This window comes from Notamacropus eugenii, chromosome 1 (genome assembly GCF_028372415.1).
Source record: "Notamacropus eugenii isolate mMacEug1 chromosome 1, mMacEug1.pri_v2, whole genome shotgun sequence".
Lineage (NCBI taxonomy): Eukaryota > Metazoa > Chordata > Mammalia > Diprotodontia > Macropodidae > Notamacropus > Notamacropus eugenii.
This window is the reverse complement of record NC_092872.1, coordinates 527,577,956-527,638,903: the sequence shown is the minus strand read 5'-3', so window position 1 is coordinate 527,638,903 and position 60,948 is coordinate 527,577,956. Positions and strand designations below refer to the sequence as shown.

Sequence of the window (60,948 nt, the reverse complement as noted above, 5' to 3'; positions counted from 1 at the left end):
AATTAAAACATGAAAAAATATAGATAACAAGGGAATGAATCAAGTAGCAAAACATTCTCTACAAATATTATCATGATTCCCCTTCAATCTCTCCAACTTTTGAACATTGTGGAGGCATACAGGTACTTTGTGCTGATAGATTGAGGTGGACACTTCCAGTACACTGGGTTCTATTTCTTCCAGTCTTTCTCATAAGGTCAGCCAAAGCAAAGCTAGAAGCTTGCTTTTATGGTCCAGATGGGACATAAGAGGTTCAAAAGGCCATGTATGCTATTATGTTTGGTCTCACCTCACTGCAGTTCAGGACCTTCACCTCCTGGATCTTGTAACCTCCTTTAAACCTCTTGACATGTAGAGCCTCTTTGAATGCAATCAGCATTGGTGGGGTTACACATAGTACTTTCTTTGGGGGGGGGAGGGTGGAGACAGTGAAATATAGTGGAAAGAACACTAACTTTGGAGTCAGGGAACCTGACTCTAATGATTAGTAGGTAACCTTAGGCAAGTCACAATCTCCCCGCTCCTCAGTTTCTTCATCTGTAAAATGCAGGAATAGGATTAGATTCAGTTTGATGCCCCATTCATCTCCAGATGAGTGAGTCTATGTTCTGGGACAATTTTAGCCTGAAGTCTTGTAGGAAATGTAGTCAGTCCTTTGGACAAATTGCTTTTTTGTATAATAGATGGAAATAAGCTGAGCATTACTGTGTAGGCAAGTTTGAGTTCCACATTCCCTTTCTCCTGCCTTCCCTCCCTTTCCCTCTCCTTAAGACAGTAAGCAATCTGATAGAGCTTATACACATGCAATAATGTAAAACATTTATTATTTTGTGAAAGAAAACTTGAATATACATGTGTAATCATGTAAAACATATTTATCAATCATTTTGTGAAAGAAAACAGAAACCAAAAGTAAAATAAAGTGGAAAACCAGTATGCTTTGTTCTGCATTCAGACTTCATCAGCTCTTCCTCTAGAAATAGCATTTTTCATCATTAGGCCTTTGAGTTTGTCTTGGATCATTGTCTTCCTGAGAACAGCTAAGTCAGTCACAGTTAATCATCGTACCATATTGCTGCTATTGTGTAGGATGTCCTCCTGGTTCTGCTCCCTTCACTCTGTATCAGTTCATGTAAGTCTTTCCAGGTTTTTCTGCAAGAATCTTGCTCCTTATTTCTTATGGTGCAATAGTTTTCCCTCACAAATATACACTACAGTTTGTTCAGTCATTCCCAGTTGTTGAGTAACCCCTCAATTTCCAACTCTTTGCCACCACAAAAGAGTTGCTATAAATATTTTTGTATAAATAGGTCCTTTCCTCTTTTTTTTGATCTTTTTGGGATACAGATGTAGTAGTGGTATTAAATAATAATTTTAAAATAAAATGAAAATTACTAATTTTTTACATTGCAGGAGTATATCCCCTACTTAGCAAAAATAATTTATTAAAATAGTAAACTACCAGGACAAGTAAGCTCCTCCTCATCTAGCCCCCAACTATTCCTTCTCCATCCCAGTCTTGGCCTTACAGTTCTCCAGGGTCTCTTTGCTCAAAGGGGTCCACCTGTCACGGGATCACCCTTTCAACCAAACTGAATTTTTCTTAATATTTTTTGTATTTTTCAGCTCTAAATCTATTATCCTATCTGATTAGGATCCCTTCCTGTCTTCTTAATAAAAGACTCTCAGTAGCACAGCATACATGCATGCATGTATGCATGCACACACAAATACACACATATACACACAGCGGTTAAGTTCAGTGAAGTGTTAGGAGAAAAAACTTTCTGATTGAATTAATTTACACAGATGCATGAATGACTGAGAGTCCCTTCACACAGAGGATGGTTAGCTCAAATGAGTACCTAACTGGAATTTAAGGCAGTATAACCAGAGTAAAGAAGAAATATTCTGCAAGAGTTGTTTTTTTTTGGGCAGGGGGCAGGGAGGCTGGTATTTTGGATATGTAGGGATACCAGTAAGTAGGCCAGTTATCTCTTCTCCCCTCCCTACATTATTCCTTTAGGTCCTTCCTGCTTTTCACATCTTCCTCTACTTCTGAACCTACAAGTCTCTCTCTCTCTCTCTCTCTCTCTCTCTCTCTCTCTCTCTCTCTCTCTCTCTCCCTCTCCCTCTCCCTCTCCCTCTCCTTCTCCCTTTTCCTCTCTCTCTGTCTCTGTCTCTGTCTCTGTCTCTGTCTCTCTCTCTCTCTCTCTCTTCTCTCTCTCTCGCCTCCCAAGGACCTTCATGATAGTTTCCATGGACAGAGAGGCAGGAGGGACAGGAGGTCTTTGTATCTATCTTGTGCTTGGTGCTTATAAGTAGGGAATGTTTGGCATTAACAAGGGATACAAGGCACCTCAAATGAAAGGGGTGAAGATCTTTTAAGTGAGCAAAATGTGAGTTTAAAGATCAGAGATTTGGAAACATAAGACAAGAAAACATAAGGCATAACTACATTGGTTAGAAAGAGCTTGTCTTAGGAGGAAGAAAATGCTGTAGAAGTGGAGGGGAGAGAAGGGAAATGGAGAGAGGAAAGAGGAAAAAAGAGAAAGAGGTGGTATGTTAGTATAGCCACTACATTACTCCAAATTGCCAAAAAAAAAAAAAAATTGCAATGAGCAAAAAGTACTGTAGGAGAGTGGGGATAGGGAATGATTCCTTCCTTTCCTTCATGGGTCTATACTGTCTCCTCTGTAAAATGAGGAAGTCATGAAACTGAATTTTGTGTGTAATTATAAAATGACCATTTGTCCTTGATGAGAAATGGGTCTCTTTTCCTTCTTTGCAAAGCTGGGGAACTATGGGTGTGGAACATTGTAAATATTGTCAGATTAAGCTGATGTGTTGGTTGGTTTTCCTAAATTGCCTTTTTTCCTCTTAACTGTTGTTGTTGTTGTTGGTAGAAGAGATAGCTCTAAACATGAGAGGGAAGAGAAAAATTGAAAAATGAGTTGGTGGAGCTATGAATTGTTCAAGCCATTATGGAAGGAAATTGTGGAACTATGGCCCCAAAAGGACTAAACTGTGCCTGCTATTTGACCCAGTGATGCCACTGCTATAGCCTAAAGAGATGAAAGAGAGAGAAAAGATTCAAATATACAAAAATATTTTAAGCAGTTATTTTTATAGTGGTAAGGAAAGTAAGAGAGGTGTCTATCAGTTTGGGAGTGACTGAAAAAAATTATGATATATGAATGGGATAGATTATTATTGCCCCAGAATAAATGACAAAAGGGACTGTTTCAGTGAAATCTTGAGAAGACCTGCATGAACTGATAGAGTGAAGTCAGCAGAATCAGAAACACAGTTTACATAGTAACAACCACATTGTTATAACATTGTTACATTGTTAAAACAGCATTTGGGACTACTTCTCTAATCTCTACTTGCACTGAAAAGACAAGTACTCAGAGGAAAGTTACTCTATCCTCTTAGGCTCTCTAGAGTCAGCTGTTAAATCTTGTGCAATCCTGATTGTGGCACCATGCTATTTGAATTTCTGACTGCTTGCAATATTTTCTCTTTAACCTGGGATCTCTCCAATTTGGCTATTCCCGGGATGTTTCATTTTGGGATCTCTTTCAGCTGGATTTTTTTTATTTCTATTTTGCCCTCTGGTTCTAGAACATCAGGGCAGTTTTCCTGGATAATTTCTTGACAGTGTCTAGGCTTTTTTTTTTTTTTTATCATGGTGTTCCTGTAGTTCAATAATTTCAAAATTATTTCTCCTCAATCTATTTTTCATGTCAGTTGTTTTTCCAATGATTTTTCATTTTTTTAAATTTTGTTTTATTGTTTCTTAATGTCTCATGGAGTAATTAGCTTTCACTTGGTCAATTCTAATCTTTAAGTAATTATTTTCTTCAGTGAGCTTTTGTATCTCTTTTTCCATTTGACCAATTCTGCTTTTTTAAGGAGTTCTTTTCTTCAGAGGATTTTTGTGCCTCTTTTACCATTTGGCCTATTCTATTTTTGTGTGCACTTTTTTTTAACCAAGCTGTTGATGCTTTCTTGCACCACTCTCATTTGTTTTTCCCAATTTTTCCTCTACCTATTTTATTTTTAAGATTTTTTTGAGCTTTCCCAGTAATTATTTTTGAGCCTGAGACCAATTCACATTTTTTTTTTTAAGTTTGGATGTAGCAGTTTTGACTGTCTTCTGAGTTTGCATTTTGATCTTCCCTGTCACCACATTAACTTTCTCTGGTCATGGAAAATGGTTTGACCCTAATTTTTTTGTGGTTCTGCAATTCCAGAATTCATTTTGAGGTGCTATTTTAAAATTGTTGGAGGGGAATTTTGCAGAATTCAAGTGAGTCCTTGCCTTTTTTTTTCACATCTTGACACCACCCTCTGAATGATTAATTTAAAAAAGAAGTAGTCTCACTTAATAAATTTTAAAGGGTTTAGCATATTTCATCACATACTTTAAGCAGAGTGGGATGACTTAATTAACTTGCTCAACTGTTATAATTATAAAGAAAAACATTAATATATTAACCTATCACAATTCCAGAGTGTCAGGATTGATGATGGAGAATGGTACCCCTTCTGGATGAAGAGATGAAAGACTCAAGATACAGAAACAGATGTACTTTTTAGATATGACCAATGTTGGGATTTGTGTTGTTTAACCATGCATATTTATTACAAGGTTTTGTTTTTCATTTTCATAGTGGATGGTTGGAAGACAGTAGTTGGGAGTAGGAATGGGATGGAAACTAGTGATCATATTGGGAGGAAAAAAGAAACATAGGTAAAGGGGATCATTGAAGCACTTTTTCTTTAAATTAGAGAACAAATTGAAATACAGAAAGGATTACAGATAAGTACAATAGCTTTGAAAGTTACATGTTCACGTAGAGTAAGGAAGGAAGTGGCCAAATGGGGAAAAAATTTTTGTATCAAATTTCTCTGATTGGGGTTTGGTGTCCAAAATATATAAACAATTAACGTGTGTATACATATACACATACATACATACACACATACACATATACACAGGCATGTGTATATATGTATATATGAGTGTGCATTTTTATATGGCTAAAGCTATTCCTCAGTGTTGTTGTTGCTGTTGTTGTTGTGTGTTTGTCCTGCTTTCTTGAAGAGGACCATGACATCAAGATGATGACATGACTTGCAGTTGACTTTGAGTGAGGGAGGGCTGTGCAATATCACTAGCCTCACTTTCTTCTCCTGAGTCATCTGGGTTCAGTGGCCTGATATTCATCAGGATGGCTGGAGATGACCCTGGATGCAATGTGGGAGCCTGGCCCTTTCAGTCTAAGGTCTTATCACATTCTCACTTTGAGTGAGATACACCCATTCAATGAATAGGCTTCTTTAAGTTACTCAAGGGATGGCCCCTTTAATAAAAAAAATATCTAACTTGGAGGGGAAGACCCTTAGGGCTGCTGGGTAAAAGAGAAATAATTACTATTTAGTTATTACATTCACTCTTTGCTAGGTGGGTGGCAATTTGTTGTCCAGTCTATGAGGTCCAGGGTGAATTGAGTTCAAGGCTTGGTCTTTGAGCAAGAAATGTAGCCAGTAAACCCAAAGGAAAAAAAAGCAGTTGAGATAGACTATCTACCAAAAGAGGTGGGGGGAGGTCACATAGGGGCTGTCTAGACCAGGGCTGGGAGGGGTGGGGAGGAACACCTGACACCCAGACTTACTTTCTCTGGCCAAAAACTCCAGGTTCTTTGATGTCTTCTCCATCTGGCTAGAGACTTGAACGAAGACAGAGACTAACAGCTCTCTGAATTCTATCCTCCAACCTTCCATAGGTTCCAATATTCTTATCTCTTGTCCCTCCACCCCTTTGCCTTCCTAAACTTGGCTCCTCCCTGCCCTGCCTCCTCTCAGCTTCCTCCCAGGAGACTGGGGCAGGGTTGAAGGTCCAAAGCTCCCTTTGCCCAGTCTGGGTTAGCTAGGTGATCTGGGATCAGTGCTGCTACCCCTGCTCTAATAATGCAGAGATGTCTCCAAGAAAAGACTCCTCCTTCCTTTGAACTGGGGGATCTGATCCCAGACCTTTTCCTGCCCCAGAATGAATCAGATTAAAGACTCCCCAGAGACCTGCCTCAAGTCCCTTCCCATTCCAATCTAACCCCAAAGTCATTTTCCTAAAGTGCATATCTGACTATGTCACACCCTTCTCCCACTCAATAAACTCCAGTGGCTCCCTATTGCTTCCAGGAGCAAATACAAAATTCTCTGCTTGGCATTCAAAGTCCTGCATAACTTGGACCTCTCCCACCTTTTCAGTCTTTTTACACCCACATTTTCTCCTCCATCCAGTGACATGGTCTCCTAAAGGTTTCACTCACAAGACCCTCTGGCTCTCAGCTCCTGACATTCTCTCTGGCTGTCTCCCAAAGCCTGGGACACTCTCTGTCTTCTGCTCTGACAGCTCATCTTCCTGGCTCCCTTTAAGTCCAAGCTAAAATCCCTGCTTTTACACAAAGCCTTCTCCAACCCCTCTTCATTCCAGTATTACTTGTTTCCTATTTATCCTCCATAGGATAAATACTAAAACACTTATTTGTGTTTCCTCCCCCATATGACTGTGAGCTCCCTGAGTGCAGGGATTATCTTTTGCCTCTTGTAACCCCTGTGCTTAGCACAGTGCCTGGCACATTGTTGTAGATCAGTTTTGTTTGACTCTCCCTAACCTGGGGACCACAGCATTCCAATATTGTCCACAGGGTTTTCTTGGCAACTGTTCTGGGGTAGTTTAGCATTTTCCTTCTCCAATGGACTAAGGCCAACTAAGTTAAGTGGCATGCTCAGGGCCACACAACTAGTATGAATGGGGAATGAAAGAGATGGGCAAGAGCTTCTGACAAGAACAAGTTAGGGATTCAACAGATTAATGAGACAGAGAACATGCTCCATTCTTGGCTATTGCCATGGCCAGGAAAAAACTTTAGGAATGTACATGCTCACATAGATAAAAACCTCTTTTTTGTAATTTTGTAATTTTGATTTTTACTTGAGATATCTGATTTATCTTGTATTTGTAATCTGTATTTTATTTTTGCTCCCTTTTTTCTATTATTGAATTTCTGAGTAAATAATTTTTTAGACTTTTCCTGATTTTTTAGATTCCTAAGAATTTATAAAGTTTTCCTTCTCATTTGGTGTTCTGAGTTATGATTTTTCATTGCTTAGTATTTATTCATAGAGTTATAAATAGGGCCTCCCCCCCCAACCCTCTCCCCATCTAGAATAAGGCTCACACCTGGCCCCGATAGTAAACCTAAAGTCCAGAGTGAGTGAAATGAGGACGTTGTGAAGACTTTTAATAATAAAAAAAATGGGGAATATTGTATTTTCTAAATAAATGTTTCCATAAGGCCTCTCTTTCGGATACCTGATTTCCAGCAATCCAGCCTTGTGGGCAATTGAGCCCCTCTCTTCCCTTCTCTCTGTGAAAGTGCTACGAATTGTAGTTGAAACTTGGACTCAGATCTCCCATTTGTTTGTTACAGTACAAGCTCCGCTTTTCCCCTTTCCCTGCTTTTTACTTTAGTTATAGAACAGCCACATCAGCAGTTAGTTAGGTATCAGATAAGGAAATGTGTTGGGATAGGTGAATATTTCCCTGGGATTTGTCTAGTTTTTTGGGCTTAGACTGTAAGACCCTCTCCCAGCCAATGGAGAGGTGGGATAGTGGGGGGTGGGATTCTCTGTGTTAGGGTATATGATTGTGCTTCACTCTCTGTAAGTTGCCTCCTTCCATCATCCCCGTCCTGGTGGAGGGACACCCCTTTCTCATGAGGATTGAATAAATCACTTTCTGTTCTTACTCGAGAAGTCTCTTAATTTTTTAAAAATTTTGGTTAAGGGTCTTTTAACCCACACAAGAGTGAAAGAAGAATCTTTTATTAGGGTCCTTGCAAGAAGAGAGCACATTCCCTACCATGAGAAAAGTGTTCACCTTAAATGAAGAACAATATTTGTTGTGAAATTAGTAAAACTTTCATTAATTTTTATGTTCATTCCCTCTGGATGAACGGGTAGCTCCTAGGGAAGTATTACAATTTGTTCAGACCAATTTTATACTGTTCCAAAATTCAAATCTCCCACCTTACCATCTCTTGGCTAGCAGGAGCCTCCTGAGTTGTTCACGTTCTCCTCTCTGATAGGCTTCCCCTCAAACAGCTCATTCAGATTGTGCTCAAGTTTCTGACCTTGTACCTGACCATGCTGGGTCACAACTCTGATTAACTACTATCATTTAAAGCTGGGAGGAGTTTTAACCTTGCAGAAACAAAATTCCTTTTTTGTCTCCCACAACAGAATGAACAATCCCCATAGGAAGGCCTTGCTTTTCTTCATTGACAATTAAGAAGGGCACTCCTTGGACCTACTTGTGGCATCAAAAACAGGTTTCCCCACTGCCCAAGTAGCCAGGCTTCCTCCAAGGGGGCACCCTGGAGTGGTACTCCCTGTATTCCCCAATGAATAAAGAGTCAAAGGATATGAATGAAAAGTTCTCAAAAGAATCATAAACTATTAATATCCACATGAAAGAATGCTCCAAATCACTAAGATAAATGCAAATCAAAACAATCCTGAAGTCTCAATTCATACACTACAAATTGGCAAAGATACCAAAAGATGAGAATGGTTAGGTATTGAAGGGGTTGTGGGAAGATGGACACACCAGTACACTGTTGTAAGGGGGATCAATGAAGCATTTTTTCTTTAAAATACTGAAGAAAACAAATAGAAATACAGAAGGAAAACCATGAATCAGAACAACTAATTTGGGAAGTAATTTCAAATTTTCAAATAAAGTGCTTAAAATGTACATACCTTTTGACCCGGAGGTTTGACTACTAGGTGCCAGGCCTAGAGGCCTGAGGGCTACCCGAGTCTTCCCTTACCTCCATCGGAGGTCTTCGGTTGGCCAAACTGGATGCTCGTATGAGAGAAAGGATGTTCCAGAGTCGAACAAGGGTTGAGCTTTATTTCAGGGTCTAGTAACAAGTGCAGGGGAATTCTTCCTTAGGAGGGAGCGAAGAATCTCCCAAGGAGGCAAAGATCTTACAATAAGAGATTGGAAGTAGAAGTATAAGTGGGGAGAGAGGGGGAGGGGAGAGAAGAGAGAGGAAAAGCGGAGCCTTGTGTCCTGTCCGCTCCGTGCCCCTCCGCCCAAGAGAACTTTCAGGCTTTCCTGATCCTACTTAAACCCTCCAGCAGCATAGTTTGCATCTGAATACCGTGCTGTTAGATAACAATAGTGTGCCCAGATCCGGGACAATCTCGAGGGCGGGGAGAGCTCTCTCCCATCACGTTTCTCACGGGAAGAGGCGGAAATACACAAGATAGCTCGGTTCACCTCGATTCCCAGTCGTTTCCTGGGGGGTCTCGTGAGAACTCTAAGATTTAGAAGTTCCCACCTTTACCCTCCCGAGACTGTCCACCTGGAATTGAGCTTCCATCCCCAACATCTCCCCCTTTTTGTTTTGCGCGGTGCGCACATGGCTCTAGAGCAAACAGTGGCTGGAGGCTGAGTGGATTAGGAAGGCCTTTAGCATATGAGTACCCCACAACAAGACTTCATTCACACAGAAATCTGCAGCTAGCACAACTGACAAAGAGAGGCATCAGACAAAACAAAGATGAAGCTAAATGGTTGAGTTACAGCAAGAGAAAGGGCAATCACTAATTCCAAAGCATATTCTAAGAGAAGCAGCTAGTGCTGGCGCCTTACACATCACCACCCCCTCAGTCATGCAAATGGATCTCAACGGCCAAGCCTGAATGGCCAAGCCTGTGGTATTCAGGCGAAAAGTTGGTCATCTCCTCCCCCCACAAGTGTCCTGGGTTTGTGATATCAAAGTCCTCCTTCAGCCGCTGGAAAGAGATGCCTAGATGGAGTGAGCAGCAATGTCAGTGGTTGGCATGAATGCTGCTTCCTCTCTGGGCAGCAAGGTTAAAGCTGTCAGCAGCAGACTCAGGTGGTGCATGATCCTTCTCCGGGGTCTCCGCCTCCTGCGTCTCCGCCGTCTCTGACATCGGTTTCCACTGACGGATCCTTCTAATGGGAATCCACGCATTCCCTTTTCCTGTGAAGACACAAACATACCCTGGACCCCATATTAGTATCTTATACGGACCTTTCCATTTCCCTGAGGCCATATCCTTTACCATGGCCCATGTGTCCTTATTTTCAGCCTGGGTATTACTTTCCTTGCGGAGTTGTCGTGGAATCGTCACAAAATGTCTCATAGCTGGAGTAGTATGTGAGTTTTTTGAGACATGCAAAAACTTGTGTGTATACACAGCTGTATCAAGCTCTGATTGTATTAGGCGATCTCTTAATCTTAGCTCTGATTGTATTAGGCGATCTCTTAATCTTAGCTCTGATTGTATTAGGCGATCTCTTAATCTCCCCCTATTTTGTTTAGCGAGAATCGCCTTTAAGGTGAGGTTGATAAGCATGCATACTGGCTCTTTACTTTGGTATAGCTGCTGCCAGGTGCTCACAAATGCTTGATTAACATCTCTAAGGAACCTGAATTTTATGGATTTTTTCTTTATAACAAACACAGGAGCATTCCAAGGTGACTGTGATGGCTCTATATTTCCTTTTTCTAATTGCTCCTTAACCAATAGTTGTAGTGCCTGGAGTTTTTCTGGAGTCAGGGGCCATTGCTCCACCCAAATCGGGGTGTCTGACTTCCAATTCAAGGGTGGGGACTCCAGTGCAACAGCAATGGCCCTTACTAAAAATTTGATAGCTTCATCCCCAGGCGGCTCATGATGTCCCTGCCCCAGATGTTAAAACTAAGTCCTGGAATCACCAACGGCCATACGGTCCCTTGGCGATCCTCTGCCTCCCACTTTACTGGGTGCATTGTCTCTAAGGTATTTTGGCACCCTCCTATTCCCCACACTGGTCTCTGGCTTTCTTTAAGCTTCCAGTGCCGGGGTACTGAGCAACCGCTAAGGCAGGTCCTATCCGCTCCAGTATCAAGGAGGCCAGTCATGGGAATTCCATTGAGCCAGATTGTACACTCAGGTCTAGTCTGTCCTATTTCCTTTAGTAACTGGATTTGAACTGAGGGCTTTAAGGGAAGGGCAATAGCTATGGGAAGCTGATCCTGGCCCCTCCCTGTACTTATTTCTTTCTGCCCAGGGGTAAGGCAGGCTCTGGCTAAGCTCTTCCAGTCATTAGGAGTCAGAACGAACTGACCACTGAGAGTCTCAAGCATGGTTATGACAAAGGGTGAATTGGGGCCATGCTTGGTACAAGCCTCTTTAAGGGTCGCCACTCTCTTCCACTCTATAGGTATGTGGCTCCTCCGAACCCCACCGGGGACACTGGGGTCCGCTATTTCTAGCACAGGAAATGTCCCTACGTCTTCTCCATTCTCTATAGCCTTCCGTATTCCCTTTTCCAAACTGGACTGTGGCCCTGGACTGTGTGACCAATGGAGCATGCTATAAGGAGGCGCAGAGGGAAGACACGGTACATTCTCCCCTGCTTCGCCTTTCCCATCCGCTAGATGGAGCTCCGAATCTATTTTTTCTCTACACTCCTTAACTTTCTGCTTACCGGGGTTCTCCCCTCCCCTCTCTCCGCTTCTACTCTCATTCCAATCCCGCCCTGGCCTCTCTGGCCCTTCCAAAAGGCTCTTAATTACACCGTATATCAGGAAATCTAAATCCTCCAGCTCCCCGGGGCATAGTTGCTCATAAGCAGTCATTTGTTCTCCGACCGCTCCCCATCTTTCTCTTGATATTCCTGTCTGCTTGAGCCAAGGAGAAACTTTCCAAATCCTTTTACAAAATTCTCGGAGGTCGTTTAACTCTATAGTGACCCCCGCCTCCCTGCATTCCCTGTAAAGTATCTCAGCCCAGACCTCCTGTTCCTCTGGCTTTATTACTGGCAATTGATTCCCCATCCCTGCCCTTTTCCCATGGGTGTGGGAAGCTACTCTCACTCTTTCTCTCCTTCCGAATCTAGGATTCAGGACTCGCGTCTTTCACAGCCCCTTCTGGGTGTTCCCAAAGCACCCAGGATATCTGCGCTCCCAGTCCTCTGTTTGGGGCGCCAACTGCCAGGCCTAGAGGCCTGAGGGCTACCCGAGTCTTCCCTTACCTCTATCGGAGGTCTTCGGTTGGCCAAACTGGATGCTCGTATGAGAGAAAGGACGTTCCAGAGTCGAACAAGGGTTGAGCTTTATTTCAGGGTCTAGTTACAAGTACAGGGGAATTCTTCCTTAGGAGGGAGCGAAGAATCTCCCAAGGAGGCAAAGATCTTACAATAAGAGATTGGAAGTAGAAGTATAAGTGGGGAGAGAGGGGGAGGGGAGAGAAGAGAGAGGAAAAGCGGAGCCTTGTGTCCTGTCCGCTCCGTGCCCCTCCGCCCAAGAGAACTTTCAGGCTTTCCTGATCCTACTTAAACCCTCCAGCAGCATAGTTTGCATCTGAATACCGTGCTGTTAGATAACAATAGTGTGCCCAGATCCGGGACAATCTCGAGGGCGGGGAGAGCTCTCTCCCATCACGTTTCTCACGGGAAGAGGCGGAAATACACGAGATAGCTAGGTTCACCTCGATTCCCAGTTGTTTCCTGGGGGGTCTCGTGAGAACTCTAAGATTTAGAAGTTCCCACCTTTACCCTCCCGAGACTGTCCACCTGGAATTGAGCTTCCATCCCCAACAACTAGGTGTATACCTAAGGAGGCTATTGATAAGAAGAAAGTTCCCATATGCACCAAAATATTTGTAACACCACTTTTTGTGATAGCAAAAAATTGGAAACAAATAGATGCCCATTGAATAGAGAATGGCTAAACAAATTGTGGTACATGGATGTAAATATTACTGTGCCACAATAAATTATGAATATGATGAATATAGAGAGGCGTGGAAAGATTTACATGAACTGATGGTAAGTGAAGTAAGCAGAGCCAAGGAAACAATATACGTAACCACTACAACATAAGTAGATAGAAAAACCACACACTCCCCCAAAATCAAAAGTTGCAAAATTATAATTAAAAATTCGCATGGCTCAAAAGAAGAGATAAGAAGACATCCCCATCCCTTCACAGAGGTGGGAGATCTACAAGTCTTGTACATTGCACATATTTTCAGACTTTTTTCAATTCACTAATCAGTTATGCGGACTATCCCTCTTTTTTCTCTTAACAAAATGCCATTCATTATTAGAGATGACAGGGGGTTACTAAGGAAAATTATAGTTATATAAAAAAGATGTCAATAAAAATTTATTTTAAAAATGAAATTAATGTGATATCAACCATTTTTAAAAGAAAAAATGTTACTATGGGTTAGAGGGAACATGTGAGAGGAAGGACAGCAAAATGAGATTCCTCTATAAAATCACAGGGTTGGGCTAACAACCTTTAAGACGGATGATCTTTCTTTCAATATCTGTCTTTGAGTATATTTAAGATTGCACTGGAACAAAACACTGATGCTATGACAGGAACAATTTAAAGGCGATCTTTCTTATCCCTTCAGCAAAAACTGTCTTTGGCTTACTCGTAGTTGCTAGGTATTAGGAGAAACACTTTCTGGTTAAATTAATTGATGCAGATTGTGTGAATGACTGACAGTCCCTTAACCTTCCCGAAGGCAGGCTCCAAGAACCAGCACAAAGGCCAGAGAGAGCAACTGGGACTTCACCACCTGGTGACAAGACATGGGGGGTCTCCCCAGGACAGTTTTCCATTTAATGGTTCCATCAGCAGCAACAGGAGATCCCCATTATCAGTGCTGCTCTCCACTCTGCTTCTATGAAAGGGAATTGGGTCATGGTGTGAGAATCAGTACTACCACCATTATTTTGTAACAACTTTTTGAGTGGAGTTGTATATTCTTCACATCACTGAAGGTTATCTTTTATATTAGGTGGCAAGATGGCTAAAGCATTGGACTTGGAGTCAGGAAGGCTTGCTTTAGACACTTCCTTGTTGTGTGACCCTGGGAAAAATCATGATTTCTCTAAGCTTCAGTTTCCTGATCTGTAAAATGGGAATAATAGTACCTACTTTCACAAGGTCACAGTGAGAACCCAATGCGATGATGTAAGGAAAGCACTTTGCAAACCTTAAAGCTCTAGGTAAATATTATTAGATCTGGTGAAACAACATGAAGACCTAAGCTGTTTAGAGATGTTCCAGTTCTAGTCTTGCAGGTTAAAAAAATCCACCATGATCTCTGTTCCAGAGATCAGAATGTCCCAATATGATTGATTCATAATAAATAAACTCACAAGAGATTGGCTGGTAAAAGCAGGGCACTAGTTTATTCATGTATTAGGGAAAACACACTTAGTCTGATAATCAGCAATAGCTTTTCTTTTTCTATTCCCATGCCCCACCTCATAGTTGTGCCTTGCACAGAGCTGATGGGGATAGTCTTTTTTGTACAAGGTGGAAAACCAGCAGCTCACAGGAAGGTTTTGTTCACCAATTTGCTGGGTATCCTCAAGCAGGCATTCGCAAGCTCTGAGCTACCAAGGATATCCTGGGGATGGAGGTTGGTTCCTAACCAAGATGGCCCCAGGTCTCTCTTAGGAACCAAGAAAGAGTTCCAAGGAAAAGAGCATTCTTCAGTATGTGAATAGGTTCTAGGATATTCAGAACTGAAACTAACAATCTTGCTCCAGTACCCCCTCTCCCACTTTACTCGCTGAAGCAAGTAGGTAGGTAGGCACAGGATGCACAATACAAGATGACCCTCAAAGTCATCTTGTGAATTACACAAGAAGCAATTAAAATCAATTGAGTGGGAGGGTTGAGTTACTATAGTGTCTTTTAACTGCAGAAGGCTTGCATATGTTGATTTTGAGCCCCATAAATTTTGGCACCCTGAGTCAAAATACCAGTCACTCCACTGTGGTTACGGTTCTAGGGATGTATATACCTTTCCCCTGCCCATTGTGATTGATACAGACAAAGTCCTACATAGTAGATGCCTGTATGAGCAAATGCTGATGGACTATAATGGTAGGCTGGGAGGATACAGATTCTTCTTCCAGTATTACTCACTTTCCATCTCCCTTCCCTTCCTACTCCCCACACATTTATGTCTAGGCAATGTTTTAGTCTTTTCATTTGCCCTGGAAAATCATGAACATTTTCCTAATTGTATGATCTAGTTCTATACTTAATGTATAACTAGTGGCTAAGAAAGTTTCCCTACTCTTTGCACTCTTAAATTCTATTATCTAATTCTAGACTATCTGTTTGATCTGGTGCTGAAGCAAATGGAAGGGCTCTTTTGGGGGTGCATCATCTGCCAATGGAAGTTTAGAATCCTAGCCCTCCCAGGGATTCTTCTCTGTCCCACACAGGTTCAATGGCGGGATCTCAGAGTATCAGGAAGAAATCAATGTATTTCTTTATTTGTCCTGTACCTTCCTAGAATGTTAAAGGAAGAAGGGATCTCAGAAACTATCTAGTACTTGCCTCCCCCCCCTCTTTCTTTTTACAGATGAGGAAACTGAGGTCTAAATCAGTTAAGTGACTTGTCTAAGATCAAACAAGTAATAAATGTCAGAACCTAGCTTATCCAACACCAGGGCCAACGTTCTTTCCACTGTACCCACTGCCTCGATTCTCAGCGTCATGTGTTTTCTACCATACCATGTTTTGAAACAGTAAGATTGGAAAAGGACCTTAAAAGTCAATGCAGAAATTTCATTCTATGAAATCCCTGTCAATTAGTCATATACCCTTTGCTTAAATACTTTCAGTTATGTGGAATTCACTATCCAATAAGGCAGCTCATTTCATTCCTGCCCTGCTCTCAGCTTTTAGGATGGTCTTCCTTGCAGTGAAATGAAATTTAAATCATCTCTATTTCACCAGTTGATCCCATTTCTACCTTTTGGAACCACATAGAAGAAATCGAATGCCTCTTCTGAAAGATAACCCTTTAAACAGATGAAGATGGGTAGTACGGTGTCCCTCCACTTAGTCTCCTCCAAACTAACCCCTGCCGCCTCCCAGTTCCTTCAACTGATCATTGTATGGCATGGCTTCCGGACCCTTCAACATCCTGGTTATTATTCTCTAGATCAACTTTAGGTCATCACTGTTCCCCTGTCTACAACCAAATACAACACTCCAGATAGGACTTGATGAGGATATCCTTAAATTCTGTTGCAAGCAGCTCAGATTATACCTAAACTGTGCACAGGTAAGAGTTCCATGTGACTCCTGTCAAGAAATCCCATTGGCATAGAAGACAGGAAGGAGAAACTATTATAGTTAAACATTTTATTATGAACCAGACTATCCGGGTCCCTGGCACCAAGATCCCGCTGGCTTCAATTATCTGGCCTCAAGCTCTGTACTCAAAGTAACAGTCTCTCACATATCTATCTTTTATGGAGACCCTTTTCCCAGAGGGAAATGTTTGATATGTCTTCAGGTTTTCAGGGGCCAGTCTAAATAGGTGCCACTTTTCTTTCCGGGACAGCGGTGGTCTGTGGAAAAAAGGAGAAGGAGAGAAATGAGGACAGGCCTAGGCAGTTTGCTATGTACAGAGCCATTCATGGAGAGAGAGAGAGAGAGAGGGAGAGAGGGAGAGAGAGAGAGAGAGAGAGAGAGAGAGAGAGAGAGAGAGAGAGAGAGAGAGAGAGAGAGAGAGAATCTTTGCCATGAACTATCAAGTGAGAAGGACCCATTCTTCACACAGTCTGGATGGCAGATTCGCCTTTTTAGATGAATCTGAGTCTGACCAACCAGATTTAGGATTTGCTGCATTAATACACTAAACTGACATGACATTTGACACTTAGAATCACAGTATTTTGGAGCTGGAAGGGACCTCAGAAATCTAAACTAAGCCTTCATTCTACAGATGAGTGAATTGAGGTGAGGTGATTTGCCCAAGGGCACACAACTAGTTATTGACAAAATCGACTAGAGAAGTTAGAGCTCCGGAATGTGAGGTCAGGGGACCTCTCCTCTGCCTCTTCATGGCTCCATTCCATCTTCCTTGTAGTTCTGTGAGGGAGGGGCCCCAGTCAAGAGCTGGGAGACCCTTCTGGGAGAAAAAAAAATAGGTTGAGTGGAAGTCTTATGTAACATACTCCATGGAGAGCTCTTGTCTAGTGATCTGGAGTTCGGTTGGAAGATCATTTCAGAGTGCTTTCCTGCCCACTCCAGAGGACATCCCATGGTTTTCCAAATGTATACTCATTCACACTCACTGTTCCCCTGTGTTGCTTCCCAAAACACACAATCAGAAACAAATAAGAAGATGACAGCACACTGAGTACAATGAGCCAGGGACAGGGTTGTGCTGGCAGATGTTTAACAACCAACTCTCCAGGAGGAAAAATATATACATGACTCTTTTAAGTTTTCTCCAAATCATTAACATTTTTCTATCACTTTCCTAAGTCTTTACAATCAACAAAACAACAAAAAAATGAATTCTTATTTTGTAGCATTTTCTACTTTCTGAAATGTAAATACTTACTGAAAATTTAACAGCCGACTTTCAGGAGCTAGTAAAAAAGCTTGCTCCAGCACCCCACTGACTAGGGGTTAGAAAACCTGAATTTTAACTTGGTTGCCAGACCACTTCTTTGCTGTGTGATCCTGGGCAAATCACTTAGTTTTCCTAATCTGATTTTATTTACTCATCAGTAATAAAAATAATAATAATGTGTATGCCATCCACCTCACAAAATTGTGAGAATCAAATGAGTCGGCACACGCTCTCCATGAGTAACAGTTACAATAGGTTCCCCTTCCTAGCCCTCAGCACTACCTTCCGAGGTCACATTCTTTCCCTGGTTCTCTTTCTTATAAAAGGATCTAGCCAGCTCTCACCACTAGGGGGCACTCAGGACCTGGAAATCCAGCTGCCTTCTGAGATTTTGAGTGGAATAAAGTCTCTTCTCCATTTCCCACCCAGCCACCAGAAATCATCTGCCCATTCTCTTCTGGCGGGTATCAGCATTGACATTAAGCTCACACTCCCAGGAGGAGAGAGGCAGAGAGCAAACACAGTGAGACTTTGCAGTGGGATGTCCTAGGGAACACAGATAGCTCAGAAGTGTGACCTATGGGGTCACTTAGGTATCCCCACCCTCCTTCCACCCTTTACCCCACCCTTAACTTCTGTCACCTGGAAAAGTGGGGAATCTGAGACCCACAACAGGAAAGGAACTGGGGTATGTTGGCCACAGTCACACTTTACACCTTACACCTTACAGATGACAATGCTCAGCCTTCAGGAATGATCCCTATAGGCCTCTGCCTCAGTGGACCCTTTCAGGGGATGACTGAGGGGGTATTGTCCTGGGTAGTTGGTTTATTTAGGTAAGGACCAACAAACCTCTTTAAGGCCTTGAAGATTAGTTTAAATTCTGGACCATTTCCGGGTTCTGAGTGCGGCTCCTAAAATCCAGAAAAGTAGATACAAGTGTCAGCAGAACAAGGACAAAAGCTGGGGGTGGGGGTGGAGGGGTGTATACATAGAGCCATACGGATCCCAGGGTACTTTGGATCTCATTAATGTTTACTCTAGGAAGATTCAGGGAAGCAGGGGTGGGGAGAGAGGGGGAAGGGGAGCAGGTCAGAGAAAGGAACATGAAAGGAATTTAGAGAAATATACATTCAGCCCATAAATCCCTGCACCTTTACCCGGCTAAGGTCAAGACAGCACTTCCAAACATAGCTTTTGGTTACCCGGTCAGTTTTCCTCTACTTTCCATTTCTGTCTCTTAAAATCCCAGGCGTTATTCAAGACAGCTCAAAAATGAGCCTTTTCCTGATTCCCACAATTGTTAGTACTTCCTGCCCCTCTGAAATTAAGCTCCCTGAGGGCAGGGATTGTTTTTTCCTGTTTTGTTTTTTTTTCTATTTGCCTCTCTTTTATCTAACTCAAAGCCTTTTATGTACATACCTACATTATGTAAACAGCTACAGGGTAGGCATTTACGTAAATGTTGAATGGGATGGGAATGGGGATGGAATGGAATTCCTCAAGGCCCTTAATGGTCATTCTAGCTTGACCTCATCCAATTACAATCGTTGGGGGAGATTTATTAGGCCCTATGTGGGTCATGAAAGGGTTGGACATGACTGAAATGACCAAATGATAACAGGACAGCCTAATGGAAAGGTCCCTGGATTTGGAGTCAGAGAATCTGGGTTCAAATGATGGACAATCTTAACCCATTATTTTTCCTTTCTAGGCCTCATCCCCTCACCTGTAAAATTGGAGGTGAAGGGAAGGGAGGGTTGAACTAGATAAACTTTAAGGTTCTTTTTAGTTATAAACACTGTTTCTTTTTAGCACATCTCACTTACTTGGCCTTAGGAGAAACAGAGAAGAGAAACATAAGAAAACCTGTTCCCAGGAGGAGGCTTTGATCATTGGATGAGGCGCTTTCATCACCTTGCTTGCCTGGTGAGTCATTCACTGTCAAGGCCTATGTATCTGACCACCACCATTGACTGATTCCTTGAAGCTGGGAGTACAGGAGTGCTGAGGGAGAACTGGAGAGCCACGGAGTCAGCCTTTTCCAGCTGAGAAGGATCTTAAAGGTCACCTCAGCCAACGACTGAGGAAGATGAGGTCCAATGAAGGAAAATATCTTGTCCAATGTCACCCACCTGATGTAAGAGCTTGTGTAGACCCAACTTTTCTGTTCTACAAAAACAGAGCTCTTTCCCCTACATATACCAGGAGAGTCCAGTGGTGTGGAAGGAGACCGGGCCCCAGGTAAAGAACCCCTGATGCTGACCTAAAACCATCTCAAACAGAGATTCCCAGACCTCAGTGGAGGATTCAGTTAGCTTAGGGAGACATGTCATCATCCACCTTCACCCCCTATCAGTTCCCTTCTCTCTTAGATCCCACACTATCCTTTCTAGCCCAACTCTTACAAAGTCTTCACTGACTCACTCATTTCCATCACCATTTTCTTGCCTTCCCCGCGCTGAACTTCTCCCAACTCAAAGCTCCTTTAGCATCAGTCTGGGTGTCTTGTATGCCCTCATCATGTATCATTTTGCATTGAAATTACTCATCTGTACATCATGATCATTCCAGCATTATTCTGGCTCTCTTAACTCTGACATAGCTTCTGATACCTCCCAGTCACAGAGAAGAGCTTAGAAAGGAATCCTTGGAAGGCTATAGACTAGGAAAATGGAGATATGAGAGAGGCTCCAGGAAAATAGAATTGTTTTGAAGACAGGAGGCCAACTGAGAGGAATAGAGAAGCCATATCTGGCCCAAGCCAGAGGACATAGGCAAAGGCTTCCCTCCCCATAGTCCAAGGCTGAGGATCAGTTTTCTCAGCTGCCTCCAAACCAGAGGAAAAGCAGAACCAGAAATAGTAGGAGATATGAGAGTGAGGGGTAGCACAGGATAGAGAGTAGCTAAGACCTCCCCTGACACACAGTGTCAAAGGCTAGTTAGACACTATAGTCTGGCTGGGTGTCTCTGGGCATGTTGCTCAAACTTGCAGTGGCCCCCAGGCAACTTGCTAAGATTATGAACTATCTGGAAGGTGCCCATCTATATCAGTACAGGGAATTTCTTGCAGGACAATTTACTATAACTTTGAAATCATAGGTCTGGGTCACAGGGTCTGTGGGGATAGCTTTTCAGCAAAGCTCTCAACACATTCTGCAGGGGCCTAGGAGATGTAGGGCAATGGGGGTACTGTATTCATTAGACTATAAATTTGGTGAGGATCTGTTTAATGTAAATGCTACATCTCCCCCAGCACCTTAGTGAAATGTGAATTATAGGTGTTTAATAAACGTTTTTGGTTATGAAACTTGCCTCCATCCCCTCAACAGAGAGGTGGCTGCTTGTGAGTAAGTAATAAGGCAGAGGGTGTCAGATACAGCCAATTTGTTCATTATGAGAGTGTTCTATAAGGGTGTGTATGTGCGTGTGTGCATACATGTGTATACACACATGAGCACACATACATGTGGGTAGGTGGATGGGTGGGAAGACATTCAGAAGTGGCAAGGATGCTTTAAAAAGCATCAATAAAATATATATTTCATATACATATATATTTTTTTTTTAAAGAGAAGAAAAATACTAGGACATTGCCCCTCTGTAAGACTTCCTCTAGATGCTGCCCTCTACCAGCACTAGTTAGTAAGATCTGTGACCTAGAGCATTTTTGGAGGGACAGAAACACAGACCTCCTTGCCTGATGCCATCAGGGAAGCTCAGGAAGTCTGAGCTCCTCTCTCTATGCTCTACCCACTGGACCCTCTTCTCTTGAAGGACTAAAACATCCTGAACCTTTTCTCTCCCTCAGCTTCATTTCCTGTCCCTAAGAGCTGGGTGATAGCATATCCCCAAGAAGCATCTTAGATGGAATGAGTGGGATAGGGTAGACTGGAGAGGAGTGGTACTCACATGTCAGTAGGCAGAAGAAAGTGATCCTTCTCCTTCACGGGCAGCACAAAGTAAGGGACCCGGTTCACAGTGCCTGTCTTGTCTAGGTAATGTTCTCGGTGCATCTGTGCCAGCTATAGCTCAGACCAAGGAAGGTGGTGGCAGAGGGGTCAGTCAGTGGGTAGTTATGGCCTACAGGCACTCACATCTCTGTGCCCCTGTGCCTGAGGGAACCTCACCCAGAGGTACCACTAAGCATACTCTTTGATGTCCCTAGGTGGCATGTGTCAGCATCTTTCTGAACTGGGGTCTTTCTCAATCATCTGGACCCGAGTCTGGGGAAAGGTGAGGTCTTTTGCAAGGGAGGTTCTTTCATACTTCAGGTGTATTCCATTTGGGGGAATTTCTGATAGTAATGGCCCCAACTGACCCTTACACAGCATTAATTTAGGTAGACATTTCCTCCCCTTCAACTACAGAGATTACTATTCTCCAGGAGATAGGAGAAGTCTATACATTACTGTCACCTTGCATTATTGGTTGAGAGGACTGTTTATGGGGAGAATAAAAAGAACAGGAGTTTCTGAAGTATCCTTCCCCTAGGGTAGGAGAATTCTTACAGGTAGAAATTCTGGGACACATTGGGCAGATCTGGGATTGAATCAGAACTGAACTAGAATTTGAGTAAGGCAGCATTCACCTAGATGTCTTTAAGCTGAATTTCTATCTGTAAGAATCCTGTTAGTTTGGGTCTTTTTGGTATAACACTGAACATAGGGCCTGAGGAATGCAGAGGGGTTATGGAAGTAGGTCCAGACCACTTTATCTAGACCTGCATAAACCACCACAGCCCTGGGAATATGCTCAGTATATGACTCTAGTAGAGAAAATAATACTGCAGGGCAAATGTTACCTGGGCTGGGCAGATCTCAAGTCAAGTCTCTTCACATGTGATCCTTTGACCTAGAAACTCTATTTAAGTCACTTTCTACCCACCTAAGAGGGTGGGTTCTTCTACTATAAGAGAAGCCCTGATTTGATTATAGCAGATTCCAAGTTCTTTAAGGTTGAGACATGTCAGAGGGATTAGTTCTGATTGCTTAGGTCCATGTATTGACTTACATACTTTTCTCTGTTTCCATGAGTCCTTCAATAAAGCCTATGTCATCAAACTCACCAATAATACACCCTGTTTTGCCCAGTTTGGAGACAAAAGGTTAAGGGATGATAGGTAGAAAGTATGACCACTTGGGGGGGGTGTTTCCTAACTCCAGAATGACTCCATCCATACTTTATCATGTCAGCAGAGGAAATATTACATTCAACAGGTTATGACAGGGACCTTAGACACCTCCCCCAGCCTCTGGGAAACTATGGTTCTTTAGGAAGGCTATGAAGGAAGAAAGAAAACACAAATTCCTCAGCCCTCCTCCCACTGATCCCTCTCCTCCTGCCAGGTTACTGGACTCAGCCTAGGCTTGTAGATTCTGAAGCTTCTGGAACCCCAAAGGATAACTCCTTTTCCCAACCACCACAATGTGGAACAGAATTCACTCCAGTCAGACTGGGAGTTCATAGGATCATAAATTGAGAGCTAGAAGGGTCCTTAGAGGCCATCTGATCCACTCTCCTCAATTTGCTCATGGGGAAACTAAGGCCCAGAGTTGGCGAAGTCACTTAAGTAAAGTCCCCCAGAGCCAGGATTCAAACCTAGGTCTTCTATCTCCAAACCCAGTGGCCTTTTGGGGTGCAATTAGCCACACCTTTCTCCCAGAGTGGATTTCCAACTCACCTGGTAGAATTTCTTGAGTTCTGCAGATCTGTCGCCGTCAAGATTATAGCGTGTGTAGGTGGGTGTATGCAGCCAACGGTCCCCGGTATGGGAGCGGTAGCCCAGCGTCATGTTGGGATTTCGACAGCAAAGTGTCGGGAACTGGCCACTTTTGCTGTAGGTATTATCCATGGCTGAATTTCGGCAATCTTGAAAATACTTAAAGGTGGCATTGCCATAGGTATCCCCAAAGGAGAAGGCCAATTTTGGAACATGACCCTGATACCTAAAGAAGACATAAAGGCAATGAGAGGATTCCTGGGGCAACAGAGCCAGCATGGTGTCATGGAAAGAATTCTGGATTTAAGTAAAAAGATCTAGGTTTCAATGCTAGCTCTACCACTTTAATAACTGTGAGACCTTGAACAAGTCACTTAACTTCTAGTTTGCTCATCTGTAAGAGGAGGAGGTTGGTTTATACCACCTCTACAGTTTCTTCCACCTCTAGATCTACAATTCAATGAGAAGGAAGGATTCTGGCCCTTCTGGAAGTAGACCAGAGGTGTCAAGCACACAAGAGGTTATGTGGTCCACAACACTCCCAAATATAGTCAGAATCAGATTAAAATGTAATTGAGAAATATTTAACAAAAAGAAATAAAAATGCCATAAAACATAAGTAATGTTAATATGTGGCTTTCTAAGTCAATTCACAGCCTGTAAGGATCCTTATATATAGTCTAATGGCACTCATTGCCATTTGAGCTCGACACTAATGATGTAGACAACTGACTAGGTCAGCTTGACGAGTCCCTTAGAGGCTTTGTAGGGTGGCCTGAACAGTTGTTCTTTTAGGTAGGAGAGAAAGCAGAAGGAGCATTGGGGCTTTCTTAGCAGCAGGTTTTACCTCCACCCCTCCAGGGAAAGGCTCCAGGAACCTAACATTGATCCATTAATTGATCAGAAAAGCATTTATTAAGCACCTACTATAGTATATGCCAAGCACTATAAAGGCACTGCATATATCTAGAGACAAAAATGAAACGGTCCCTGGTCTTGAGGAATTTTGTTTCTATTGAGGGAGACATGCAAAAATATCTCAAATATGTGCAGAACAAACACAAGATAGGTAGAGAGAGGAAGCACCAGTAGTGAGGGGATCAGAAACAGTCTCATGTAGAAGGAGAGGCTTGAGCTGAGCTTTGAAACAAAGGAAGGATTCTAAGGGGTGGAGCTGGGGAGTGGGTGCATTTCAGACATGGGGGATGCTAAGACAAAGGCCTGAAGACAGGAGGTAAAGTGTCATGTTTGGGAAGCAGCAAGAAAGCCGATGTGGTTGGAAAGAACAAAGAAGGTGTGTATAGGATAGGTAACAGCTGGATCAACAAGGATTTTAAAATTAAAAACTTGATTTTAGGGCTAAATGGAAACCACTGGAGTCTGTTGAGCAGGGGAGTGACATAGTCAGACCCATGCCTTTAGGGTAAACTAATTGGAGGAGCTGTATGAAGGATGGATTGGAAAGAGGACCAAAGAAGAGGTCACTGCATCAATCCAGGCAACAGGTGATGAGTATCTGAACCATAGTGGTGGCTGAGATGCAAGAGGTACAATCAACAAGACTTGTCAAATGATTGGACGTGTAGGGGGAGGCATAGTAAGGAATGGAGGAAGGCTCTTTGGCTCTATACTTGGATGACTGGAAGGATGGTGGTGCCTTCATCAGAAATGGTTAAGTTTGGAAGAATGGTAGGTTTGGGGGGAAGAGGGAAAGGGAAATTTATATAGCACTTAATATATTCCGAGCACTTTACAAATATCTCCTTTGATCCTCACAACAACTCTGTAACGTAGTCTTATCCTCATTTTACAGTTGAGGAAACTGAACAAACAAAAGTTAAGAAGCTGCCCAGGGTCACACAGCTAGTCAATGTTTGGGGCTGTATTTGAACTCAGGTCTTCCTACCTCCAGACCCATCACTCTATCCACTGTGTCACCCAGCTGCCTCCCTAAAAGGTAATGAATTTTGTTTCAGGTTTGAGATCTCCACAGGACATATAGTTGAGAATGTCCAATAGCTAATTTTGGGTGTGGGATGTGAGGGTAGGATAGAGAATAATATGCACTAAAACAATCATAAAACCCATAGAAGTTGAAGAGGTCACCAAGTAATGGAGTATAGGAACACTGACAAATAGCGCAATGTCTTGGAATCTCAGTTTCTGCATCTGTGAAACAGGGATGATAATAGCAGATCAAGGGAGAAAATGTGTGTAAAGTACTTTATAAATCCTAAAGCTCCATGTAAATGTGAGCTGCTATTTACTATCTAAAGTCGATCCAAAATTAAATTATAAGTACAACTCTACTTTACCTATGAAGTCTTATCAAATATCATTCAGTCTTCATATTCTAATCTAGTGCCTTCTGCAGCAAATCCTTGATCAAGTCTAATACGTGATGTGGTTTATACACCTTAGTATTTTCAATTGCATCTTGTCCTAGTTCCCCAGTTTATCATTATCCCAGATAATCATGATCCTACTTTCTCTTCTGTCATTCAGCATCACATTACTCTCAGATTTGTGAATGCCTTATAAGGTGAAAGCCAGGTTTTATCAGCACTTACTGGAGTCATTTTTGCACAAAGCAGTTAACCTGGGAAATCTTCTGAGGTCAGAATATGTGACATTTCCTAAGAGTTTTATTTCATTTCTTTGACTTCTTTTAGAGATCAGAATTCTGATGTGGAAAACCATTTAACCTCAAACCACAGAAAGTTACAAGGGCGGAAACCCCTCTCTGTCTCCTGCATTCCCTGCATTCCCTCAAATCTGAGCTAAATCTCACCTTCTACAGAACACACTTCCTGATCCCCTTTCATTCTAGGGCCTTCCTTGTTGTGGTTCTAATTTTTCCTGTATATAGCTTGTTTGCACATGGTTGTTTGCATTTTATCTCTTCCATTGGACTGTGAGCTCGTTGGGAGCAGGGACTGTCTTTTGCCTTTCTTAGTATCTCCAGGGCTTAGCATAGTGGCTGACACATAATAGAAGCTTAATAAATGTTCACTGATTAACTGACTTGACAGAGACTGAGCTACTTCTCAATTCCTAACCTTTTTTCTGGCTACTTTGCCAACTGCACTTCAATAACTTTTCTTTCTCTTATAAGCATTTATTAAATAATTGTATTCATTTCCAAGCATATAATCATTTATTAAAATTATGTGTTTCATTTATTAAAGTGTAATCCTATTTTAGGGAAAAATAAAGTGTAGAGGAAAGTCACAGAAGAGGGTCCAGGACAGAGCTTTAGGATCTATCCTCAGTTAAGATTGTCCAATTTCTCTCTTTTATTAATGTGAAGAATAAGTAATATTGATGATAGCCAACATTTATATAGTGCTTTCAGGCTTGTTTACAAAGTGCTTCACAAATATTATCTCATTTTTATCCTCAAAAAACCTTGGGAAGCAGTACTATTATTATCCCCGTTTTATAGATAAGGTAATTAAAGCAGAGGTTAAGTGACTTGCCCATAGGCACACAGATAGTAAAGTGTCAGAGGCTGGATTTGAATACAGGTCTTCCTGACTCCAGGTCCAATGCTTTATCCACTGCACCACCCAGTGTTAGACATTTGGTGACATGTGGCCATACTACCTACAATGTACCAACTCTTGTCTGATCTCCAAAGCTAAGAAGTGTTGGACCTGCTTAATAAGTATGACATAGGAGAAAGAGTACTGAACTGGGAGTGAGGAGACCTGAATTCATATCCTACCCCTGAGGCTTATTCATGCCACCTTAGGCAAGTTATTTCATCTTTTTGGGTAACACTTTCTTCATCTGTAAAATGGGGGAAATAATAACCCCTTCTTCATATGGCTGTTATGAAGATTAAAAGAGATAACATACATAAAGTGCTTTGCAAACCTCAAAGTGTTATCAAAATTATATAGATAAATTTTAAATAACTAAATTTATATGAATAAATATAAATAAATTAAATGAATATTTATATAAATAATAAATAAAACAAATATCTATATAAATAAATATAAATAAAAATATATTTATTATGTAAATACATTATTATGTAAATTATATAAATAGGAGACAGGACTAGACCTGTGATTTCTTGTTAAGGAACTTCTGGGTGAGGAAACTTCCTTTACCAGCACAGTTTGATACCTTTCCTACTGAGATATTTGCTTAGAGCACTAAGGAATTCAATTATTGAGGATCATATGGCAGATATTTGTCAGAGGTGAGACTTGAACCTAGATCTTCTCAGCTTTGAGGCCAGCTTTCTATTCATTATATACTCTTGCATAATTAAAAACAATTATTATTACTTGGATGAAAGCCTGCCCAGGAATGCTTGATTCTGTTATCCCATTATTTGATTCCATGAGTCCAGAGTCTTGTCTTATCAAAACTTTGTACTTATTCTCTCCTTTATCTTTAGCTTCCTCATTCAACCAGGAGCAAAAGAAAGTTTCTGGACAGAGAAAATGCTTAACAAACATCTGTTGAGTAAATAAATGAACAATCTTGCCCAAAGCCAAGGTCTCCCACTGCATCCAGGGCCATCTCCAGTCATCACTGGACCCAGATGGCTTGGGAGGAGAAAGTGAGGCTGGTGACCTTACACAGCCTTGCCTCACTTAAATCCAATTCACTTGCATGTCATAGTATGTCCCTAATGTCATGGTCTTCTTGGAGAAGGAAGAAGACAAACAGCAACTTAGGTAGTGTCCAAGACAGGATTCAAACCCAGATCCTCCTGACTCTAAGTCTAGTCCTCTATCTACTATGCCTTTCAATCATACTTATATGCAATGAACAAGATATTTCCCTTCTCTATGCCTTACTTTTTCACCTTTAAAATGAAGGAGGGGAGTTCCAAGAAGTACAGATTCCTATAAAGTCCCTTTCATTGTTAAATTCTATGATTTTCTGAATCTCTTCTATGCCATGGAGGTACCATATAATCCATCATGTACAAGAGATGTATGTGTGAATTTCAGATCTCTCTGATCCTTTCATTTAGAGTGTGGGTCAGTTTCTGCTACAGAAAATAAGTAGCATTACTTCTATATGTGATAATAGAATAAAAAGATTCAGAAGTAGTTGAATATGCACAATGTCTGAGAGAGTATGCATTTAAAAAATACTTCTTAATTGATTGATTAATGTTTCATGTCAACTTAAAAGGTCTCTAGTGAAATGCCCCAGGACTCCATCCTTGATCCTATTCTGTTAAAAAATTTTAGTGACTTGGACAAAAGTATAGACCAGTAGTTTCCATTTAATGGCTGGAGAACACTTGGGGGGTTTGGGAAGAAAATCCAAGGGGTTCACAGTAAAAATTATTTAGTGGCACCCTCTGTAGTAAATAATTGTCCAATTATGCTACATATAGGAGTGTGTGTGTGTGTGTATGTGTGTACATATGTATATATATATATATATATATATATATATATATATATATATATATATATATATACATTTCTCTCTGACAACAATCATGTGCACATCTGAAGCATTGTAGATTTGTTTCTGCAGCAAAACCATCATGATCATGTACACAGTAAATCTGAGAGTTTGGTATTTGTGTAGTGACTCACTTCTGACTAAGCTAAGTGTATGTGTTCTTTCAGTTTTCTCAGCCTTTTGGCAAATTGTTTTTAAATTGTCACAGGGGTTCAAAATTCTACTGCAAACCAATTCCCAATACATGCTTATGCATGTGTATAATCTCATTTGCATTACATGCACTGCACCAGACCAGCTCCTTTGTTTCCCACTGGTAGCCTGCAATCGTACTTCATCAGCTTTATAACCACACGATCAAGATGTTATTAATGTTTGCCTTCTTGTAGCACAAAGATAGACTCTTTGAAAAACCATGATTTCTGGACATGTGCAGTATAAGTCATTCTAAAGTCATCATGGGTCATTACACACATTCTGCAGAAACAAATGTTATGTAGCTTCTCATTACAGTATCATTTGTTTTCTGATTTAAACTTATTCTCCCCTCAGGCTACTGGTCTTCTATCTGGCATATTTTCAAATGAATTGGTTGGCAACACTGCTTAGTCCTTAGCAGAGTTTCTGTGAGGGTAGAGAAGAAAGGTATAATTGAAGAAAGTCTTTCTTTACAATGATTATCTTTGTATATACAAATATTGTATAAGATGAAGCAATATATGCAATTGAACCTTAGGCATCCAGTTTTGGGTTCCACATTTTAGCAAGTGTAACTCTGCTTTTAAGGAAGCTCAGTAGTACAGTAGAGTGTGGGGTCTGAAGTCAAGAAGACATTTTCCGGAGTTCAAAACTGGCCTCAGATACTTACTAGCTGTGTGACTCTGGGAAAGTCACTTAATCTTGTTTACCTCAGTTTCGCATCTGTAAAATGATCTGGAGAAGGAAATGGCAAGCCACTCTAGTATTTTTGCCAAGAAAACCTCAAATGGGATCACAAAGTGTAGAACATGGCTGAAAAATGATTAAACAACAACTTTACTTTTGAATAATGCGTAGTTTGCCTAAACACTTGCTATGTCCCCTACTACAGTGGGGTAGCCTCTTTTGATTAGTTGTCTGTGTCTTTAAAACTGGCTTTAGAGAGAAGAATTATCTGGAGGTATAAAGAGGTTAAGTGACTTGCCCAGTGCCACATATATACACATTAGAAGTGGGTTTTGCCAATGCAGCTAAAATGAGAAGAGAAGCAGGTAAATGGGGGAAAATTATTTGGAACAATTTTTTTTCTGATAACAATTCTAAGATATATAGGGGATTGATTAAAATTTATAAGAGAAAGACCCATTCCCCAACTGATAGTTCCTGAAGCAGCCCACATTCCACTTTTGGATAGCTCTGATTGCTAGAAAGTTTTCTTATGCTGAGCCAAAATCTTCCTCCCTGCAGATTCCATCCTTTGTAACTAACATTATCCCTCAGAGACCAAACAGACCAAGTCTAATCCCTCTTTCCAGTGATAGCTCTCTCAAATGCTAGAAGACAACTATCATGTCTCTTCCACATGTCTTCACCAGACTAAATAATTTCCTCTTTAAACTAATTGATTTTCAAATATAACAAGGTCCCAATCAAAAGGCCTTTTTCTCATTTTCTCTTGTCTCCCTGGTACTTTTGACATTATTGACCTGGCTGTTTTAAGCCTCCATTTTTTTCTCAAATACCTCTCTCCCTTGCTCTTGGCAAATGACTTCATTTCCTATTTTGATGAAAGAGATTGAAGCTAACCAGCATGAACTATGGAGTCACCCTCTCGTTCACCTTAGTAAATCCTTATGTCTATATACTAACTTTCATTCTTTTCTCTAGTGTCAGAGGAAGAATTATATTGGAACTTGTGCTGTCTTTAAAGAAAGAAAAAAAGGGGATAAGGAGCAGAACCAGGATGAGATGGTGGAGTAAAAGCAGGGACTTTCTAGTGCTCTCCCCCAAAATCTACCAAATACCTGTAAAAATGACTCTAAACAAATTCTGGAGCTGCAGAATCCACAGGATGACAGTGTGAAGCAAATCTCAAGCCCAAGATACCCAGGAAGGTTGATCAGAAGCATCTACTACACAGGGCTTAGAGCAGAGCACAGTCTAGCATGGGCCACACTGGCACAGACCAGGCTTAAGCAGGCTTCAGGGAATCACTGGAAGCTATGGCAGTTTCCAGACTTCTCAACCTCAAAATACCAAGGACAAGAAGGTCAGTGGAAAAAGAAAACCTCTTGGACCTGTGTGAGAGAGTAGCATGGTCTGGGCCCAGCACCAGGATAGCAGAAGGGGCAGAGGAGCCTGCTGTCACAGCAGCAGCAGCAATGGCGGATCTATTTCTGGAACTCTAGGTCTACAGATTGTGCAGGGATTGAGTGACTGGTAGTACACCCCCCTACCCCCCCTGGAAGCAGAGAACTACCTAGACAAAGAGCTCAAAAGTCAAATAACTGGCTGGGAAAATGAGCAAAAGCCGATAAAAAAAATCAGACTATAGAATCTTACTTTGGTGACAAGGAAGATCAAAACATAAAAACAGAAGACAACAGAGTCAAAGTTCCTACATTAAAAATACGAATTGTTTGCAGGCCATGGAAAAGCTCAAAAAGGATTTTGAAAATAAAGTAAGAAAAGTATAGCAAAAAATAGGAAGAGAACTGGGAGTGATGCAAGAAAATCATGAAAAATGAGTTAATTGCTTGCTAAAGGGAACCCAAAAAATGTTGAAGAAAATAACACCTTAAAAAATAGACTAACTCAAATGGCAAAAGAGATCCAAAAGCCAATGAGGAGAAAAGAATGCCTTAAAAAGAAGAATTGGTCAAATGGAAAAGGAGGTCCAAAAGCTCACTAAAGAAAAAAAATTCCTTCAAAATTAGAATGGAGCAGATAAAAACTAATGACTTTATGAAAAATCAAGAAATTATAAAACAAAACCTAAAGAATGAAAAAATAGAAGACAATATGAAATATCTTACTGGAAAAACAACTAACCTGGAAAAATAGATCCAGAAGGGACAATTTTAAAATTATTGGACTACCTAAAAGCCCATGAACAAAAAAAGAGCCTAGACATCATCTTCCAAGAAATTATCAAGGAAAATTGCCCTGATATTCTAGAACTAGAGGGTAAAATAGATATTGAAAGAATCCACCTATCACCTTCTGAAAGACATCCCAAAAGGACAACTCCTAGGAATATTGTAGCCAAATTCTAGAGTTCCCAGGTGAAGGAGAAAATGTTGCAAGCATCTGGAAAGAAACAATTTGAGTATTATGGAAACACAATCAGGATGACACAAAATCTAGCAGTTTCTACATTAAGGGATTTAAAGACTTAGAATGTGATATTCCAGAGATCAAAGGAGCTAGGATTAAAACCAAGAATCACTTACCCAGAAAAACGGGGGGAATGGTCATTCAATGAAATAGAGGACTTTCAAGCACTCTTGATGAAAAGACCAGAGCTGAATAGAAAATTTGACTTTCAAACACAAAAATCAAGAGAAGCAGGAAAAGGTAAATAGGAAAGAGAAATCATAAGGAATTTACTAAAGTTGAACTGTTTACATTCCTACTTGGAAAGATAATATTTGTGACTCTTAAGAGTTTTCTCGGTATTAGGGTAGTTGGAGGGATTTTACATGTATATGTGTATATATATATATACATATATATATATACATATATATTTGTACACATACATATATACATATATTATGTATAGAGAGACAGAGACAGAGAGCACAGAGTGAGTTTAATATGAAAGGATGATATCTAAAAAACATAAAGGGGTGAGAGAGGAACATATTAAAAAAAGGAGAAAGGGAGAAATAGAATGGGGGCAAACTATATCTCATGTAAAAGAGACACGAAAATGTTTTCACATGGAAGGGAAGAGCGGGGAGGCAAGAGGGAAAGAGTGAACCTTACTCTCATTAGATTTGGCTTAAGGAGGAAATAACATGCACTCTCAATTTGATATGAAAATCTATTTTATCCTACAGGAAAGTAGGGGGGAAGGGGATAATAGATGGGATGATAGAAGGGAGGGCAAATGGGAGGAGGGGGTAATTAGAAGTGAAAATTTTGAGGAAGGACAGGGACAACAAAGAAAAGAATAAATGGTGGGGGGAGGATAGGATAGAGGAAAATATAGTTAGTCTTTCACAACATGACTGTTATGGAAATGTATTGCATGACTATACATGTATAACCTATATTGAATTGCTTACCTTCTCAATGGGGGTGGTTGGGAAGGGAGGAAGGGAGAGAAGCTGGAGCTCAAAGTTTTAAAAATGAATGTTAAAAATTGTTTTTACATGCAACTGGGAAATAAGACATGTAGGCAATGGGGTATAGAAATCTTTTTTGCCCTACAAGAAAACAGAGGGGAAGAGGAGGAAGTTAACAGAAGGGAGGGCAGATTGGAGGAAGGGGTAATCAGAATGAATGCTGTCTTGGGGTAGGGAAAGGGAGAGATGGGGAGAAAATTTGGAATGCAAAATCTTGTGGAAGTGAATGTTGAAAACTAAAAATAAATAAATAAATTTTAAAAAAATAAAGGAAAAATATTTTTTCATTATTAATTCAACAATCATGAACAAACACAAACTTTTCAGTTACAAAGAATAGGAAAGTGAATTGCATAAGAAATGCTATGAACTATTAGGCAGACCTTTTACTTTATTTTTTTTGACACAGCCTAAATGTTGTAATTTCTTTATTACAATTTCTTTTGTTGTGGATTTAACAGAAACTTAGTAACATGGTATTATCTCTAATTTGTCCTTAATAAGAGGCTTCTCCCTGATTTTCTTTTTAAAAAATATTTATTTATTTTTAGCTTTAAACATTCACTTTTATAAGATTTTGAGTTGTAAATTTTCTCCCTCTCTTCCCTTCTCCCCTCCCCAAGACAGCATACAATCTGATAAAAACCATACATATACAATCATATTAAACATATTTCCACATTAATCATGTTGTAAAGAAGAATTAGAACCAATGGGAGGAACCATGAGAAAGAAGATAAAAAGAGAGACCAAATAGTATGTTTCACTCTGCATTCAGGCTCCATAGTTCTTTCTCTAGATATGGATATCATTTTCCATCATGAGTCTTTTGGAATTGTCTTAGGTTATTGCATTGCTGAGAAGAGCTAATTCTATCATAGTTTGTCACACACAATGTGGCTGCTACTGTGTATAATATTTTCCTGGTTCTGCTCATGTTACTCAGCATCAGTTCATACAAGTCTTTCTAGCTTTTTCTAAAGTCTGCCTGCCCATCATTTCTTACGGAACAATAATATTCAATTATATTCATATACAACAACTTGTTCAGTCATTCTCCAATTGATGGGCATCACCTCAATTTCCAATTCTTAGCCACCACAAAAAGAGCTGCTATAAGTATATTTGTATATGTGAGTCCTTTTTCCATTCTTATGATCTCTTTGGGATACATACCTAGAAGTGGTATTGCTGAATCAAGGGGCATGCAGTTTTATAATGCTTTGGGAATAGTTCCAAATTGCTTTCCAAAATGTATGGATCAAGTCACAACTCTACCAGCAGTGAATTAATGTCCCAGTTTTCCCACATCTTCTCCAGCATTTGTCATTTTCCTTTTTTGTCATGTGAGTCAATCTGATAGATATGATGTGATACAACAGAGTTGTTTTAATTTGCATTTCTCTAATCAATAGTGATTTAGAGCTTTTTTATATGACTATAGATATTTAATTTCTTCATCTGAAAACTGCCTGTTCATATCCTTTGATCATTTTATTAATTGAGAAATGACTTGTATTCTTATAAATTTATTCTCTCTCTATTTCTCTAAGTTCTTTATATTTCCTCCTTTCCTAGCCAAATATTTTTAATGAGTAGTCAAAACCTACTGCCTCTGTTTCCTCCAACTTTCTCCACAAATTCCTAGAAACTTATTATTGTTTCTATAATTACAAAAGCACCCTTTCTTGCAAGTCACCAAGTACTTCCTCATTGCTAGATCCCAATGTCTCTTCTCAGTATAATCTTTTTGACCCTACAAGATCACACCTTCTGTTTTTGAAACTAATCAGAGACTGGATTTAAACACAGGTCTTCATTTCTCGTACTCTACTTACTATGATACAAAATGCAGATGACAGAAGTTGACTAGGCTAAGAAACCTGGAGGCCAGGGTATTGGCAGGGCTAAGGGATAGGGGTGGTGATAACTGGGAACCATTATTGAATTCATTGAGGGAGGTAGGAGAGTGGCCTGGTTATCCATAGATGACATCAAGAAAGATCCGTATAGGATAGAGTGAATGTGAAAGGAGGAGAGGTAGCTGTTGAATGATGGTGGCACAGAGAGGGTCCAAAAGTAAAAGTAGGGAGCTAGGAGTATGCCAATGTCTCCTCCTGGCTGAAGAGTGGGGAGAAGAAAGAACAGCAGCCATAGGAGAGAATTATTAGTTGTTTTCAGGATCAAGCAAGGCTTTAGTGAGCACCAGAAGACAGAAGAAATGAGAAGGGGAGAGAACCAGAGTGAAGGAGAATCTATAACAAGGTGGCACAGTGAATAGAGCACTGGCTCAGAGTCAGGAGAACCTGAGTTCAAATCTGGCTTCAGACACTAGTTTTGTGACCCTGGACAAGTCACTTAATCCCATTGTCTCAAAAAAATAAAAAGAATTGAGGAGGTCTCCAGAAGGTATAGTCGAAAGAGCAGACAGAAGAAAGGACAGGACCTGGGGAGGGTAATGGCTGAGAGAAATTTAGATAAGAATATGGGGAGAGACATAAGGGGAAAGGGATTTGAAAGTCAGAAAGAATACAGGCAGGTAGGCCCTAGATGAGACAGACTAACCATAGGTTCAGTCATGGCAGGAATAGGGATGGCCCATCTTATCTCCCTTCTCCCCTAACCTCTTCTGACAACAACCTCCATCTGTCTCCAAGGACCTGCTTTTCCACCTACTCCATTCCCAGTTTGTTAGGAGTATGCCTGACAAAAGACTAGAAGACAAGGGGTCTAAGAACAACCATCTCTGGAGAATAGCCTGAAGTGGAACATGCTACTTACTCCTCAATGTCAGCCCCTGGGTTAAACCCCATCCTAAGTACTCTTCTGCCAGAACTCTCCCTGTGTCTACCCCAGATCTGTAGTCAAGGCCTGAAATCTCTCCTTTGCTTCTGACTGGGTTAATCCTACTACAGAGGGCTAGAGAATAGAAATAGAAATTTAATCTAAAGCATCAGTTCTTTCTCTGCCTTCACAAGGAAGTCGGGAGATAGGATTTGAGGGGCTTGGGATGGGCAAGGTCAATAGAGATGTAGGAAGACCAGGAGTTTTCTCATCCTTGTCTAAGGTCTTCTATGACTCATGAGATTTCCTTACTTATTCCAGAGCTCCCCTAATAATTCATTATTGTCCCCAGTGTGATTTAGGTTTCCTTCAGAGGAAGGTACAATAGAAATTTGAGGTGCTATTGTTATCCTTCTTGTAGCCACCCCCAAACTCTCTGTTCGCTTCCTCCTCTGCACATTGCTTTCCCACTCATCGAATGGCAGAATATTTGCATCCAAATTGAAGCCTTCTCTCCTCCACTCTCCTCCCAGGACTCTGCCTAGCTTCCTTTCTGGGGTTGCTGTGAGAGCATCTCTCCAGCTTGTACACATATGAATGTGTTCCGACAGAGAAGCACATCTGGGCCCCTACTTCATGCCCAGCTCTGACCAGAGGATGAAACCTTGAAGGGGACGTGTAACCTTCTTAGAAGGTATTCCTCAGGGGGCACTTGGGGATGGTTTGATCCTTTGGAAGACAAATGTTGGCTCCGTTTGTTGATTGTTAACTACACTGAGTATAGGAGCAGTTCATGGGATCATCGATTTAGGTTCAGAGATCATTAGTCTTAACCCATTCATTTTACAAATGAAGAAACTGTGGCCTAGAGAGGAGAAGTGACTGACCCAGAGTAATGTGGCTAGTGAATGAGAGAAGATTTGAAGCCAGGTCCTCTGACCCCCAAATATATACCATTTCCATTTTACTAAAATGGAGTATGATGGGTTGTATAGCAGGACCTTAAACATTCTGTAAGCATTTGTTTCCAGCTCTCTGCTCCCCCTCCCCAGTCCCCCATGCACACACACACAGAAAATACATGGCAGGGCACCACAGAGAAAAATCTTTTTGTTGTTGTTGGTTCAGCAGACTAGGAGTGGGGCTTTGCTGTGCAATGGGAGAAATTCCCCCCTTCCCTTTTAATAGCACCAGCTCCTCCCTGAGCTAATATCTAACATTAATTACTGTTACCATGAGCCATCAGGGATGCCGATCATAGCTTTATTAACTAATTAACTTGTTCATCTTCAGCAGTTCCCTCACCTCCTCCCCTCCCAACAGCCCACCCTTCTCATTCCTATACTTACTGCTGAGAACAAATGGAAAAACAATTTTTAGACAGTCATTTAGATAAAATGGTGAGGGTAGAATGAGCCTAGAAGGAGCAGAATGGGTGAACTGAGACCTAGAATCTTAGGGTTGGAAGGCATCTGAGAATTCCCATCAAGTGTGACCTTCCACCCATTCCATTCCATTTCATTCCATTCCATTAAGCTGGAGTCAAGTCATACTTCCTGGAACCCTCAGCAGGTCCCTTCACCCATCAATGCTGTACTAGACAACTCCCTAAGACTATAAACATGTCAGAGAAAGTGGCAATCTTTATAGATAGAGGGAGTTTGCAGTTCTTTTTCAGTGAAATGATAAACCAAGGTGCTGGGATACAAGGACAAAAAAATCAACCAAACAAAAGAATCCCAATCTTCGAAAAACTTACCTTCCACTGGAAGAAAAACATATGTCTGGGCAAAAATTACATATGTTTTTGGGACTAGACCTGTGATTTTAGCAGGAGATAGTATTGAACAATGGAAAGAACCTGTCTCTAGAATCATAGGATCTGAGTACAAATACAAAGTTCATCGAAATTAAACCTAAAGGAGCTTTGAGGGAGGGAGAAGCTCTAACAACTGGGAGACTCTTTATAGGACAGAGCACTTGAGTTAGACCATAAAGGAAGCTTCCTACAGTTCAAGGTGGGGGGTGGGGGAGTGGAGAGCATCACAGGTATGAGTCACAGCCTGAGGAAAGGCATGAAGATGGGAATGAATAAATGAAAAACATTTGTTAAGCATTCACTGGGTGTCAGATACTATGCTGGCACATAGTTATGGGAGATGGAAGGCAGTGTATGGGGAAAAGCACATTTGTATAACAGAAGCAGTAATTCATAAGCAACCTGGAAAGATGGTCTGGAGCCAGATATCAAAAGGTTTTAACTGCCAAATAAAAGTTTATATTTGATTCTAAAAGTAATGGAGAGTTATTGGAGTTTCTTTAGCAGAGGAATAGAATGGACAGAACTGGGTTTTGGAAATATCAATATGACAGTTTCTTGGAAGACGGATGCCAAAGAGGAGGAAATAGAGGCAGGGAAGATAATCAGAAACCTATTGCAATAATCTAGGTGAGAAGTAGTGAGGACTATATTTGCACCTAGTATAGCAGTATCCTGATGCACAAGCCATATAGAAGGTACTGGAGGAATTGGATTTTTGTCTTGCATCTCCAGTGTCTAGGGAACATGGTACCTGACACACTGATCAACTGAATTCCACTGGAGTTGATTCCCAAGTCCAGAATGCACTAATTTACACAAATTGTCTAAAAGCAGTGAATGAGCAGAGATGATAGTGACTTGAGAAATGCACAAAAAGCCTCTTAAGGTGAGTCTGAGAACTGCACTATCCTCTATCCTGTTAGAGAAAATTGAAGGGAGAAGAGAAAAAACATTCTTTGTGCTGTCCCCAATAATTCAAGCCTGCTTTGCAGCTCTAGGTCTGGAAGGTAGCACTCCTGAAAAGACCAGAAGTCAGTGAGTGTGCCTGTGTGAGTCCAGAGATGGTTGCTGGGAACCCAACAATGACTTTGGGCAAGTCACTTGCCCTGCCTTCAACTGATCAAACCATTAGCTAGAACTTCATGCCTAGACCATTTCAAAAACTTCCTATTAATGTCTCTATGTTCTTTCCTTTCTATCTATCCTTCACGTTTTGAGATTAATCTTCCTAAAACATCATTTTCATCATGTAACCCCCCATCATGTAAAAGCTACAATGGCTCCCCATCACTGGCAGGTTCAATTCCAAACTCTAGAAGAGTGTAGTGGATTTGGAGCCAGAGGACTTGGTTCAAATTCTTGACTCTGCCACCTACTGCCTATGTGGACTTGGGCAAATCATTCACTCCTCTTTGAGTTTCAGGCTCTTCATCTTTAAAACATAGGGGTGAGATTAGATTAGGGGTGGGGAACCTGTGTCATGGCCACCTGTGATCCTCTAGGTCCTCAAGTGTGGCCTTTTGTCTGAATCCAACGTCACAAAACAAATTCGATTTTGTTCTGTGACGTTTGTATTCAGGCAAAGGGCCGCACTTGAGGACCTAGAGGGTCACATGTGGCCTCAAGACACATGTAGCCTCAAGCTTCCCCACCCCTGGACTAGATGGGCTCTGAGGACCCTTCAATTTTAAGCTTATAACAAGGGGCTCTAAATGGATATTCATGGGATCATGAATTTAGAACGGGAAAGGGTCGTAGAGGCTATTTCAAATCCTTCTTTTTATAGAGGGGAAGACATAGGCTCAGAGATTTGCCCAAGATTACAGCTAATAAGTGTGAGAGTAAGGTTTGAACCCAGTCCTCTGACTCCAAACCCTGCATTTTTTCTGTACTACGCTTTCTCCCTTTCAATAAAATCAGATTTGGATCTAACTAGTAGTGTGCCATGCCCACAGAGGACTGGAGATCATGATGCTATCCTTGGACCAGGTCTGGCACAGAGGTCCTTGGATCTTTATCCCTGGCTGCATGTATAGACTGGTGATGTGAAATGCTAAGCTAAAGGAACAGGTAAGGGCATCTGTGAGGACCGTGGGTAGAAGAGGAGGCTCATATGGCAGCAAGTAGGAGGAAGGTAGGAGGAAAATTGGGCTGAAGCCCTCCCTGTGTGAAAATGGAAAAGAGAGAAAAGGTAGGTAGATCCTTTAAAAACAATATTCTAACAGACATAGAAGGCTACTTTTCTCTAATACAGCTTATAAAGTCTTGCAAGATCCTTACAAAAACTAAATCCAGTTCTGCGAAAGTGTTCTGACTAGGTAAAGATACACAACTCCATGCTCCTCACTCTCTGCCCCACGTCTCTTTACTGCACCATACCTCAGCTTTTCTGTGTTTACTCCCTGGGCTTTAGTTTCCTCATATGTAAAACAAGTGACTTTGAACGAGGCAACTTCTAAGATCACTCCCAGTTTTAACATTTTGGATTTTCCTATAATTCTCTGTCTCCAGAATGTGAATGTGACCAAACTTGCTATGGCAGGGACCCCTCCTACTTCTAGAAGATCTCAAAGGTCAATGTATAACTATAACAAACCAAAGTTAATAAGTATGGGAAAGCTGGGATTAGGGAAGAGAATGATCTGTCCTCTGAAGAATGGGTCTAGTTAGCTCCTTTTCCATCTATGGACAAGCAAGGCTTTTTGTCTTTTTCCATCCATTTCACCCCTTTCCAGTTGAAAGTGAATTCTCTCAATTACCCACCCACCCCACCCCCCTACAAGAGTATTGCCCTAGAATGCCAGCCCCAGGTGCACTATTTATTTTCTACCTCCTGTCTCCAGCTCTTGAGGTGGGCTAGGAAAATCAGTTCCTGTCCCATCACTAGTGTGTCCTGAATAATGATGAAGATGATGCACGCTAGCAACTGCTTCTGCTGCTGCTACTACTACCACCATCATAAATAGGGCACCTTAGCAACAAGCATTCCATATCTCATTCGAATTTCACAGCCCTGGATGGTGGCTACTGGGACAGATGTAATTATCTCTGTTTTACAGATGAGGAAACTGAGGCTCGGAGACGTTAAAGGACCTGCCCTTGGTTGCACAGCAAGCATCAGAGGCAGGATTTGAACCTTAGTCTTCCTGGCATGCAGCCTTCCGTCGGGTTCCCCCCAGAGACCCCTGATTTTGTTCTGCATACCTGTCCCTTTCACTCGGTCCCAGGCCCGCCCCTGGACCCTCCCCGGACCTCTCTATTAGCAGCTGTCGGTCTGGAAAAGCTCAGAGCCCTATGGCTTACCCAGGCATGAGACTGGGCGGCACGTAGGTGGCATTGTTGCCAGTAATCAGGGTACCCGCCGCGCGAGAGGCCATGGCCTCGAGGCGAAGGCGAAGGTCGTTCGCAGAGACAATCGGTAGGCAGAGGGCTGCTGGGGAGAAGACAGGCCACGAGGCGACCTGGAGGCTCGAGCTCCAGGCTCCTGCTCGAGGCTGAGACTCGGAAGAAGCGCGTCCCTCCCTCCCTCCCTCTCTCCTGCCCCAGCGATCTAAGCGACCAAGTAAACAGCGCACCGGTCACCGGGCAACGGTGCCCTGGCAACCCAAGCCAGCAACGGCGTCCAGCCCTAAACGCGACCAGCAAAATGCATCCCCGCCCGGGGGAGGAAGGCGTCTTGTTCCACTGCTCCGGCTGTCTTCCCTGCTCGTCCCTGCTGTAATATGCTTAGCACTCCAAGATCCAACATTATCTTTCCTGGAAAGAACACTGCATTTGGAATCAGAGGACATGGGTTCGAAATCTGGGTTTCTGCATAAAGGACACTTTCATCAGATTTGCAAATGACCCAAAGCTAGCCAGCACAGCTAGCATACTGTAGGTCCAAATCATGATCTAAAAAGATCTCGACCCACTAGCGAATTTTGTTAAATATGATCAGAAAAAATATATAATAAAGAGAAATGTAAAATTGTTTTCAACATTACAAGTATAAGATGAGGGAACCCTAGGTGGATAAAGGTTCAGAAAATGACCTTGGAGTTTTAGCCGATTACAAGTTCAATGATAGCTATTAGTGTAATGTGACAGTTGAAGAAAAAGGTAAGAAAAACTTAGGTGACATTAGCAGAGGAATTAGATAGGCGGTACTGCCATTTGTACTCTGTCCTAATCAAACCGCAGTTAGCATATTGTGCTCAGTTCTGGGCATCAGGATTTAGGAAGGGCATTGACAAACTGACGAGAGTTTAGAAGATGGTCCAGGGCCTTTAGTCCATGATAAGTGAGGACTGTTTGAAGGATTTTTTAATTTATAGGGAAAACAAGACTGAGGAGGGACAGCTATCTACTAGTACTTGAAGCTCTGTCATGTAGGGGCAGAATCACTTGTTCCCTTTGGCCCCAGAGGGCAGAACCTAAAGTGATGAGTAAAAGTTACAAAGATGGAAATTTAGATTGGATGTTGGGAAAAATTCTTTAATAATTGGAGTTGCCCGCAAGTGGCACAGCTGCCTCGAGAGACAGGTGGTGGGCTCCCCCTCCTTAGAGGTTTTCAGGAAGACATTAGACAGTTATGGGGGAGAGCATGTTATAGTGAGGACTCCTTTGGTGTATGCAAGTTTGGATTAGATGGTCACTGAAGTAAATCCCTTTCAACTCTCCAACTCTGGAATTCTGTGGTACTTCAGTATTGTTTTGAAGAAAGCTCAATGTACAACTTAAAGCAATGAGAAGATGTGAGTGATTATTGTAATTACAATATTCATGATAAATGCTTATGAGGGATAGGTCTCATCTGTCCCTTTCTCAGAATGTATTCAGCAAAAGAAGCTGGTCTAATATTTGTCCAATCCAGTGTCCAAGTACAAAACATCCGATTGAGAACAAATGGAGTTGGCCTGGAGAGAGAATCTAATCAAAATATTTACAGTCAAAATATAGGGCCATACCTGAAAGGGATCCTAGGAGCCATCTAGGCCAGCAGTTCCCAAAGTGTGGTCTTTGAGACTCTTTCAGGCGTCTGTGAGGTCAAAACTATTTTCATAATAATAACTAAGTTGTTTTCATTTCTAATAGGATAAATATCCATAAACAAAAATTCTTTGGCAGGGTCCTCAATAATATTTAAGAGATTAAAAGGGTCCTGAAACCAAAAAGGTTGAGAACCACTGATCTAGACCAACTGGTCATTTTAGAGTAGAGGGAATTGAAGCCCAGAATGGTTGAGTGAGTGGCCCAAGGTCACATAGACAGTCAGAGCTGGGATTTGAACCCAGGTCCTCTGATTCCAAATTCAGGTGTTCTGCTTTATGTTAGTTGGGGGAGGGTTATATTGTGTCCTTAACAGATCTGTTAAGGATCATGTACTTAACCTTTTCTCTTCCTCTCCAATCAGGAATCCTTCTCTGTTTTCTAACTCACGCTGTCTTTTTCCTTCTCTTTTCCACTTCCTCTTCATGTGTGCTGTAACCACTCAGGGATATGTGGGAGCATTACCTCATGTGGGGATTCATGGTAGCTGTGTTCAAGGATCTGGAGCATTGTCATGTGGAAGAGACTTTAGATTTGCTCTCTTACCTTGGCCCCAGAACACAGAACCAGGAGCAATGGGTAACAGTAGCAAAGAAGCAATTCAAGTTTGATGTCAAGAAAAACTTGTGAATGATTTGAGCTGTGACAAAGAGGGACAAAACTAGGTGGTGCGGTGGATAAAGCACTAGGCTTGGAATCAGGAAGACTCTTCTTCCTGTTGAAATTTGCTTCATACACTTACTAGTTGAGCAAGTCACTTAACCCTATTTACCTCAGTTTCCTCATCTGTAAAATGAGAAGAAAATGGCAAACCACTCCAGTATATTTGCCAAGAAAACTCCGAAGGAGGTCTTGAAAAGTTGGATATAACTAAACAACAGTAACAAAAAGTAGAATACAGCATGGCACATTAAAAGAATCAGGGGCTTCACAGTCAGAAGACCTGAGTTCTGGTCCCATTTTTGAGACTCACTACATGTGTACAAGTTACTTAATCCATCTAGACCTCAATTTCCTCATTGGTAAAATTAAGGGGTTGGACTGGGTGACCTCTGGGTCACTTTAACTCTTGAACTATGAATCTGTGAATGTGTTCCCTTGAAAGCTTGTGGGTTTCCCATCCTTGGAGGTCTTTAAGCACAGGATAGATGCCATTTTGGGGTATGCTTTAGTGGGGATAACTATTTGGCTAGAAGTTAAACTTAGAAGGCCATAGCATGCTATTTCAATTCTACATCTCTGTGACTTTGATTTCCAGCCCAACATATTCCATCTACCACCAGTTATCAACATTTTTTAGTCACCCCTGTGCTGGAATCTAGCAATTCTGGTGACTTTGATAGACAAGACAATATGTGCCTTAGGATAAGCTTCACCAAAGCCACCTAGAAATCAACTTTTTAAGATAAGTTTAGTTAAATTTGGAGGGAGACCAGAAAGAGTCCTCAGAACACGTGGTCCTGTGGAAGAGAGACAGAGATCTGGTAGATATTACAAGGCAGATGCTGGTGAGGCTGCCCAGCGAAAGGAAGCAAAGTAAGGGGAGATTGGAGAGCTACCCATTCATCTTCAGGTGGGTGAGGGATGAGGAAGGAGGGGGTAACCTTTCTTTTAAACTAATTATTCTTGCTAGCTACGTACTACGTTTGGTTGTTTTTACTTCCAGAAGTAGCATAAGTATCACTAAAATCCTCTACATTTTAGCAACGTGGGGCAAACTCAGCTGTCCCATCCTAGTTTCAGCCTTTATGTGCCCTGCAGTTATTTCTTGGGCTTCATTAATACAAAATTCCTGCTCAAGGTTTCAATTTTCATTCTCTCAAATGCTATCTTTTCACTACTCTCTCCTCTGTTCTTCTCCATAGCTTCCTCCTCCTGTCTCCCAGACTTTCAAACTTCTACACAAAATGGGGTAGAGAGTGGAGGGTGAGCTTTTGGGCAGGAGCCAGAAAACATTTTTTTTTAAATGAGCACAATATGTCAGAACATGCACATGTACCTTATTGTTTGCATTTGAACACAGTTGCTTCTTTTGTGTTTATTTTGTTGTTCAATTTTGCTCCTCATGTAGGAATGTACAGGATTATCATCTGTCTTGGAATTTGAGCTTGATGAATGCCTTTTATTAATTTCTCTATTAACTTCCCAGTATTATGTTCTGCTCAGTGGGTTCCACTAAATATGATTTGCTAACAGTGTGATGATAAGGAAGGAAAACTTGAGTTTTTGCATAGAGGATAATCCAGCAAATATTTCTCAGGCATGACAACCATGAAATTGGGAGACTGAATAACCAGAGAATGCTTTCTGAATGCAACAGAAAAGCAAGAGGAATACAGACACACAATGCAGTACACTGGGTAGAACTCTGGGCCCAGAGTCAGGAAGGTATGGATCCAAATTCTACCCCAATCACGTCCTCATAGCATATGTAACCCCAAACAATCATGTACTTTTCTGTGTCTAAGTTTTCTCATCTATGAAATGAAGTAATTGAACCCAATGTCCTCTAAGGTCCCTTTCATCTAGGATCCTATAATCCTTGCTCTTAGGAAGTTTTCCCAGACATCAAGGCTAAATTTGCCGCCCTTTTCCCTAATCTCTCTTGATTCTAATGCTTCCCTTCTCTTGATTAGCTCCTATTTATCCAGTATACAGCGTTTTTTGTACATAGTTGTTTATCTTCTTTCTCCTCCATTAGACTGTGGGTTCGCAAAGGACAGAGTGTCTTTTGCCTTTCTTTGTATCCCCAGCATTTAACATAGTCCCTACTATGGTAGGTGCTTAATAAATGTTTATTGATTGACTGACTTCACTTCCCAGCCCTTAATGGTTTCTGGTTTGGCCCTGTCTGACCAAAGAGAGCAAGTCTTAACCCTCTTCCATGAGATAACCCTTCAGATACTTAAACAGAGCAATCTGGAATGACTAAAACAGGCAATGCCCTTATCTGTTACTGAGTGGTTATGGCTTTAGCAAAAGTGGAAGGACAAAGGGGAGAAAGGACAAGGTAGGGTGAGCTAGAGAACTGAGACAGGAAAAGTTAAATGCATGATCCATGATGTAGTATAGCCATCCAGAGAAAGAACTGATGGAGTGTGAATGAAGATTGAAGTATACTATTTTCACCTTTTTTTTGTACTTTTTTTCTTTTGGTCTGTTTCTTCCTTCACAATATGACTAACATGAAAAGATGTGTTACATGATTACCCATAGATAACCGATGTCAAATTGCTTACTATCTTAGGAATGGGGGAAGTAAGGGAGAGAGGGAGAAAATTTGAAACTCAATTTTTTTTAAATGAATGTTAAAATTTGTCTTTACATGTAATTGGAAAAATAAAGTATTATTTTAAAAATGTCTAAATCACATGCAGTATACTCAAGAAGTATGTAATAGATTTTTAGAATGATTTTCATTCAAACTGGTACAAATCATTCAATTTCATTTCAGTCATAATTTATTATGTATTATGTGGTGACTAATAAAAATAAGCATTTTGGTGCAAAAAAAAAACGCTTCACAAAGCACTGTGAGAAATTCTAGGGATACGTATAGAAAAACAAAACAGTCCTCCTCTCAAGGAACTTACATTCTAATGGCAGAGACAATACATAAGAAAGACTTCAGCTTCAAGTCAGATGGAAAAGTCCCCTAGTCCTTGGGGGTTCTGTGGCAAAGCAGATATTCATGTTTCCTTAGTGTCATTTTCCCTAATAAAATGATAGCAGTTTCTATCTATTCCACTGATCTATCACTCTTATTTCCTAGCTAGTACTCGACTTTTCATGATTACTACTTTGTAATATAGTTTGAAATCTGGAACTGCTAGGCTGTCTTTATTCACTTTTTCCCTCACAGATTTCCTTGATATTCTTGACATTTTGTTCTTCCAGATCAATTTTGTTATTTTTTCTAGCTCTATAAAATAAATCTTTGATAATCTGGCAGGTGTAACCACTGAATTAACTTAGGTAGAATTATCATCTTTATTATATTACCTTGGCCTATCCTTGAGCAATTAATATTTCTCCAATTGTTTAGATCTGCCTTTATTTTTCTGAAAAGTGGTTTGTGTTTGTATTCATACGGTTCCTGGGTCTCTGGGTCTCTACCATAGTTTTCTGCTGGGCTCCTTAAAAATTCCTGAAGCTGCATTTCCTCAGTATGAGTAATTTTTCCTTAGTTCCTGATAACAGTCACTACCATCAACTGAGAAGAGAGACTAATCAGCATAAAACCAATTAAAAGGGAACCCAGGGTGCTTGGAGGCAAAGTCACAGCAAATTTAGCCTAGAACTGTGGGAACAGATCACCCCCAAAGTGAATCCTTCAGTAGTAAGATATGTAGGATTTTTTTTAAAACAAGGAATGCTGGCAGAGAGGAGCCAAGATGGCAGACTAGAAAGATGCACATACACTAGCTCTTCCCCCACACCCCATAAAATACCTGTAAAGAAAGACTCTCAACAAATTCCAGAGCAGCAGAAGCCACAGAACAACGGAGTGGAGGAAATTTCCAGCCCAGGATAACCTGAAAGGCCAACAGGAAAGGTCTGTTGCACCCAACCCAGAGCGGAGCCCAGCCCAGTCTTGGCTGGGTGGCAGAGCTCTGGGAGGAAGCCTTGGGAGCAGAATCCCCAGCAGCAATAGCAGAGGTTTGCAGATCCCTCAACCCACAGGTGCCAAAGGTCAGTTGAGAGGGTCTTTTCAGCTGGCTGAGAAGGGAGCAGGGTCTTCACATAGCTCAGGCCTCAGGCAGCAGAGGCTGCATTGGGCAGCAACAGCTCCCACAGCAGCCTGCATCCATTGTTGGATGGTAAAACCCCAGGGGGCACTGAGCAGCTGATCCTTACCTTAGCCCTGTGTGGAGGTCCTGCCCCCACCTAATGCTCCTGGAGGAATTGAGCAGCTTATCTGAATCTCAGCCCCCAGTGCTGACTTGGTAAAACTGGAGGCCAGGTGGTTATGGAGAGGAAACTCACAGATTCTGGGTACAAAAATTTCTGGTTGCTCCCAGACCAGTGTACACATTTAATTGTGCCACCTTGGGAGAACTGATATCTTACCGATCCCCAGAGTATACCCTATTATTGACAAAAGACTCAAAAGTCAAGTAAGGTTGAGAAAATGCCCCAAAAAGGGGGGAAAAAAATAAGACTATAGAAGTTTACTTTCTTGGTGAACAGACTTCTTCCATCCTTTTGGATGAGGAAGAACGATGCTTACCACCAGAGAAAGACATAAAAGTCAAGGCTTCTGTATCCCAAGCATCCAAAATAAATATTCAATGGTCTCAGGCTATGGAAGAGATCAAAAAAGATTTTGAAAATCAAGTAAGAGAGGTGGAGGAAAAATTGGGAAGAGAAATGAGAGAGATGCAAGAAAATAATGAAAAGCGAGTCAACAGCTTGCTAAAGAAGACCCAAAAAAATGCTGAAGAAAATAACACCTTTAAAAATAGGCTCAATTGGCAAAAGAGTTTCAAAAAGGCAATGAGAAGAAGAATGCTTTAAAAAGTAGAATTAGTCAAATGAAAAAGGAGGTCCAAAAGCTCACTAAAGAAAATAGTTCTTCAAAAATTAGAATGGATACTTGAATTAATAAACAACTTTGGCAAAGTTGCAGGGTACAAAATAAACCCACACAAATCCTCTGCATTCCTATATATTAGCAACAAAGTTCAACAGCAAGAGATAGAAAGAGAAATCCCATTTAAAGTTAGGGTAGACAGTATAAAATACTTAGGAGTCTACCTGCCAAAACAAACCCAGGGACTATATGAACACAATTACAAGACACTTTTTGCACAAATAAAGTCAGATTTAAGTAAGTGGAAAAACATTAGTTGCTCATGGGTAGGCCGTGCTAATATAATAAAAATGACAATTCTACCCAAATTAATATACTTATTTAGTGCCATACCAATTAAACTATCAGACAATTACTTTCTAGAGCTGGATAAAATAATATCAAAATTCATTTGGAAAAACAAAAGGTCCAGAATATCAAAGGGACTAATGAAAAGAAATGCTTGGGAAGGTGGCCTAGTGCTACCAGACCTCAAACTGTACTATAAAGCAGCAATTATCAAAACCACTTGGTATTGGCTAAGAAACAGAGAGGTAGACAAGTGGAATAGACTTGGCACTCAAGATGCAGTAGGCAAGGAATATAGCAACCTTCTGTTTGATAAACCCAAGGACCCCAGCTTCTGCGATAAGAACTCATTGTTTGACAAAAATTGCTGGGAAAACTGGATAACAGTGTGGCGGAAATTAGGCATAGACCCATACCTGACACCGTACACAAGAATAAAGTCCAAATGGGTACATGATTTAGGTATAAAGATTGATACCATGAATAAACTGGAGAAGCAAGGAATAGTGTATTTATCAGATCTATGGAGAAGGGAAGAATTCTTTACTAAAGGAGAGATAGAATGCATTATGAAATGCAAAATGGATAACTTTGATTACATTAAACTGAGAAGTTTTTGCACAACCAAACCCAATGCAACCAAAATCCGGAGGGATGTAGTAAATTGGGAAAGAATTTTTACAGCTAAGCTCGGGGATAAAGGCCTCATTTCTAGAATATATAGAGAACTGACCCAAATGTATAATCATACAAGTCATTCCCCAATTGATAAATGGTCAAAGGATATGAACAGGCAATTTTCAGAGGAAGAAATTAAAGCTATCTATAATCATATGAAAAAATGCTCTAAATCACTATTGGTTAGAGAGATGCAAATCAAAACAACTCTGAGGTACCACATCACACCTATAAGATTGGCAAACATGACAGAACAAGAAAATGATAAATGCTGGAGAGGATGTGGGAGAGTTGGAACACTAATTCATTGTTGGTGGAGCTGTGAGCGCATCCAACCATTCTGGAGAGCAATTTGGAACTATGCCCAAAGGGCTACAAAAATGTGCATACCCTTTGACCCAGCAATATCGCTACTAGGACTATATCCCCAAGAGATCATAAAAATGGGAAAGGGTCCCACATGTACAAAAATATTTATAGCAGCACTCTATGTAGTTGCCAAAAACTGGAAGTCAAGGGGATGTCCATCAATTGGGGAATGGCTGAATAAATTATGGTATATGAATGTAATGGAGTACTATTGTGCCATAAGAAATGATGAACAAGAAGACTTCAGAGAGGCCTGGAAGGACTTATATGACCTGATGCTGAGTGAAAGGAGCAGAACCAGGAGAACTTTATGCACAGCAACAACCACAGTGTGTGAGAGTTTTTTCTGGTAGACTTAGATTTTTGTAATAACACAAGAACTTCTGAAAAAAAAAAAAATCCCAGTGGTGGACCTCAAGGCAAAATGCCTTCCACACTCAGAGAGAGAAATATGGAAGTCACTCACATAATGTAGCAGATCATGTTTGTGTATGTGTATCTGTTTGTGTATCATGTTCTGATTTGTTATACGGATTCTTTCATTTATCTTAGTCTGACTACATAGCATGACTATAGTGAAAATATACTCAATAGGAAAGTATATGTAGAATCTATACAGAATTGTATGCAGTCGTGGGGAGGGAGGGAGGTAGTGGGGGGTGGGTGGGGAGGGATAAAATCGCAATTGTATGGCAGTGATTGTTAAACATTAAAAAAATAAAAAAATTAATAAAAAAAAATTAGAATGGAACAGATGGAGGCTAATGACTTTATGAGAAACCAAGAAATCACAAAACAAAATCAAAAGAATGAAAAAATGGAAGATAATGTGAACTATCTCATTGGAAAAACAACTGACCTGGAAAATAGATCCAGGAGAGAATTTAAAAATTAAGGGGCTACCTGAAAGCCATGACCAAAAAAAAAATAGCCTAGACATCATCTTTCATGAAGTTATCAAGTAAAACTGCCCTGATATTCTAGAGCCAGAGGGCAAAATAATTATTGAAAGAATTCAACGATCGCCTCCTGAAAGAGGTCCAAAAAGGGAAACTCCTAGGAACATTGTGGCCAAATTCCAGAGTTACCAGATCAAGAAGAAAATATTGCAAGCAGCTAGAAAGAAACAATTCAAGTATTGTGGAAATACAATCAGGAAAACACAAGATCTAGCAGCTTCTACATTAAGAGATTGAAGGGCATGGAACATGATATTCCAGAAGTCAAAGGAACTAGGACTAAAACCAAGAATCACCTACCCAGAAAAAACGAGTATAATAATTCAGGGGAAAAAATGTCATTCAATGAAATAGAGAAGTTTCAAGCATTCTTGATGAAAAGACTAGAGCTGAAAAGAAAATTTGACTTTCAAACACAAGAATCAAGAGAAGCATGAAAAGGTAAACAGGAAATAGAAACCATAAGGAACTTACTAAAGTTGAACTGCATATTCCTACATGGAAAGACAAAATTTGTAACTCTTGAAACTTTTTTTAGTATCTGAGTAGTTGGTGGGATAATACACACACACACACACACACACACACACACACACATGCATACACACACACAAATAGAGAGAGAGAAACAGAGAACACAGGGTGAGTTGAATAGGAAGGGATCATAATTAAAAAAATGAAATTAAGGGATGAGAGAGGAATATATTGGGAGAAGAAAGGGAGAAATGGAATGGGGCAAATTATCTCTCATAAAAGAGGCAAGAAAAAGACTTTTCAAAGGAGGGAAAAAGGGGGAAGGTGAGAGGGAAAAGGTGAAGCTTACTCTCATCACATTTGACTCAAGGAAGGAATAAAATGCACACTCATTTTGGTATGAAAACCTATCTTACAACACAGGAAAGTGAGGGAGAAGGGGATAAGCAGGGTGGGGGGGATGATGGAAGGGAGGGCAGTAGGAGGGGGCAGCAATTAGAAGTAAACACTCTTGGGCAGGGATAAGGTCAAAAGAGAGAACAGAAGAAATGGAGGGCAGGATAGGATGGAGGGAAATACAGTCTTACATAACATGACTATTATGGAAGTCATTTGCAAAACTACACATTGATACCCTATATTGAAATGCTTGCCTTTCCACTGGGGATGGGTGGGGAGGGAGGAACGATAAGAAGTAGGAACTCAAAGCTGCAGTTGAGTATTGTTCTTGCATACAAATGGGAAACAAGAAATACAGGTAATGGGGTATAGAAATTTATCTTGTCCTACAGGACAAAAGAGAAGATGGGGATAAGGGAAGGGAGGAATGTTAGAAGGGAGGGCAGATTGGTGGTAGAGGTAATTATAATACTTGGCACTTTGGGGTGGGGGGAGGGGAGAGATGGGGAGAAAATTTGGAACTCAAAATTTTGTGGAAATGAATGTTGAAAGCTTAAATAAATTTTTTAAAAAAGAAAAAAAAAACAAGGAATGCTGGTGGTCAATCAATCAATAAGCATTTATTACGTACCTGCTATGCATCACACATGTTAAGTACTTGAGATACAAGTCTAAAGAGCAAAGCAATTAATACTGAAAGGAGACTCCATTCTAGTGAGTGACAACTGCATATATGTGGATGTGTTTACACATTATAAACATATATATATAGTATAAATATAAAGTAGTTAAGTACAAATATTTACAAAATAGTTAAATGTGCTCATACTTCATCAGTACCCTCTGCCCATTTAAGGGAGAGGTCCAGCTTAGCCATCTCTTTATTTCCCACTGAGCTACACTCCTTTGACTTCTCCATCATGCCCCAAACCATTTACCTTCTCTTCTCTGCTCTATTCATCTTCCTTTTGCATTATCTTTCCTCAATACATTATAAGCTTCTTAAGGGAAAGGAACATTTTCTTTTTTAAATTTGTGTCCCAGTGTTTGGCACAGTGACTGGCATATAGTATGCACTTAATAGATGTTTGTTGACTGATGTCCACTGAAGGTAGTGAGAGGTACTACATGGTAATAGGTAAGAGCCCTAGACTTGGATTCAGGAAGATCCAAGTTCAAGTTCTGCCTAAAGCATTTACTAACAGTGTGATCCTAGGTCTGTCACTTAATTTCTCTCAGCCTTAGTTTATTCATAGATAAAACAGACCCCACATCACAGATTGTGAGGCTCAGATGAGATAATATATGTGCACTGTTAAAAAACTATATAAATGCTAGCTATATCATGAAGGTAGTTAGAAAGTGAGCATAGTAGCAGTTGAAGAGGGATCAGAAAAAGTTTCATGCAGAAGTTTGTGCTTAAGCTTCTTGAAAAAAACTAAAGAACCTATATCTCTTCAGACCTGGATCCTTTCTCTTACAGGATCAAATGAGATATTTCCCATTAGACTTTGAAAAACATAGAGCTTTAGCTAAAGAAAAATCACTATTATGATTATTCCCCCTACGTAATTGACTGTAAATGGGAAGATGCTTGTGGAAGCCACAAGAGGCTTCCTTGCAACAATTCTATTCAATTCAGCAAATGGTTATTAAGTGTCTTGAATGTACAAGGCACCTCTTAGGCAGATACAAAGATAGAGAAGACACAATATGATAAGACAAGTACACAAATCACCACAGAAAAATGAGAACAAGGAAGTCTGAATACCACTTCAGGAAAGGCCAGAAAACAAAATCATGTCCACTTGAAAAGGGATGGGGGGACAGGGAAGAAATCTTGGAAGGCAAGTGGGCATGAGTCAAATAATTAACAAGCATTCATTAATTAACTACTCTGGGCCAATGTCGGTATTAAGGTCTGCGCTAGGTACTAGGGACAGAAAGACCAAAAAACTCAGTCTTCAAGGAGTTTACACTCTATCAGGAGGAAGAATGTATGTAAATATGAAGAAACCCCCTCCTCAAGAATAAACAAAGGTGGAGGGGGTGAGAGGAAAAAGATCCATATAAGGGTGGTGGTGAACACACCAGCCCATGGTCCAGTAACTTTCTATTTTAATTAATTATTCTTGTGAACTAGGTACTTAGCTCTCTGCTTCAATATGTAGAAAGATTAGGGTTGGGGAAGGGGGTGCCCTCTGAATTTGGCACCCTGAGACAAAGCCCCTGTCATTTTGCTTTACCAGTTACCAACACCTGGTTATAGTGTATTTTTTGGTGAGTTCTTCACAGCATACTGAAAAGAAGCTCCCAACCTTTTTGTGAGAAGGTCCTCCTCCTTTTAGCCCTGACTGGCCTTGCCAGCCTTATTGCCCCTCTTCCTTTTCAATGCACCCTTCCTCCAGACAAGCTTTACCATCCCCTATTCTCTGAATATGACCCAATCTTTCCCACCCCTGTGCCTGGACTCCTGCTGCTATTCTTTCCTGAATATCAAATTCAACATTATCCTTCAAGGTTCATCTTCTTTGTTGTTTAGTCATTTCAGTCACGTCTGACTCTTCATGATCCCATTTGGAGTTTTCTTAGCAAAGATACTGGAGTACTTTGTTATTTCTTTCTCCAGCTCATTTTACAGATGAGGAAACTAAGGCAAACAATGTTAAGCAAGTTACCCAGGGTCACAGAGCTAGTTTCTGAAGGTGGATTTGAACTCAGGTCTTCCTAACTCCAGGCCCTACACTCTATGCACTCACCACCTAGCTTCCTTGACTCCTCTGAAATACTGCCTTATCCATGAAGTGTACCATGGATTCCCTCAGCTCCCACTTCTACATTCCCATCCTTTGTACCTCTATTTTTGCTCTTCTCCATTCCTTCTGCTGGATTGTAAAGCTCCACAAGATCAGGATAAGATTGTCTTATTTTCCTTGGCATGCCCCATTGCATCTAGCATAGTGCATTCTATAAGGAAAGAAGGAAGAAAGGAAGGTTGGGAACACAAATGGGAGAAGGTAATTAAGGGAGACCAATGAGAGAGAGACAGATAGACAGACAGAAAGCCTGTCTGGTGGAATGGAGGTATTTTGCTAGATATCTATCTGTATCTAGATGGGGTCTCAGATCTAAAAAAAAAAGATATTTAGAAATACAGATTCCACAAAACACCTTTTCAGAGAAGAGAAGCATTATACTGGGAAACCCATCAGGTAATGGGTCAGTAGTAGAGAGATTGATGGGAAAATAGGAATAGTCCAACAACACTTCTCACTACATTGCTGCTTGTTAAGTGCTGAATATATACACATTGTTTACTTCCATGTAGTGTAGGGGTATTTCCAGAGTAGGAATGTATGTTGCTGCATTTGTGAGCCACTTGAGTCTGTGCAGAGCAGAATTGGCTGGTTCCTGGCTGGATATGGGTCACCGTATATCCCAAAAAACGATACAAGCTGGTCTCCATAGGACAGTCAATTCAACAAATGTTTATTCATCATCTACTATATGTAAAAAGCTACTGAATAAGTATTTGTTGAGTTGTATTTTCCATTATTGGCACCCTCCTTAATTCTCTGCTTTGATTCAGCTCAATTTCACTAACATTTCTTGCACTATGCTGGACAGTGGAGATAAAATACCAAAAAAAATGCAGCCCAGCACAGGCACAGAGAGCTCTGCAACAAGGACAGGACTGGAGCAGGCTTCAAGGCACCATGCCACCAGCACTAGCTGTGGGTCCCAGATTCCTCAACTCACAAATGCCAAAGACAACTTCAAAGGTCAATGAGAAAGCTCTTTCACTTGGGTAAGAAGGGAACTCAGTGGTCTAGCTCTGGCCGCAGGCAGTGGCAGCTTCCATTGTTGGAGCCCTGGCTTAAAGCCCCTGAGGGAACTGAGCAACTCATCTGGATCTCAGCCCTGAGGGGCTGCGCTGGGGTGAGGAAGAGTGCTGGCTGATGTGGTGGAGCTGGTGGAGGCTCTGGAGAAGGAATCCTGCTCACAGACCAGAGCACAGGCCAGGAGAGGAATAAACTTCTCTCCTTTGATTCTGCCACCTTGGAGGAAGTGAGAACCTACAGGTTCCCCGAGTATATGCTCCCCTTGACAAAGAACTCAAAAGTCAATTAACTGGCTGGGAAAATGCCCCCAAAAGGGAAAAAGAATAAGACAATAGAAGGCTACTTCATTTGGTGAGCAGGTATTTTCTTCCATCCTTTCAGATGAGGAAGAACAATTTAGGTCTTTAGAAGAAGACCTAAAAGTCAAGGCTTCTGCATCCAAAGCCTCCAAAATAAATATGTAATGGTCTTAGGCCATGGAAGAGCTCAAAAGGGATTTTGAAAATCAAGTAAGAGAGGCAGAGGAAAAATTAGGAAGAGAAATGAGAGAGATGAAAGAAAATCATGAGAAGAAAGTCAACAGCTTGCTAAAGGAGATCCAAAAAAATGCTGAAGAAATTAACACCTTTAAAAATAGACTAACTCAAATGGCAAAAGAGGCCCAAATAGCCAATGAGGAGAAGAATGCTTTAAAGAGCAGAATTAGCCAAAGGAAAAAGGAGGTTCAAATGCTCACTGAAGAAAATAGTTCTTCAAAAATTAGAATGGAGCAGATGGAAGCTAATGACTTTATGAGAAACAAAGAAATTACAAAACAAAAACAAAAGAATGAAAAAACAGAGGACAATGCAAAATATCTCACTGGAAAAACAGTTGACATGGAAAATAGATCCAAAAGAGACAATTTAAAAATTATGGAACTACCTGAAAGCCCTGATCAAAAAAAAGAGCCTAGACATCATCTTTCATGAAATTATCAAGGAAAACTGCCCTGATATTCTGGAACCAGAGGGTAAAATAAATAATGAAAGAATTAACCTATCACCTCCTAAAAGAGATCCAAAAAGAAAAACTCCTAGGAATATTGTATGCAAATTCCAGAGTTCCAAGGTGAAGGAGAAAATATTGCAAGCAGCCTGAAAGAAACAATTCAAGTACTGTAGAACTACAATAAGGATAACATAGGATCTGGCAGCTTCTACATTAAGGGATCAAAGGGCTTGGAATATGATATTCCAGAAGTCAAAGGAACTAGGACTAAAACCAAGAATCACCTACTCAGCAAAATTGAGTATAATACTTCAAGGGAAAAAATTGTCATTCAATGAAATAGAGGACTTTCAAGCATTCTTGATGAAAAGACCAGAACTGAATAGAAAATTCGACTTTCAAACACAAGAATGAAGAGAAGCATGAAAAAGTAAACAGGAAAGAGAAACCATAAGAGACTTACTAACGCTGAACTGTTTATATTCCTACATGTAAAGATAATACTTGTAACTCTTGAAATTTTTCTCAGTGTTTGAGTAGTTTGAGGGATTATACACACACACACAGACAGAGACAGAGATAGAGGGCATAGGATCAGTTGAGTAGGAAGGGGTGATATCTAAATAAATAAAATTAAGGAGTGAGAGAGTAATATATTGAGAGAAGAAAGGGAGAAATGGAATGGGGCAAATTATCTCTCATAAAAAAGGCAAGAAAAAGCTTTTTCAATGGAGGGGAAAAGGGGAAGGTGAGAGGGGAAAAGTGAAGCTTACTCTCATCACATTTGGCTTAAGGAGAGAATAACATGTACACTCAATTTGGTATGAAAATCCATCTTACACTACAGAAAAGTAGGGGAGAAAAGGATAAGTGGGGTGGGGGGGATGATAGAAGGGAGGGCAAATGAAAGGGGGAAGTAATTAGAAGTAAACACTTTTGGGGAGGGATAAGGTCAAAAGAGAGAATATAATAAAGGGGGGACAGGATAGGATAGAGGAAAATATAAGTAGCATTTCACAACATGACTTTTATGAAAGTCTTTACCAAAACTACACATATAGAGCCTATATTGAATTGTTTGCCTTCTCATTGGGGATAGGTGGGGAGGGAGGAAGGGAGAGAAGTTGGAACTCAAAGTTTTAGCAACAACTGTTGAGAACTGCTTTTGCATGTAACTGAAAAATAAGAAATACAGGTAATGGGGTATAGAAATCCATCTTGCCCTACAAGAAAAGAGAGAAGATGGGGATAAAGGAAGAGAGGGATGTGGTAGAAGGGAGGGCAGATTGGGGGAAGGAGTAATCAGAATGTATGGTGCTCTGGGGTTAGGAAGGGGAGAGATGGGGAGAAAATTTGAACCTCAAAATCTTGTGGAAATGAATGTTGAAAACAAAAATAAATAAATAAATTGGGAAGATTCCAAAATAAAAACAATAAATAAAAGGCCAAAAATATCAAAGTCCTTCATCTTAGGGAATTTACATTCTGTGGGGAAAACAACACAAAGACATCAGTAAATATCAATAGATATCAATAAATAGTGTCTAGGTAAGTTCACTGAGCATCATTGTTGTTCATCCTCTGTTCTTGAAGAGGACCCATGACATCATGAGGGTGATGTTTTGCCTTACCTATGAATTAGGTTCAAGTGAGGTCTCTTAGTTCCTCACTAAGAATAGGAAGCAAAGCTTTGAGATCATATTGCTTGATCCTTAGTTATCTGCTGGAGACCCCTGGAGTAGAATCTCCACATTGCCCATTATGGAGGAAGGTACTATAGAGTAGGTGAAGAATCTTCCTGAGTAAAGTCTGACACATCCTGGTACCATCTGTTAAGGTCCATTGGGCCTCATGTTGTTAGCTCCAGGAACGGATGTGAAATACAATTATGTGTCCTAAGCATTGCTGAGCATAGCTGTGAAGAGAATTACCCTGAAGACACAATTCTGACAGCTTAGCCCTAGGTAAGCCCTCTGTCATCCATACGCCTGTTTTTCATAGATCAATAAAACTGGAGTCAGCTCAATTCTTTTCATATGGATTAGCAACTTGCTCTTTGGACACAGAAATACTTTGTGCTGTCTTCTTCCTACCTCCTTTTAATTTCACCCCTTACTCCTAAATGATATCTCTCCTGGCAGACCAAAAGAGTAAGGCTTCCTTGAAAGTAGTAGAAGGGGTGATTGGAAGGGCCAGCAGCTGCTGGAGCCATAAGATTCTGAGAGAAGACACTTGAAGCTGAGCAGCGCTTTATCTGGGAGAAGGCAGCTCGTGAAAAATTCATTCACAGACTCTGTGCTAGCTACACGGTCCTCCCATGCATGCATGCACACATGTACTCTTACATACACACGCACACTTAGAGCCCACTCTTGGAACACTGGCTGCGGATTGACAACTGTGAGCTGGAGAGGGGGAGGAGGCTTCTCTGCTGATGAGTAGCACCAAAGAACAGCAGCTCCTGTTTCCTGGGTCTCTGTGGGCAGCATCTAGGGTGAAGAAGGAGGAGGCAGAGGGAAGAAGCAGACTGTGAGAGGCAAACGGGCTGCATAGGATCGAGAGCCCCTCAGTGGCACTGGCCCACTACCTGCCCACTCTAGATGTGACCGTGACTGTCCAGTATGGCTCTCATAGTTCATCTGAAGACCATCACAGAGCTGAAAGGCAAAGGCGACCGCATCGCCAAAGTGACTTTCCGAGGTATGGACCAGTCCTACTTGCTTTCTGAAAGATGGGTTTGTAGGGGTTCCCTCCCTCCCTTTGAAATACTTAGTCAAGCTCAGGATGTCTGTATGGGCACTTACAGGACTCAGAAGGGTAACTGGGGATGGGGGTGGAGGGCAAAGGAAAAGTTCTCTGCAGAGCCCTGTGAAATGGGGGTTTGAATTGTATGATGACACCTGCCCCTACCTGGGCTGGTCCTTTGGATTTCTTGGGCAGTGAGACTTCTCCCTGTTTCTATGTCTCTTTGCCTCTGTTGTTCTCTATGCTCCCCCCCCCCCTTATCTTTCTACCTTTTTTTTGTCTACTTCTCCTTACGTTTGTGATTCTGCATTTGCTCATTCCTGAGTTGAATGAGAATTCATCTGATTGCAGAGGAAAAAAGAACCCTATTCCCTGGAGAAGGTGGCATTTGGGAGGAGAGCAGCACAGTCTTCTAGCAGACCAGTACTGATAGAACTGGACATAGGGAACAGCTCTTTGTAAGATTCTACTCCCTGAGGTCCAGAGTCTAGTTCTGCCTGCATCTCCCACCCTCCCCCTCTTTACTCACACACAGGTTGAGGATCTGATCCCAAATGATCACAGATCTCCAAGTCATACTGCAGATCAGTCCCAGACTGAAGAACCACAGGGAGACCAGGCATGAACCTGTGCCTAGGCTCAGAGTTCAGACATACAGCATCTTGACGAGCCTTCAGATCTGTGGTGCATGGTGCATATGTCTATGTGTTTCCTTTAGCCCTATTTGTGATTCTTACCCTTGCTCCCTTGCCATATGTCCCTTAGGACACAACTGCCCCCATTCTGACCCCCCTCTTCTATCTTTGCCCCATGACTGCCTTTTCTGTCATCTCAGCTTCTCTTGTCTCTGCCTGCTGTCCATCCTTCTGCCTTACAACAGGTACATGATGTCTTTTGTCCAAAGCCCAGATGCCAGATGCACCCTTTTCAGACAGTGATCTTGGGGGTGAAGTGGATAGAGTGCTGGACTTGGAGGCAGAAAACCTTACATTCAAATCCTGTCTCAGATACTTACTTAGCTGTGTGACCCAGGGCCAGCCACTTAATCTTTGTCTGCCTCCATTTCCTCAACTGCAAAATGGGGATAATAATAGTACCTACGTCACTGGGTTGTTGTGAGGATCAAATGAGATACAATACATAAAACATTTTAAAGCCTTAAAGTGCCACAGAAATGCTAGATATTGTTATTATGATGATCATTAAGATGTCAGTGGCAAACCACCTCCACGAAGTGGGGATTGGAGCAGGGGAGAAATGTAGGAAGAAAGCACATACCCCATTCTGCTTTCAGACAAAAGAATCATGTATGACAGAAGTATTTTGAGATCCAAAAATGTTTCCAAAACTTGCTTTCTGCACCTGTCCTGCATCAAGATGAACAAATGCTGAGGAGGGAGGAGCTGAGTTTCCTTTCTCCTCCTTTGTAACACATCAGTAGGAAACCCATGGGGATGATGAGCTACTTGTAGGAAGACATTGCAAAAAAGCTGCTTTGCCTCAGGCTTTTAAACATTGGAGGCACGTACACATTCCCCCTTCTACCCCCAAAGGTCTGGAACTCTTAGGGCCCACCAGCTCCTGGTGACAGCCCTGCAAATTGTACTCACTTCATTCCAGGCTCAGGGGAGATGGCTGCTGCTGCTGCTGGGATATGTGTGTGTGTGTGTGTGTGTGTGTGTGTGTGTGTGTGTGTGTGTGTGTGTGTGTGGTCCCTGAAGGCCCATAGTTTGCCTTTCCTACCTCTTCGCAGGAGTTAGGGGACAGAAGTCATCAGTTGTACTAAGGGTGCGAGCACTCTCTCTGGAAGATAGCCCTCCCCTTCCCTGGCACAGCTGTACCTGACCCCCCAGTAATTCAAACTAAAGTTAGCCATGGTACCATGAAAATGAAGTCAGACCAAATGCTCAGGGTAACCTTCTGAGTCCTTCCCTTACTCCAGGTAAGTTGTATCCCAGGCTGGCTCCTCTC

General features: G+C 41.2%; 1 protein-coding gene across 4 annotated transcripts; it reads right to left on the bottom strand.

Annotated features, from left to right (window-relative positions):
- Nucleotides 1-16,268: 16,268 nt before the first annotated feature.
- Nucleotides 16,269-41,176, bottom strand: CIMIP2C (ciliary microtubule inner protein 2C). Of its 4 annotated transcripts, none has more exons than XM_072633946.1 (5): nt 40,913-41,176; nt 23,189-23,453; nt 21,418-21,530; nt 18,358-18,419; nt 16,269-16,492 (listed from the first exon to the last, which is right to left on the bottom strand). In XM_072633946.1, the coding sequence occupies exons 1-4, from the start codon at nt 40,984-40,986 to the stop codon at nt 18,377-18,379; spliced, it is 495 nt and encodes a 164-aa protein (XP_072490047.1). In that variant the 5' UTR covers nt 40,987-41,176; the 3' UTR covers nt 16,269-16,492; nt 18,358-18,376. The 4 variants fall into 4 exon arrangements, with proteins under 4 accessions (XP_072490047.1, XP_072490048.1, XP_072490045.1 ...); XM_072633947.1 differs by having other exon boundaries at nt 16,269-17,055; nt 40,913-41,171; XM_072633944.1 differs by lacking the exon at nt 18,358-18,419 and having other exon boundaries at nt 40,913-41,171.
- Between the last annotated feature and the right edge of the window lie 19,772 nt (nt 41,177-60,948).

Coding starts and splice junctions, on each gene's coding strand:
- CIMIP2C (XM_072633944.1), bottom strand. CDS start 40,986: ATGGCCTCTCGCGCGGCGGGTACCCTGATTACTGGCAACAATGCCACC. Junction 23,454..40,912: donor CCGCCCAGTCTCATGCCTGG/GTAAGCCATAGG, acceptor TGTCTTCTTTAG/GTATCAGGGTCATGTTCCAA. Junction 21,531..23,188: donor AACTCAAGAAATTCTACCAG/GTGAGTTGGAAA, acceptor TCTGAGCTATAG/CTGGCACAGATGCACCGAGA.